Source organism: Phoca vitulina, unplaced genomic scaffold (assembly GCF_004348235.1).
Source record: "Phoca vitulina isolate PV1807 unplaced genomic scaffold, GSC_HSeal_1.0 scaffold66, whole genome shotgun sequence".
Lineage (NCBI taxonomy): Eukaryota > Metazoa > Chordata > Mammalia > Carnivora > Phocidae > Phoca > Phoca vitulina.
The window spans coordinates 5,498,800-5,570,888 of record NW_022589769.1 but is presented as its reverse complement, the minus strand read 5'-3'; the positions used below and the strand labels follow the sequence as shown (position 1 = coordinate 5,570,888).

Below are 72,089 nucleotides of genomic sequence, written 5' to 3'. Positions count from 1 at the left end.
TATTATCTATCATATCCAGTATTCAATTAAAAAAAAAAAAACACTAGCCATACAAAGAATGAGAAAAAGTGATCCACAGTTAAGAAAAATAAAGTTGTCACTATAAACCAATCCTAAACTGGTCCAAATGTGGGGCTAAGCAGACAAAGATTTTCAAGCAGCTCATACAAATATGTGCAAATCATTAAAGGAAAGACTTAAAGGAAAATACGGTCTTAATGAGTGAATAGATAGAAAATCTCAACAATTAAATGGAACCTACAAGAAGGAACCAAATGAAAAGGCTAGAAATTAAAAATATAACAATTAAAATACAATACCTGGAATTTAAAAATTCCCACATAGGGAAAAGAAAAAGTCAGTGAGTTTAAAGACAGATAATTGGAATTTATCACCTCTAAACAACAAAGGGGAAAAATATTTAAGAAAAATTAACAGAGCCTCAAGTTCCTGTGAGACAAGAGCAAATGATCTGATCCCCAGAAAAGAAGAGGGTGAGATTGGAGCAGGAAAAGTATGAATTAATGACCTAATATTGCATCTTTAGAAAAAAAAAAAGAGCAAAGTCAGTAAAAGGAAAGGAAATAATAAAGAGCAGAAATCAATGAAGTGAATAAAAGAAAAAAAAAGAGAAAATTAATAAACCCAAAAGTTCTTTAAAAATAGAAACAAAATTGATAAAGCCCTAAGTAAACTGGTCAAGGAAAATAGGAAATGATGCAAATCTAAAAATCAGGAATGAAAAGAGGTTACAAGCTCCACAGATCCCAGAAGCATTAGAAGAATAAAAGAATATTACTAAGGAAATTGGATTTGTCAAAAACTTTCCCACAAAAATATTTGAAGTCAAGGTGAATTGGTGAATTCTACCAAACATTTATGGAAGAAATCACACCAAACTTACACAAGCTCTTTTAAAAAAGAGAGAAGGAGGATGCACCTCTCAACATGTTATGTGCAGCCAGAGAAATGCTGATATTTAAACTGGACAAAGTCATTCCAAAAATGAATAAAATTACAGATTAAAATAACTCCTCAACACATATTCATATATATGACAATACATTATGATCACAAAAATTAATAACAACATGCTGAAATATTAAAGAGAAAGCGGAAACATTCATATAAAAAGAAGACTATATTGACTTACCTGAACAATAGAGCAATGTCTTAAGTTCTGGTAAAATACAACTTCAGACTTTTATTTCTATATCAGGCAAAATTGTATATGCAGTGCAATCTCAATTATGTAAAAATATGCAGAGATTTTCTGAAAAGAAATGTGTATTGAACATCTAACCAGTCACAGTATTAAGGGTTTTAAAGATATTATCACATTTGATCCCCACGGCAGCCCTGTGAGGTACGGATTATTGCCTTCTTCATAGACCGACCCTACACAGCCAGTAAAGACTGGAGCAGAACTCAGATCTATGCCTTCTATATAGGATGTTTGACTGCATGCCTTGTCATCAGATCTGAGGAATTTACACTTGATATGGAGTGACAGATATCCCTGCTGCACCAAATAACCATTGCCCCGACTCAAAGTGGACCCAATGAGACCAGCACTCTGGGCCAGACTCCGAGTGCAGCTTGGGAATTTCCTCTAGACAGAGGACAGCTGATGGAATTCTCAGCATTGGCTGCCACTTTTCTGCCTTAGGGAATTAGTGAGACCTTCCTGAAACCTGTTGATTCCCCTGGGTTTCCTCCAAAGGGATGGCTATCACCGTTAAGTGGCTTCTCCAGCTTCAAGGCAACATGAATGACTTTTTCAAGCATTCTGATCCCACAAAGAGTCGGCACGTCATGGAATTCAGGCCACTTGACATAATCGGGGACTCTCTCCTCCCTCCTCCTTTCAGGGTGATGTCTGCCCACATTATCTCTACCACGGGGCATTAACAACCACTTCCCTGCACAACACAGCTGCTAGAGGCTGGAATAATTAATTAAAACTTAAAATAAAGCCATTTACAAGCCTTTGCATTTGAAACTATAGGAGTGGGTAACCTCTTCAAGGCATTGCAACTGATTAGCAAGGGAAAGAAAACTTTTTTTTTCAAGAGGATATTAGCAGTGTAAAGTATATTTTATGAGCATATATATATAAGAAATTAAACCATAAAAGCTGACATCAAAGCAGAACAATCTTGTGTATAACAATTGGAAATTTATCCACAGCATCAAAATGGATTCATGTGGGGAAAGTGAGAGCCTGGTTACTAAATTGAAAGCATTGATAAATACAAGTGGCAATCTGAAATGATGGCCCATCTTCCCTTTCATCAGATGCCCAAACATCTCTGGAATGGGCCAATAACTGATGGGCAAAAACACATCTTTATGTTTTGATTTTATTAGGCTTCAAACGAGAAGTAAGCAAGCTAATGGCATGTGTTATAGAATCTGTCTAGCTAAATAAGTTACTTTTGCCTAAGTGACAAAGCTAAGAACTTTCTCAAGTCACTAAATTGACTTTCTCAAGGTCACACAAGCGAGGGATTCATTCCTACAAACAGCCTCATTGGAAGAGCCCAGATTCACTTTCAACATTGGTTCTTTCCATTCCAACCTACTCAAAACTGATGTTGTGACTGATGACCCCAGGACTGCCAGATTCGCAGCTGTTTCTGATTTCAGAGACAAAGATACCCATGAACTTTGACAATTCATGACAGTCCTGCAGTTTCTTAATCTTCTGGGGCTTGAGGGAGAGAATGAGAATTCACTGAGCATCTCCCCTGTGCCTGGGCCTGTGGCCTCTTTGTATAAATAATCTTGTTGAATTTTCCTATCTGCCTTGTGCAATAAGCATTCCCATTTACCAGATCAATAAAAACCCTATGAGTTAAACAACTTGCCCATAGTTGCACAGATGCTCAATGGCACACCTGAGATTTCAAAATGCCTCCATCAGGCCACGCCACTGAGATGTCTCACCAGTGGGCTGAGGTCCCTTTGTTGGCACTGGCATGAGAAGGTGCATAGTTAGAAATTGGGTCCTTAATAATACTTCTGTAATGTGGTATATATATACAATGGAATATTATGCAGCCATCAAAAGGAATGAGATCTTGCTATTTGCAATGATGTGGATGGAATTGGAGGGTGTTATGCTGAGCGAAATAAGTCAATCAGAGGAAGACATGTATCATATGACCTCACTGATATGAAGAATTCTTAATCTCAGGAAACAAATTGAGGGTTGCTGGAGTGGGGGGCGGGTGGGAGGGATGGGGTGGCTGGGTGATAGACATTGGGGAGGTTATGTGCTATGGTGAGTGCTGTGAATTGTGAAGACTGATGAATCACAGACCTGTACCCCTGAAACAAATAATACATTATATGTTAATTAAAAAAAAAAAAAAACGGAGAGAGGGGAGGGGAGAGAATATCAGTGAGCCAATAGGGAAAGTCTTCAGGCCCAACAAAGGGCAGAAGTGACTGAGGGCTTCAGAGGAAATGGAAGTCCTATGTGATGCAGGCCCAGTTGTGGTGGCAACAGTGGGATAGGAGGAGATCATAAAGAAGAAAGACAATAGGCTCCTTCTGATGCAGAAGAGAAGAGAGCTAATATTTATTGTACATCTTCCACCTGTCAGGTACTCTACCTGTACGTATATAGTCTCACTTAATCTTCACATAACTGGTAGCAGCTGCTCCATAAATGTCATGTACAAGTATGGTGATACTTTTGTTTTTCCAGGTAATCTTAGAGACCCTACCTACTAGATTGGCAAAACATCTGGGAATCCTCTCATTGAGTCTCCCCATCCATTTCACACACAGCAGAAGGAACGAGGGTTCTATGCAGTTCGACCCATGGTGGAGGGTAGAGGGAGTAAGGTAATTGTTCAGCTTCACACTCAAACAGGAAAATCCATGGCTTTAAAAAAAAATTATTTGAGAGACAGATGGGGGGAGGGGCAGAGGGAGAGAATCTCAAGCAGACTCCCTGCTGAGTACAGAGCCAGATGCAGGGATCCATCTTACAATCCATGAGATCATGACCTGAGCCAAAACCAAGAGTCAGATGCTCAACCCACTGAGCCACCCAGGCGCTCCAGGAAAATCCTTGGCTTTTAAACAATCCACAACCACCATTGTTCCTTGTTGCCTCACTGAATTGCTTTTATAAATGACTTTATGGAGGTATAGTTTACATATCATGAAATTCATCCTCTACAATTATACACTTTGATGATTTTTAGTAACTTTACCCAAGTGGTGCAACTAGCATCATAAATCAGTTTGAGAGCACTCTCATATGCATGCATAAACACGCACTCCTCCTAAGATTCCCCCATGCTCATTTGCAGGTAATCATTATTCCTACCCCCAGCTCCAGGCAACCACTAATCTACTCTTCTTTCTATCTTTTCTGAATATGTCATAGAAATAGAATTGTACAAGCTGTTGTCTCTGGGTCTGCTTTTCTTTTTCACTTCACAGAATGTCTTTGAGTCTCACCTGTGAAATAGTACGTGTCAGTAGCTTGCTCCTTTTAATCACTGAAAAGTATCCCATCGTAGGGATAGACCACATTTTTCTATCTACTTACCAGTGTCCACACAGACTTGCACACAGATGTTCATAGCAATATTATTCATTATAGCCCCAAACTGAAAACAACCCAAATGCTTTTTAAAAGTTGGTCTACACCTGTGGTTCTCAAGCTTGGCTACACATGATGATTTTGATTTAATGGGCCTGGGGTAGAGCTCACAACAAATGTTTGTTTTCGGAGCTTTCCAGATGATTCTACAGGCCAAGAGAATCACTGTGCTACAGAGTCTAACAGATAATGTTTGTCCTCTCTGTCTACACTGGCGCTACAGTTCCTGGATCCCCACTATGTTTTGTTTTGTTTTTAATCTCATTCTTTCTGAATTAAGCTTGGCCAAGGATGCCCAAATGTGAGCTCCATTACAAAGCATGTCATTCAACTGTCGGACTTGGGACATACCCCTGCTATCCACATAACCCAACAGTCCCACTCATTTCCCATCTCAGGGTCTGAGGTCAGTGGTCAGTTCACTCTTTCCCTTAAACCCCGAGAATGGATCCAAATGCTTATATACATCCCCTTTCCAAGAGAACGAGACCACATGATCTGCTTCCCAAGTGAGGCTCCAGAAACTCCTCCTCTTCTTTCTCTCTTTAGGGGATGCTACTTCCAATGAAAACTGATTTCCTCTCTAAGAAGGCTCCTGGTGATTCCAAGGTGCCAACTACCATGCTTCTAATTAGAGACATACTTTTATGACTCCAGGGTGCTCTGCCACTACCCATTTCTGTTTACTGTACATATTTCTTGGTTAATGAGACAGAGAAAAAAATCCATTCAGTGACTTCTGTGTCACAACCTCTGCAACGTGCAAGTATATCATCCTTATTTTCAGACATTGATTGCCAGCTGGGTTAATTGGCCAAGGTCATACAGCTGATAATTGCAGATCAACACTTCAACTCAAGTCTTCTTGACTCCAAAGCCTGTGTCACTTTCTAACTTTCTACTACAATTTGCTGGCTTCTCTCCACCTTGCTTCTTTGCAGAGCACGGATTTCTACATTCCCTTTAAAATGCAATTTAATTATAAATACCTTCTTGCAAAGCTCATTCTATCTCCCTCATTTTCTCCTCTCCTTCCTCACTCTCCTAAGAGAAAGTCATTAGGAAGGTACATTCTGTTTCTAAGTCTGCTTTGCCTCGAAAAGGTCTCCTTTCAAAAACCCAGTGGAGGTGCCCTGGAGAATTGCAATAGTGTACTCACACCCTCCCTGTTACGTCTGTGCATTTCTATAGCATGAGGAACACATCAGCCCAATGCTATACAGTCCTACTCCTTGGCTCAGCCTGCAGACCCTCACCATCAAGGGAAATATAAGTGGAAGGCAAACTATTTTTCATCAAATAAACAGTTGGACTTTGTTGGAGTCTGGTGAGTAAGGCAGGGCATTTCTCCATGTAAGCCCTTATCAGAGCCCAGCAAACATTTCCTCCCAATGTGGCTGGCTTTAAATTTTCTGTGGCACGTAGAGTGATGATAATTGGGTCAGCCTTTCAGGGTCTGGTTCCAATGCCCTTGCATCCAACTATAGCTAACTTGTGACAAATGTCAGCCTTGCTATTGGAGAGGGGAGCTTTCTAGAGGTCAAGTCTTATCAGGTCTACAGTGATTGCAGGGGCATGGGTTTTGGTTACTTGGACTTGGGATCAAATCCTCGATCCCCTCTTTACACGGTACATGGCTTTGGGCACATTACCTCACCTTTTCGGGTCACAGAGTCTCACCTACCTCTACGGATTTATTTCAGCAATTGCCTCCTTTATTCATTCTCTTCATCCATTCTGCCTCAAATACATTGTCCCCTGGGACTTCTGCAGTACTGTGTCCTCTGCTTAAAACATGCACAGAACATTGTAGCTGAAAGAGGCCATTTGCCTACCTTCCTTCTTTTATAGATGGGGAACTGAGGTACAGAGAAAGGAAGTGATGGGTAAAACTAGTATTATGAGTCCAGTTGGCTTCCTAATAGGTTTTCAGCACATAACTGATGAATGAGTCACAAAGCTAGTGATGGTGGTTCATCCAAGAATTTTTACTTATTCTAGCTGCATGTCGATTTGTTTTGTTTTGTTTTGTTTTAATTAAAGGATGCCCAGGATTGATTTGAAGACATTTTAACTCATTAGGACAGAAACATCACCAGGAATTGTGCCCACCATAGGAAAAGGGAAAACATTCTAACCTTGAGGATGGAAACAAGACCACTAACAGTACGGAGGGGGGCCTCTTCACTTTCTCATGTACATGGAGAACATGATGTGCTACTAAGCATCTTACAAAGCATGAGTATTAAAAAGAGAAAACTTTTCATTGAGCATAAGGACCGGCTTATTCATCTCAGCATCCCAAACATCTCTGCAACATCTAGCCCCACTCTCAGAATCTAGCACAGAATCATCTATTCAATCCCAACCGAAGTGGGAGTATTTCAGGAGAGGAACAGGGGTGGCGAGTGGGGTACTTGAAGCCCTCCCCATGCATTTACACAGCGGCTGCACCCAGATGCACCTCCAAGCCCCCAAACCCTTTAGTCTTTTATCTCTGGTGAAATCCTTTGACTAGGAATCCTTTGAGACACAGGAATATCTATCCTACCCCTTGGAACACCAGTGCCAGGTGCTAAATCAGGGAAGAGTGAGAAACAAGAAAAGCACCCCCCAGTCCATGTACCAAATCCTGAGCCAGATTCTCACAATCACCCTGCAGGAGCCCATTAGTTCAATTTTGCAGCTAAGGAAGCACAGGCAGAAATGCACGCAGCATTCACGGGGGCTCAAGGAAGATAAGCCAGGTTGGTCTGACTCACTACTATGACTTCTTTTTTTTTTTTTTTTTTTTTTAATTTTTTTTATTGTTATGTTAATCCCCATACATTACATCATTAGTTTTAGATATAGTGTTCCATGATTCATTGTTTGTGCATAACACCCAGTGCTCCATGCAGAACGTGCCCTCCTCAATACCCATCACCAGGCTAACCCATCCTCCCAACCCCCTCCCCTCTAGAACCCTCAGTTTGTTTTTCAGAGTCCATCGTCTCTCATGGTTCTTCTCCCCCTCCGATTTCCCCCCCTTCATTCTTCCCCTCCTGCTACATTCTTCTTCTTCTTTTTTTCTTTCTTAACTACTATGACTTCTAATAACCCAACCAATGGACTCCATCATTGACTTCACCGTTTCCTCCTCTTGCTATACATGTAGACTGCATTCTCCTTTTCACCGTGGTAACCCACATTGCAATGAAGTTTTTTCACACAAAAAGCTTTGACTGCATTTACAATCGCCGCCTCGGAGGTAGAATTGTTGGATTAGGAAGCATGGATATTTTTAAGGCTCTTGATGCACACCGCCAAGCTGCCTTCCAAAAGGGCTGTACAAACTCACAATGCCTCCAGCAGTGCAGGAGAGTGGCAATTTCACCACACCCCCATCACTTGGGGTATTCCTGTTTTTTTGAAAATGCTACACGTTTGCTGGCTGAAAATAGTGTCTCCATTTCAATTTACATTTCTTTGATTGCTAGCAAGGTTGAACATTTTCCCATATGTTTTTAAAGCCGTTTTGTTTCCTCTTTGTGATTTTTATTTTCTGGCTATTTGAGCTTTCGGGAGCTTAGTGATTTTCATAATGGTTTTATAAGCTCTTTGATGTTAAGAATATCGAGGCTTGAAAAAAAAAGAATATCAAGGCTTGGTCTTTGCTCAGAATATTGTCCCATTTTGCTTTCTTTTAACATTTTTTAAACCAAAGATATAAATACCGCCCTATATTATATATGTTAGATATATATTGGATATATATATGTGTGTGTGTATATATATGTATATAAGATATAGATACCGAGATACATAGAGATTCTATATCCCTCCACGTGGGAATATATATGTTAGATATAATATACTATAATAATGTATTATATATATTTTAAATATATATATAATTAAATATATCTTTTATTTTGTGATTTTATCCACTCCTAGTTTTCTCTGTTTCAGCACCTCAATAAATGTTCAATTTTATTGTTTTCTGGTACATATTTTTACTAAAAATTTAAAGACTTTTACTCTTTTTTCTTATTTTTTCAGTGTGAAATCTTACGTGATGATCAACCTGAGTCTTTGCCAAATTGCTAGCCAGCATTTGTCCCAGCAGGGTACACTGAATAATCCCTCAGCTTCCCCAGGGCTCCTTATCATATGTGAAGGTCTCATCCCTAAGAGTGACTGGTTTTCAGCCCTCTCCTCTCTGAGCCTCGCCAGGGCCTGTGCAGATGTCCCATCTTCTCTCTGTTCCAAATCCCAACTACCACCCACTCAGTTCCTCCTCTACCACCAGGGTCCCCAGAGCTATCCTTGGACTTCCAGCCCAATGGTTTTCCATCTTGAAAGTTCTTTTGCATTTGCCATGCCAGCCTACATCCCAGGAGGCTTGGTTCCCGAGCAATTCCAACTGGAAAACAGCAAGAGCCAGCAGTGCCCGTGGGAAGGTTGCTTGAGTGTCTGAACCTGCCAACACTGGCCAAGTCAAAGCTCTCTCTCTCTCAAGGTGAGAACAGCCTCTGTGGGATTCCAGAGATGCACTGCAGGCTCTGAGAACCACAGAACCCTCATTTTAGTCTGAGATTGGGGAAAGAACTCACCCCCATAAAAGAGAATGAAAATCTTATCTTCCCAAAGAGGGAAATTAATCAATAAAGTCTGGGGGAAATTCATGGAGAAAGAGCCACAGGTGCCTATTTAGAAATATAGCACTAACTTCATGCCATTAAAAATCCTTGCCTTTGGGAAGGCATCCAAGAGAGAAAATGAGGAGACATGGGGAAAGAGGACCTCTACTTTTTCATATAAAGCAGATTGATATTTTTAACTCTGTGCATGCAGTTGCTTTGATATAAAAATAACATATCTGAAAAAGCATCCTCTGAACATGACAATGCAAAAGAAAACAAACTATTCACCTACTTCTTATCTGGTGTCTGGTGAGCAGAACTGAATCTTTCTTCCATCTTTACAGAAATGCTCACCATCCAAGCCTGCAGATAGAGATGAATTAGATTTTAGAAGATTGATTGCTGTGTGAACTGATGGCCAAAACACTCTGGATGTTGGTAATGATTCTTTTAAAAACAAAATCCCCTAAAGCTGCTTGCTTTTCTTTGATTTTATTTTGCCTTTTTCCCTAGAAAGGAATAGTTCCTGTCTCCCATACTAAACTCTCCGCTCTTAGAGAGAAGGGACCAGTGTCTCATTGGTTTCCATATCTTAGCATGTATCACATGGTTTGATGCTATGTATATGTTCTATGAATACTGAATGAATGGATAGGCTAGGCTGGGCTAGGCTAGGCTAGGCTAGGATTACCCTTGGGTCTAAGGAAGTCAGTATGTCCACTCACTTTCCTCCATGTGGAAATACATCAAAACCTTCTATGATAGAGATACATCTTACCTTTGCTTAGGGTCTGGGATTCTGGCCATCAGTGTTTTTAATTAGGTAACAATTATAAAGGACATAGCACAGGTTTGGCCTATTTCCAGATCCCATGTCCAGATCGTTTCTTTCCCCATATTTCTCCTTAATAATAATCTCTCACATTTGTTTCTTATTTTGGACTTTTCAGAGTGCTTTCACATGCCTGTTGCATGCATTTCTCATGACTATATCATGAGGGTAATGTTACCTTTCTCAGTTGGAAGATAGGAAATTGAGGCCTGGAGATATTAAGTGGCTTGTCCAAAGTCCCCTAGCTAATAGCCCTTGGAACCAGAACTCAAACTTAGTTCCTCTGTCTCCAGGACCAGCCAATTTCTGAATCCAACACAGCTGCCACGCTCCCTCTTTCATGGGATAGGAGCCATGAGTTGCCATGTTTCTAACTGGAGGAAGAGACCTGGGGACTCTGGGTGGCTCTGAAATTGAACACCAGGATTTGCTTGCAAGTTGCCCAGAGCCTCTGGGACTAAAGCCAGAAAGGTCAGCACCAAAAGTGAGTTTCTTTTTGCTTAACTTTTATTCTGACTCCTAAACCAGGGCTCACTATCAACTCAAACCTAAGACATTAAAAGGAGGATCTTCGGAAACACAACTCAGGGCTACAAACAAGAGAGACACTCTGTAAAATACAATAAAGTATCAGAGAAATATGAGCATGGAATTAGTCTTTGCAGTACAAAGAATTTTCCTCTCTTCCCTCCACCCCCACTTAATGTGGAAGTAGACATTGGTGATGACAAATGACAGCTCACAAGAGAACATATAGTGAGGGATAAAGGCACTAAGCTCTGAACTGTGTAAGTAGTTATATCCATGTTTATAAAATTTTGTGGATCAAATTCCACTTTAAGACATGGAGGAAAGATACGAATCTTCTCCTTGAAAAATGAAGAGGTACATGCATAAGATTCTTTTTTCTCTATTTTATGTATTTGGTTGCTTCACGAGATTCTTAAATACTTTTTATTACTTTGACTTACTGAGAGATTCACAAGAAGTTTTTTAAATAATCAGACAAATCCCAAGTACGCTTCATCCAGCTTTGCCCAGTGCAGCATCTTACAGAACCACAGTACCTCATCAAAGCCACGAAACTGATATTGATTGGCAAAATCTCGTACAAGATTTCATATTCACTTTCAGGGCAATTATGGATCCTAAAGGCTATCCACAAACTGCGTGACCACAGGCTCACCAAGCTAAAAGCCCTTGCCTTAGTTTACAACAGCTCCCCTCATCAGGGGAAACAGCCGAGAGAGATGCTCATGAGAGAGTTAGTGTGTTTGGATTGAGGTGGGGAGTGCAGAGCGAAGGCCCTGGAAATGGGGGTTTAAGATTTGAGACAAATTTTGAATCCAAGGAAAGGTTTGCCATGTTGTAAGGCAACTTAAGGTGAGCAAACAGTCTTTTTGGTACTTAGATAGGGATGAGAAATAAAGAAGAGACCCCTCCCCACCATGGCTATTCCTGGGGGGTGGAAGGTTGGGGGGATGGGCTGGCGGGAGTGAAGGGCCTGGCTGTACTTAGGGAGAAGGAACTGAGGAGAGAGACAGTTAATGTCCCCTTCTGTAACAAGGCTGAATGAGCAAGAACTGGCTTTACATTTCTCCATCGGGTGATCTTAGTGAATGGAGTGCATTCCATGGTCGGGGTGACTGCCATGCTTCATGCTGGGTGGTCCATTCCATGGGGCAAACAGCTGGCATCCCTCCCTCCCATCCTTCCTCTCTCCCTTCCTCTCTCCCTCCCTCCCTCCCTTCCTTCCTTCATTCAACAATAAAATATTGAGAACCTGCTACCTGGGCCAGAATATGGAAGCTCTATTGGTCTTACTATGGCTCAAGTTAAAAAGACGAATAAGATGGAGTTTCTACCTTTAAGGCTCTTCCAGACAGGTAGGCAAGGCAGCAGGTCAACAGTGTAATACAATCTGATAAGGCCTCTCATATAGACAGAGCAGTGACAGCTAAAGGGACTGGTGTGTTTGGGGAAGAAGGGAGCTGAGAAATGAACCTGAAATTCATCAGAGGGCTGCGGATGCCAGGATCAGGAATATGGGCTTTTACATTTTCATGAAAACCGCTACATTCTGGCTGTGATCACCTATGTAGGTGTTCGGGCTGCCTCCCATCAATTTATAGCTGGTATCAACCCCATTCTTTTTAAGCACTGAGCATATCAGGACCAGTTTTCCTCATTGGATGATTGACAGCCTGCTGTGTTGCCAGATTGTTGGAGGGCATTCAAGGGTGGTGGGGATGTTGGTTTCCTCTCAGGCTGAACCTCAGAGGGAACTCCTGGCTCTTATCTCTAGTTTCTGAGTCTCTGTAGAGGGAGCCCACCTGGGCTGGCTGATTTAATTAATGTCTGTGTTATCTCTCTGCCATGTTTGAAGCTGTTGTCATGTTGTTAACGTTTAAGCTGCACAATGACACACCTGTGGGCTCCCCCTGCCTGCAAACTCCCATGTACTGTCATCCTCAGCCACAGAATTTATAGTCTAGGCAAGAGATGCTTTGATTCCTGAGGATGTTCATGTCCAATCTTGAGAGAGTTGGTCACTGCCAGGTTTGAATCTCACTAACACCCATTTCACAGATTCTTTGTCAAAGTCCTCTTGGACTCATGAAAACATGGTTGCCAGCCCATATCCATTCCAGGTCAGAGAAAGTGTTCGTAATAATGTGGTCTCAAGCACATGGCATTTGATAGACAGGTGGTACTGTTAATCCACAGGCTTCTTCCTAAATGAATTTATAAAATATTGAAAACAGTGCCCTTGGATTATTAAAAAAAGAGGGGGGCAATAGTAAATGTCATCATAGTACAAGGATTTGAATGCTCCAAATTTCATTCCTAGTCCACTTTGGAAGAAATCCTCAAGCTCCATGAGCTTGGGGAGAGCTGGTGAGAGCCTTGGGCTCTGGAGTTAGAAGAGCCTCAGTTTGAAACAGACTCTGACACTTATCAGCTATGCAGACTTTGTCACGTCACTTAATGTCATCATCATCATCATCATCATCAAAATCATGACCACCATCATCACCATCACCATGATGATGAGAATCATCATCTATGATCCCAGCTATAATGTCTAATCCAGGTTGGGTTAGATTCCTCTCCTATGGACTCCTAAAGCACCCTAAACTTCCCCATCTTAGAACATACCATATTTTATCACTAGACTCCCTAAGGGCATGGGCAATAGAGTTTTGTTTGACATTCTCTCCCCAGTTCCCAGGAATGTGCTGGGCACCCAGACACTATCCAACGAATTGTTGAATGAATGAAAAAAGGAAGGGAACCCACTCATCCCAAGCACTGATTATACGCCATATGCTTTACAAATTTATTTCTAATCCACAAAGTAGCCTTGAAATGTTTCCATTTCCATTCCCATTTCTTGGCTGGAGTAATAAAGACCCTGGAAAATGAAGTGACTTGGTCAAGGACGTACTTAAAAAAAGCAGTGACAGAACTTGAAGATAGGTCTGCCCAATTATCTTTTTCTACCAGGATGATTACCTAATGAACCGGAAAATTTATTTATTCAGAATCTTTTTCACTCTGACTATTCTAGGTAATCGAAGTTTTACTGTCTCCAAATGGGGCTGTAGAGGAAGAGCAATTAAGGTTGGGGAAGTGACTGGCAGATGGCTGAATAGTGTCAGGAGCACTAAATTACATGGCCTTGGGGCTGCTAAGATTTTCTAGTCAAATTTCAGCTACTTGGAATCAAGAAAATGCACCATTTTTTTCCATTTGCAAAACTATCCATCCACACAGAGAGCACTGAGAAGTCTGGTCATGATGTTTTTATTTGCAGAGGGCTGCTTTCAAAATCTTAGAGTTCCTTGCAAAGAAAATGGCAAACAAAGGTTTAAGTCACCAATAAAATTGTTTAAACTGGGTTTTCCTCCACAAAAGCACAAAATGGGCAGATTTCAGATTTCATCAGCTTCTGAGCACAGAAGGGAGTCTAAAACATTAAGGGAAGAGAGAACATTCCACCTCTAAAGGTCAATTTAAGAACTTTTATGTAAATGCTGGATCCCAGGTGGACACTCATAAAGAAGTGAAAGCATGTGCAAAGACATTTGGATTGTTCCTCAGAACCACAATATTTAAGTTGGTGGAATGCTACTTGAAGGAAATGATATCTGCCAGCACTCCCTCTGCTTTACAAAAAGGAGTGATCAAAATATGACAATATTGTACAGATAAAGCATCACATAGTCAGATCAAGAGACCTGAATGTTAGAGATGGTGGTGGTGGTGGTGGTGGTGTATGATCGTTGAGTGTGTTTCATATACAAGACGTTATCCTAGTCAACACCCTTTGAATTTATCTATTCAACAGCCTATGGGTTTGTTATTATTGGTACGATCTTAGGGATGAGGAAAGAGAGTCCCAGAAGTAACTTACCACATAATTAAGAAGTAAGCCAGATGCCACTTTAACCAGCTTAATTACGTTCAATTAACCTACATAGTATCTCCAAGAATCAACCAAGTCACTTTCTAGGGTTAGAGCAAAGTACCTCATGTCAGTAACAACAAAGAAAGAAAACGTTGCCCAGGGAAAGTTTCCATACCAATGGCCAAACTCTTCAGCCAAGAGGAAATGTGATATCCCAGGGGAAACAAAGAAGGCACAAAATTCTAACTGTGTCTCTGCTCCTACAAAACTTCCTAAATGGACAGAGATTTTCTGGCAGATCATTTGTACCCTGGCTTCCTTTCCAGAGATGGAGTTTTTAATACTATGTTCAAGGGAGCCAGAGGTCAACACATATGAGCCCTGGGAATCGATGAATTCCCCGAAACTATAGCAAACATATTATGTGTATGTGTGTTTTTCTCGTAAAGGTCACATCAGATGCTCAAAGGAGTCTAAGACATCCCCCACCACCATGACCAAAGGAAGGTTTTCAGTCCTCAGGTCTCTCAAGTTACAAATTGCCCCTTGTGCTCAATAAGCCTTGGCCTATCAGTGCTCAGAAAGGCAACAAGGTGTAGTAAAAATAGCATCCTTTCACTTACTAATTTGTTCACTTAGTCATTCATTCAAGTATTTATCAATTGCCTTACTTTACATGCTATTCTAGGCAATGGGAATTCAGAGACAAATTAATCCTGCAAGCTCCCAGTCTAATAGGCAAAAAGACACCTAAGTAGGTAATTATAAAACAATATGTAATAATCTCAATAATGGATCTATATATAGGTCATGAAGAGGAGCATCTGATCTAGGCAGAGAGGGCGGGAAAGATTCTGATACGAGTCTTAAAGAATAAGTAGAGTTAACCAGATGTAGAAGGAAAGTCATTCAGGGCAGAGGGAAAAAACTGAGCCAGGTGGCAGGAAACAGCAGGGTGGATATATGGGGGAACTTCCAACAGCCTAATTTTGCTAGAACACAAAAAGGCAGAGAACTGGTAAAAGATGAGTCTGGGGATGTTGCAGGATAGGTTATGGAGGGTATTATATGACACCCCTTTATTCTATAGGGGTTCTATTCTAAGGGAATCCCATTAAAGGGTTTAAACCAAATTCTAGGTAATCTAGCTACCATATGGAGAGGGGGTTGAGAAAAATCTGTTATATTAACCCGGGCCTGAAGTGATGAAAACATACATGGACATAGTGGTCATCTCTTTCCCCTGTAGACTGGAATCTTGCCCTATTCTGACTTTTCTGACACCTGTTCCAGACCTACTATAGCAGGTGCTTGGTAGTTTATGTTGAACGAATGAATTAATAGTAAGGATGGGAAGGTGCATATTATGTTTGAGAAATATTTAGGGTATTAACTTGGCAGGGACTGGAAACAGAGTGAATGTGGACAGTGAGAAACATGGATATGGAGGCAGCTTCTAACAACACGAGCTTTGGAGTCAGCCAGATCTGGGTTCTAACTTCTGTCTTCTGAACTTGACTGGTGCTTGCTTGAAACAAGTAGGAATGGAAGGCAGCAGTAATGGTTTAATGTGGACTCAGCTCAAGAGAGAGTTAATCCTTTGTATGTACATGAAAAAGAGAGAGAGTGAAACAGAGAGACAGAGAAGGACCAAGAATCCCAAAGATGGAGAGCAAGAGGGGAGACACCGAAAGAGGCAGAAAGAGAGGATGTGTTTTGGGGGGATGCAGGCTTTACGGGCTGAGCAGTGGTGAGAGCAGGTATCAATGACCCTCTCTACCAGTATCCAAGTGTGTGGTGTTAATAAGTCAATACTCAGGAGGATGAGTAGAGGGGAGAGTAGGAAGCCAGAGGATGAAGAGAAGAAGCAAGATGACAGAGGCCCTGCTGCGAGGAGAAGGGAGCAGACCCAGCTCCGCTCTTGCGACACAGATGGCCCCAGCTCACAGCTGATCCTCCATTACCTGGCATTAAACCTCGGATCCTTTATGAGACCACATTGCCTCTGGGCACACCTGTTCAGCAAAACGACTGGCACTTAATAAGCCTAGAAAGGACTGTTCCTGTGCCAAAGGCCAGTTCTCTCATTTCGCCCAAAGGTGTCCACTGAGGGTTCACTGGGAAGCCCCAGAGACAGCAAGAGTTTGATGTCACATCAGGAGGATTTGCCGTGAGATTCTGCTTGTCCTGGGTGAGGTGATTAACCAAGCTATGAGGCCCCTTTCTAGAAAGAACGTCATGGTAATTGCGGACAGCCTTCCGTACGATGGATGGAAGAGTTCAGAAATAACAAGAATAATGAATAAGCAATCAGTCTATTCTTGGGTCTGCTATTACTGCCCTTCTAGTTGGGTGTTCAGAGTCTCCTGGGATTCCCTAAACTACAGCACTGTTCCCAGAGACACCAAGAAACCGAGGCTGGAGACATAATAACTCATGACAAACATTCTGATTGGAACTGACGGCCATTCTGGAAGCTGTAACACGTTTTCCTGATGTTTTATCTTCTCTCTCCCCATGATCCCCTGTGCAGGCTGGACATGAGAAGTCCTTGACCAGAGAGCACACCTGAGTTTGAATCCCAGCTCTGCCAGTTCTTAGCTGCATGGCTTTAAGCCCCTCACTTCACAGCTCCTACCTCAAAGGACTTTTGCGAGGACTATTGTTAATATATGCAAATGGCCTGGCACATAGTAGACTTTCAATAAATGAGAGCGATTAGTATTATTATGATAGAGGGTATCTTTGGCGAGAATGCAAAAGACTGGCAGCCTGACAAGCCAGAAGCCAGAGCTACATTCTGGAAACTACCGCCGAAGTGTGCAATAGTCCTAATTAGAATTCTCATTAAATTCTGATAATGAGAAATGTGCGAGAAGACACTTTTCAATCTCCCAAGAGAAAACAGGAAGTGGGAGGATTAAAAAAAAAAGCGAAGAAAAGAAAAGTAACACTCAGTGGCACCTCATTTTTATTTTCTTCATCTTACTGAGTGTTAAAAGAAATGAGATGAAATGTCCCTTCTGTGATCACCTTTGGACCTAATGGGGTTGTTCCATAATACTCTTGTTTGGGGAGGATTAGTACCCAAGTAGATGTATTTCTCCCCCAGCTCAAGAACAGGTTGAACCCTCAAAATAACTGAGGACATTATAGGATGGAGCATGGTGGGAGCAGGTAGGTTTGGATAAGAGGTTCAGGATTTAAGGTTGTAATTGGCAGGATTGTTCTGGAGGATGCCTGTGTATAAAACAAAGTAGAAGCTTTAAGGTAGTTGTTTGGGGAAGTGATCCTAAGGAAAGGGAGGAGGGTCTAGGAAAAGTGAAACAGGAGAGGAGGAAAAGCCAGCCCCAGGGGGCTCTATGGAGCTGATCATCACTGTGGGTGAGGGGGCTCTAGCCCACCAGGACCTCTGAGGATCTGATAGAATGCACTCGGAATTGTCTTCCCAAGGGAGGGAATTGGAGACTATGCACCACCAGTTCCCATCCTGCACTGGGCAAGGTTTAGCCCATGGGGTGTTAACCTCCCACACTTGCAGCACTGCACATGCATCAGAATGGCAGCACCCCCTCCTGACGTTATCCTACATGGGAGAGGCAGGAAGCACTAAGGCAGAAGGCAAGAGCTCTACGGCACACCTCGGCCAAGTGCTACCTGGGCACAACTGCTCAGCTGGTTGCCACAGCAATGGCTAGAGTAAAAACAGCTGGCCAAGAGGACGTGATACAGGACGTGGGGTGAGGGGCTGAAGTGTTCAGTGGAATATTCTCTGTCTGCAGTCCCTTTGACTCTTGAGTCCAGAGACATGGGAGCTTGGAGGTGGCGCAGCTTCACACACAAAGGGCATCATCTTTGAATCTGTGGACCCTCTTAGAGTTTTCCCATCTGCCATTTCGTCTGTTCCTCATTGAAATCCTGCAGAAAGACAGGGCAGGGGTGAAGAGCCCTACTGTGCAGACAAGGAAAGATGCTCAGAGACCTTCCACAACCAGGTCAGAGTATTTGAGGTCGAGCCAAGCCCAGGTGTCTAGAAGTGATTCTCAAACAGTGGTCCACCAACTGCCCACATCAGAATCTCTGATGTGTTTCTTAAAATGCCGGTTCTGGAGTCCCCCAGAGCTACTGAATTGTGGTGTTTGAGTCCGAGTACTCTTTTATTTTTTTTTATTTTTTATTTTTTCTTAAAGATTTTTATTTATTTATTTGAGACAGAGAGAATGAGAGAGAGAGAGCACATGAGAGGGGGGAGGGTCAGAGGGAGAAGCAGGCTCCCCGCCGAGCAGGGAGCCCGATGCGGGACTCGATCCAGGGACTCCAGGATCATGACCTGAGCCGAAGGCAGTCGCCTAACCAACTGAGCCACCCAGGCGCCCCCGAGTACTCTTTTATACAAGTCACTGGAGTACTCTATTTGGAGCAGTTGCCCTTGACTTCACCATACAATGGTAACTGGGTTCCAGCCAATGGAATCTGCTTCCAGGCCTTTGGATCTAGGTCTTTCCCAACGCCAAAGCTAATCATCTCCCAGAATCCTGGAATAAAAAAAGGTTGGTTACTATGATACGAGACCCTAGTGGGGTCATTCCAAGACTGAGGCATAACAGGGAGAGAAATCAAGGGATTTTTGGAAGCAGAGTTCCTGGCCAAGAGGACCACAACAGTCCTCACACATCACAATCTCTATGCAGATCCTATGGGTGAGGACAACAATGTTCAAGATCATGCAGCTTGTTCCAGAGCTAGAATTCAAGCCACAAATTTCCCAGTGCCCATCCCAGTGCACTTGGGAGTCTACCCATCTGCAAAATAGCAGGAAAATCTCCTCTGCTATCCAGACCTTCCTACACCACCACCCACCCCTTGCCCCCCAAAACAATTAGCCATGTATTCTATTTGCTATTCCCCAGGACTCAGGACTGTTACCTGTACTTGTACACCCACCCCACCCCTTACTCCATCCTCCAAGCTTTAACTAAAGCTCTGGGTGGTTTCCTGTTATCTCCATGTGACCCTCTGCCAGACCAGAGGGGCTGGGTTGAAATGAATTCCCCAGAACTGCACTGACTCTGCAGCCTTCAGAAGGACCCTTGGAAAAGAGCATCAGGAGACAGGAACTTGATAGGGTAGAAGGTTGTAGAGCGTCCAGTGGATATGAGAACTAGGTCTGTGGGGAGGGTAGGAGGATGCAAGACAGAAATGCAGAGAGGAAGTGAAGGAGGGAGGATGTAGGGGAGGAGGAGGGAGAGGCGAAGGCACGGCTCAGAAACAAGACACAGAGAAGAAGACAGAGAAAGGGATTATGTATAAGGAAGGACACAGAGTCTGAAATTTGTATGTCTGCCTCCTCCACTAGCTGCCAAAGTCTTGGATTGCAGGACCTGTGTCTGATTCATTTCAGCATACCCATGCTTAGCCCTGATCTTGACGTATAGCAGATGTTCGGTATATATTTGTTAGATCAATCAGTGAACAGAAAGACAGCTTTGTAGAACAAACCTACAAAAAAAAAGTATATTGTCATTCCTCGTCTATGAATGAGCAAATGTAAGTCAGAGATGCGAAATCAGTTGCCCAAAGTGCCAGGGGCACTAAAAAGGTAGGCTAATACTTCATCTGAAGCCGGGGTGACCCCAAAGCTTCCCATCAGCCCTATTTGGATAGGGAAATCCTCCAAACTTTCTGTGCTTCTGAACCAAGGAAAACTCATCTTACTTCTTGGGGCTAGTTGGGCCAGGGCTAATGTCCCCCAGAAGTCAGAAAAGGGAGGTATAACCAACATAGTTGGTGTTTCACCCAGATGCCCTCCTGTCCTTTTTCTCATTTCCACACACCAATCTTTCAGACTCTGTGTGCCTTTGATTATAACTACCAGCACCTGAGACTCTAGAGCTGCTCCCTTGGGCCTCTGGCACTGCTTTCCCCTCACCTGTAGTGAGCCAGAGTTCCTGGGGGTTCCCATCCCTTTTGCTAATGATTGGCAGGTGTGTAAGAATGAAAGCCCAGCTTCCTTGCTTAGAGTAGGTACTAATTCTGAGGAGTGCTACACACCAGAGCTACCCTCCATGGGACATTGCCTGAAACTGTACCCTTGTGTGGTTTTTTTCCTCTTCTGTCTGACTCCCACCCTTGCCTTACCAGTTCCTCCTGGGATCCCTTTCTTCCTTGCCCATGAATCCTGTCTTGGGATTTGTTTCTGGGGATCCCAATATAAACAAAAGAGAAACACCAAAATACCCCATTAGCCTGGTTTCCAATGAGTAGGAATCAATGATAAGCAAATACTTCATATGAAAAACAGCTCCCATTTACTGAATATCCACCACGATTAAATGTTTCACACACCCTACCTTAAATGCTCAAACAACATTGCAAGGTAGGTCTGACTGTAGACCATTCTACAGATGGTCTATAGATGGTCTCATCTCCATTCTAGAGATGAGAAAACCCAGGCTCCAAAACAACTCAGTAATCCCCCCAAGGTCACCTAGCTAGAAGTGCTAGGAAGGGGATTTGAACTCAAGACTATCTGTCATCAAGGCTTTCCTACCCACGATTCCTCTCTTGATGGTACTTGCTTATCCATTTGTCCATCTTCCATTTTCATTTGTTTTTTGTTGGGGAGGGAGGGATAGTGGTAGAGAGATCCTGGTATCCTCAAGGCCCAGTACAATGCCTGGCACATAGTAGGTACTCTGTATTTGTTGAGTGAATAACTAAATAAGGTGCTTGAGAGGAACAAAACACTTAGAAGTGTCTCTGAATTTTCTCCAAAATTCCGTTGACTCTAACTGAGAAAGTACTGAATACCCCCATGAGACAGATTCCCACAGCAAATAATGAGACCCAGGATAAAGGCTTTAAGACCTACATGCTGTTAACATTTGGGACCTGAATACGGGGACAAGGCTGACAGCCAGCCTGTAGAAATCCTGTACGTTCAGCTCACTGCCTTTGATAAGTGGGCAGCAAAACACAAAAACAAAATTACAGCATCAAAACCAGCTTCCAATTACCAGAAAATAAGACACCTGCACATCATAAATTGCCTCTTTAGGATCTCCTCATTTTGTACCTTTTAAGATGAAGACAATGAAGTGTTCCATTTGGATGTTGAGATTCTGAAAAATGAGGTGCCCTTTTATAATGTTTTAAAAGGAAGCATTATAAGATTTGAATCTAAGTGAACCCTCTGAACTTGCAAAAAGGAAAAATTCAAGAGGATGTGACAAAATTATTTCTAGCAACTATGACATTTCTTGATGTGAAATGCTTTCTTTGAACTGTACAACACAGCACGAGTTGGGTTTTGGAATCTGACAAGAAAATAGTGAGATGCCAAGTTGACAATGTAGACATTCTTCTACAAAGGTTTTACCTCCATTGCTGGATCCAGATTGTACTAGCAACTTCAAGAGGGCTGAGTGGGGTACTAGAAAGGATGGAACCAGAACTTCTAAACCAGATTCAGATGACCACTCCAGCCCTTGCTCTGTGATCTTAAGTAAGTCACTTAACTTCTCAATATCCTTACCTATTAAATGGAGTTACTAGCCCTTTCAGAGTATCGGGAGGATTAAATATTGGGGACATAACTGTCTTAGCACAGAGTAGGTGAGTTAAGATGGTGATGATGATGATGATGGTAAAGATGACATTTATTAAGTGTTTTTAATATTCCAGATACTGTTCAAGATATTTCACCTTTTGTATGTGTTAAGGAAATTCTAGCTACTCTAACAGATAAACCCCGAAATCTCAGGGCTTAACACAACGTTAAGATTACCTCTCACTCATATAAAGTTCAAGTAGCGATGAGAATGGTGGTGGGGGAAGTCACTGCTCCACAAAATCATGCAGAGACTGGGACTGACCAAGGCTCTGCCACCTTCAACATGTGGTTTCCAAGGGTGTGGTGGGCATTGGCATCTATCCAGCAGGTGGGGGGAGGCAGTTGGGAGGATAATGCCAGTGGTCTTATGTACCAGCCATATTGCCCAAAGCTTAGTCAGACGACCCCCATCCAGATGCAAAAGGAGAAGGGCTGGGAAGCATAGTTTTGTCTGGCCTGCCATAACTCTATGTTACGTCTTTGTTGGGCAGTCATCTGCTTGGCCACTCAGATATTCCATAGTAAAGGCCTCACACAAACCTGAGGAGTGGGTGCTATTACTACTTCTGTTACTGAAGATGGAGAAACTGAGGCACAGAAGGTGGTGGCACTAAGATTTGATCCCAGGTTAGTTATCTCTCTGAAAGTGATAGAGATGTTATAACTGTGCTCAGATATTCATTACTCACAAAAGACGTAATAGCTCAGACTTTTGCATTGGGGGGGGATTTAGGTACCATCTGCGTCAGGCAGCCTCTAAGATAGCCCCAAATGACCCCCATCTTCTAGTCTTCACAGCCTTATATAGTGCTTTCCCTTGAGCAACTTGCCTCGAACCAACAGAATACAGTGATGTTGAGAAGTTGTTAATTCTATCCTTAGGTGACAAGAGATTGTGACTTCTGTCTTGCTAGCAAATGCTCTCTTTTGCTGTCTTTCATGGAGTAAGCTGATTAGTATTAGAGAGGCCCCCAAGGAAAGAAACTGAAGATGGCCTAAGGCCAAGAGCCAGGTAGGAACGAAGACCCTCAGTCCAACAATCCTTGAGGAGCTGAATCCTGCCAACGACTACATGAGTGAGCTTGTAAGCAGATCTGCGCTGCTTGAGCCTGTAGATGATACTCCAACCCTGGCTTACACCTTGACTGCAGGCTCACGAGAGACCCCTGAGGCACACAACCCAGTTAAGCCATGCTCAGATTCCTGACCTCTTATAATAAATAACAATAAACGATAATAAATCATGAATGTGTTGTTTTAAGCTGCCAAGTTTTGGAATGACTATGTAATTGCATGACAATAGATAACTAATAAACCATCTAAAGCCAACCTTTTTTTACTACTACAGATCGCCTTAATGATGATTTTATCCCCTATAGACCTCTAGATCTGAAAAATTCCTTCTATCAAGCAAACCACATTCATGGAGCAAGAATTTATTTTCTTTCCAATTTTTAAAAATTCATCAAAATTCTCACAGGGTTTGCAGTCAAATCAGGTCCCTAACATGCTCATGACATCACCAACAGCCAGGGAATTGGAAGAAAAGGCACCACACCGAGTTCAGAATTGTCTTACCCAAACCCAAGGTGAAGGAGAGCTTGATGAACTTGATGTTCCTTCTAATTCCTTCTTCAGGGCCTGTGGTATATGATGATCCTGAATGAAGTTTTAAAATATTGAAAATAATATCTGGGAACTGTGCTCAGAGCTTTATGAAGACTGTATTATTGCATCCTCATACCAATTCTTTGATAGCTGCTATTATTATGTCCACTTGGAAGCAGACATGGATCCTCTGATTCTATAGGTCCTACTCTTATCCAAAAGATGGCACGGCCTCCTAGGGAGGAAAAGGGACTTTCCCAAAGTCCTACAAAATTAAGGGACACTGAATTAAAATTCCTGCTTTCCTGTATGCTTGTCCCAGAGGGCTCCTCTGGTCCTGCTTTCTTTCCCACCCTGGAGACACTAATGCATTCTGAAGGCCAAGTCTGTTTTGCTGCTGACAGATGGGAGTATGGGGGTCAGATCTGAAGAACATGAAGGACAGAAACATCAACAAAGATGGCATCAGGCCAATTCAGTCCCTTCAGGTCAGTGACAGCTGGTAGGAGTGGATACTACCTGACCCAGAGGAGTATACTTCTCCCTGGATTTAGAACAATTTCAGTACACATTATGGTTCCCAATGATTTTACCCCAATGGAAGAAAGTGCAGGCCTGGGTCATATGAGGAGGAAACAGATCATGGTGATAGGGTTGGCTTTGGAATCATACAGATGTGGGTTTGAATTCCCAACCCTGCCACTCACTGGATGTATGATCTTGCAAGAATCATTTCACCTGAGTCTCAGTTTTCCCATCTTGAAAATGGGAACGATGCCTCTTCCTTGGAACACTGTTGAGAGGAGAAAGGCAATGCATGGACAGTACTTGACCTGGTGCCTGGCCCCATAATAATAAAAGCTCAATAACTGGTAACAGACTTGTCATTATTATCATTACAATGATTATTATCTTTCAAGGCTGAGACTGTCTGAATTTATGAGTAAGAAAACTTATTTAGTTTTAGGTGATGAATGAATATTTCTTTCTTTCTTTTTTTAATTTCTAACGGGATTGATTTAAAAAAAGCAATCTGAAAATTTCTGGGACAGGGAAATTGGGATCTTCTAAGCACTGGGCTGGGGAGAGCTTACCTTAAATGGGAAGATATTATTATTAACTGTCTCCAACACGCCTTTAAAAATAGTCCCCAGTCAGGGTGCCTGGCTGGCTCAGTCGGTAGACTCTTGATCTCGGGGCTGTAGTTTCAAGCCCTATGTTGGGTATAGAGATTACTTAAAAAATAAAATCTTAAAAAAAAATAGTCCCCAGACTAGTCTGATAAGAGGTTCCTGAACCTCAGACATCTGCCTTTGTCCTCGGGGAGGGATGAAGACCTGGGGGTATCACTGCTACTACCCCAGTGTGTGACTGACCTCATTCCAGGGAGCTGTAAGGACATTTAACATATTGGCTACAAAGAGTATGTATACAACATAGTATGTGGTCAAGAGCTTGCGGGTGAATCAGAAAGATCTTGGCTCAATCACCTCTGTCACTGACTTGCTGTGTTACTTTGTACAAGCATAATCTCTCTGAGCCTAGCCTCAGTTTCTTCTTCTGGGAGTGGAGAATCATAAAAATACTATTTCATAGGATTGTCATAGGATGCACTGAAATAATAATTATGATAACAAAAGCTAACTCCTGAGTGTTTACTAGGAGCTCATTAATGTCTTTTAATCTATTATTTTATTTCTCACAATAGCCAATGATAGAGATAGAGATAATAATACTATTATTATCCCTACTTTAAGGATGAGAAAAATCAAAGTATGGAAGGAAAAGAAAGTATCTCTGAGTCTTTCTAATCCATGGGTGGTTTACCTAGACCCACAGACCCTCAAGGGGATCCATGGGTAGAATTCAGTGGGTTTGGGAACTTGGATGGTAAAAAAAAAAAAAAAAAAAATCTTTATTTTCACTAGCCTCTAACTGAAATGTTGTATGTCCCTCAGTTTTAAACATAGGCAAAAATCCATCACGATATTAGCACTAACCTGGGACTAGGTCACCAACAGAATCATGGATATTGTCACATCAATGTGCACTTGTAACAGGTAGCTCAATGAATTGTTTGTACTCATCACTACATTGACACCTGTCATTAGATCTTGTTATTTAATGCAACAGTTAAAAATCACATATATTACTGTATCACCAATGTAGGTCTTTAAAATATTTTCATAACTGGATTTCAAGATCATAGGTTTATTTTGTAATCCTATGTATTTTATTTTATGCATTTAAAATCATTATTCTGAGAAAGGATCCATAGGTTTCCCCAGACTGCCAAAGGAATCCACAGCACACAAAAAAAGTTAAGAATTGTCACAGTAAGTCCATAGCTGTTAAAGCAATGGGAAGCCCTAAATGTAAAGCGAGGTACCTAGCAAGTGCTCATGGCTCATAGAAGCCACCACAATAATTATTATTGTACTCAGCAAAATCCTGCTCATCTAGGAACAAACTTAGGGTATAGTGATAAAGGACTCAATCCTGTTCACTGTACCAAACACCACAGTGATGAGTAGGGAAAACACCCAATCAAGTGAGAGAGTAGGAGTAGAGATTTTTCTATCCCAACCTCCTCCTTCTTGGGATGAAGAGAGTCTCAAAGAGCACTAGTTTCAGACCTGAGGACACATTGCAAATTAGCATGAGAATCAATACCAGCAACCTGTTCTGGAGTCAGTCCTCAGTCCTCAGTCCTAGGACACAGCCTTCCAACACTGGACATGAAGTCAAAGGGTGAGGGTCCCTCTCTTTGGAAACACGCATCTCCATCCCATTTCCTTCTGCACTGGGGGCCACAGAATGAGCCCACAGATGTTAGATGACCAGCAATGTAATATGGCGCAACACTCTTCAGGTCCAGGAGCCACTGGGGTGTGATGATAGTGCATCTGTCACCAACACTGAATCCTGGGCCCCCATTCAGACCTACTTCATCGTGGTTGGGGGAGCCTGGGAATCCACATTTTTATCAAGTTTCCCCGCTGACTCACTTGCTCATCCAAGTGAGAACTACTTTACAGTAGTCAAAGGATGAATTGTGGAATTCAAATGCCAGTTCCACTGCTTAATAGCTAAATCACTTTGGGCAAAATTACTCAAATTTTACAGAGATCGCTTACCTCCAAAGCCAACAGTGCCTACCTTACACTGTTGTGAGGATCTAATGCGACAATGCACGCCAAGTCCTCAACAGTGTTTGGCAACATAACGGGAGTTCTACAAATACACTTTATGTGATTGTTGTTGTTTTTTAGTTGTGACCAAATGACTTCACTAGTGGGAGAATCTGTCATTTCCCCCCACAGAGGCATGATTCTCTGTCCTACCCCCGTTTCCATGGGGCTGTGATGTATGCTGTTAGTGACTCCATCTCTAAAGAGTTCCTAAGTACTGGAGGAGGATCCTTTGCCATCAGACTTCTCTGATAACCACAACTATGCCCCAGAGAGAAAGAGAAAGAAAGAGCCCATGAGATCTACTCTGGGAGACACCAAGGGACCCTGTGACCAATGAAGGATCACCACATCCCAAGGCAAGGACCCTGACTCAGATTGCAGATTGTGGTCCAGTATTCTCTCTGCTTGAGATAGACAACTCTTCTAAGTGGCCAGAAACAAGGAGCTTCGCTGCAGGAGAACCTGGAGCTCTGGCTTTGAGCATGCCCTGTGAATTCCTGCCTCTTCCCTTGGGTCTTGCTCCAGTGGCTGACCTCCAATTACCAGGGCATCTCTGCACCTGGGGCTTTCTCCACGCCTTAGAAATCCCTCTGCCCTCACACATGAGAGCCTGGGAGTGTCTGATCATTAACCGTCCCAGAAAGCAATGCTCAAATGGTGTCTGATGGGAGTTGGTGTGTGAAAAGCCCAGCTCCACCTGCATTTGGCTGGGATGATTCCGAGTATGTGTTCTACACCCTCCCCACCCACCCCTGCAGCCTTAAATTCCAGTCACTCATAGTGGTAGCTGGCATGAGAAGGTATCCTCCTCTATCGGCTGTTTCCTTTTCCTGTCTCCCCTTCCCACCCCCTACTGGGGTCCCTTCCACCTCTCAGATCAACTTTGCTCAGAGCCCCTTTCTGATGAGACCATGTTAAGGCAGGTTTCTACCTGAAAATTTCAAACTGAAATAATGCGAACAGAAGCCAGGCAGGAAATAAAATTTAACAAATAGGGGAAGAATCCAATCTCTTGTGTTTTTTACAACCCTAGGCACCGATAAAAACAAAAGTGCAAATTTCAGCAAGATTCTTGACCAGTGCAGATAAATTTAGTTATGAATTTAGAGGGGACCTAGCAATGGCATTATTTTTTTAAAGGCAGGAAGTGAACCTAAGAGACACAGACGCCTACCAAAAAGGCTTCAAACAAAAAACCAATTTTCTCCTGGAAAATTTGTATAGGTTGCTATTAAGTTAAAATGTCCTTTACCTGTAACAATTTCCCATGCATCCTGAGTATGTATTAAAGATTTAGCTCTCTGTACTGATAGTGGTGGTCCCTGGTGGAAGCTCAGATTAAGATGTGGGACCCTAGGAAGTGTTAAAATCGAACACAAACGGAGACCAGCCTTGAGAATTCCCTGAGCAGACAGAACCAGTTTAGTCATACAAGCAAAGCTTAATTTAGCTTATTTTGCAAGACAATCAAGGCTCACTTGACCTGGGTCACTTCTTGCTGACACCTCTGAAAATCACAAGCCAAACTTATTGTTCCCCAAAACTGATACGAGGTCACCACTAACCAGTTCCCTTTCATTTAAGAAAATTCTCATATGGCAACCCATCACCTCGAAGAATCAACCGTCACTGCCTGTGTGCGACCTAAGCTGCTTTTACAACCATGTACCTCTGAGCCTCATTCCACATTTTCGGTTGAGTGCTCCCGGTCGGCAAACTGTCTTTTTTGTGTGTGCACAATAAACTGTTACTAATTAACCACTTCGGTGATTCATTGGTTTTACTTCCATTTTGTTGTTATTGTTGTTTTGTTTCCTGAACTTTGGACAAAAGATAAATGACAACCCCAAGAGCATCACATATAATCAGTTTTATTGCCAGGTAAGAAATTCATATTAATATAGTGAATACATGTTTACAAATAAACATTTTTAGAAAACAAACAAATGTCTTTTTTTTCTTCATTGTAGGAAGTATTATTGGTATCATAAACTCTGCAATTGTTGACAAGTATTAACACAGGTTTACTTGCAGAACATACGGTTACTAAAATATTCGCACATAAAATATGCTCCATTTACACGGAAAACTGGGGAGGTGGGAGGAGTGAGATGGGGTGCCAGGCAGAGCCCAAGGCGGATGGAGGCTGAGATGCTCTGGGAGGGCGAAGGGAAGTCAGACTCTGGTCCCATTGGGTTGGAAGTCGGGGATAGCTAAAGGCAAGAAGTAGAGGCTAGTGCCAGGGCCCGGGAGGGGGAGGAACTTCCTCTCTACTTTGTTCGGGTTTCTCTCTTCTAAGCTCCTCACTGTAGCCACAAGATTCTTGTCGATACGTGGCAGCCACAGATCCATCAGTATTCCAACCACCCTCCCTGTCCAACCCCTACCACCCTGGTCCCAGTTTGCAAAGCCAACTAGAAGATAATGAGACAGGAAAGGAACGTTCTAGGCCATCATCCTGCCTCATCATACTGACCACGCCGCGACCTTCCTGCCCAAACTGCCCCCCGCCGCCCCAACTAACAAAACTCACTGGATGAAGTTTACTCAGAAGAGAAGGAACACGGAGTGGGAAAAAATTCTGTAGATTCAGAGATCAAGAAAGCTCCTTCATCAGCGTTGGGATAAAAGGTCAGATGAAGTAAACTGAGGACAAGGGGCAAGATGAGCTAAAAGGGAAACAAGACTCACAGACCTTTGGAGCTGGAGGGAACCTCACGGAGAAGCAGACCCAGTATTTCCTGAAATAGGCGCTGTGCATCACTAGCAAATGCAAAATGATTTGTAGTAGCACGTGGATATAGCACTGGTTAACACCGAGTCACAGAGGGGAGTGGGTTCCTTTTCATTTTGTCCGTCCGATGGAGTCCCTTGGAGTGCAAAGTCTCCACTGGGTGCTGGTATATCTTTAACAGCTCTTTAACATCTGCCAATCATTTTAATAAAGAAAAAGGGAGAGAGGGGAATGACAGAAGGGAAGGGGGGGGGAGAGGGAGAGGGGGAGAGAGAGAGAGAGAGAGAGAGAGAGAGAGCGCAAGTGCAATCCAGCAAACGCAGGGCTCTAAGTTCAGACCCTTCCACAAGCAACAGTATCTAGCTAGAACAATTGCTGCTTTGTTGCCTTCATCCTTATCTTTACACTTACTTTCTATTTAGGGTGATTGATTGATACTGCTTTTCTATTTGTAATGACGAAAAGAAGTTTTCCTTTTAAAAGTTCAAAGTATTAAGAGTGAATTGATTTAGCTACAAATATTTTGATGGTGATACACAGAGATGCCAAAAGCAGGTTGCAGTACAGGGATAATTTAACATCACGGAAACATTGACCAAGCTGGGAGGCGTTTACCCCACTCCGGGGAGTGCTGGGATCCCAGCAAAGAGGCTGAGAAAATGGGCACTCTATCTCCGCCCCGGCCCCCCACCAACCCTGCTTTGTCCAGCGCAGAGCCGCCTTATAAACGAGGATCTTCTATTGGTGGCTTCTGTGCACAGGGGCATTTTTAAAAATGGGCGGAGGTTTTACTTGATCTAGCCCCAATTCCCTTCGTTTCAGATGGGAGACTAAGGCCCAGAGAGATAACAGGCATTGTCAATGTTCCCCAGAGGAGCCAGGGATGAAAAGGAGAATAAGCCCCTGATTTCCCGGCTTCCATGATGTTGGAGGTGAGAGACAGCTGAGGCAGAACGCTGCCCTTGGGCATCCCAGGGAATGCTCTGGATCTTCTTGGACCACCACGTGCAGCTTCTGACACCAGAAGAACACTGGGTCTCTCAGAGATTCCCGTTCATTGGCGAAGGCTGTTAGGGACTGGTTGAAAGCCCCTCACCTAAAATCAAAATCTCTTCTCTCTCTCTGCACTCTCCTCTTTGGGCTTCCACGAAATAAATAGGAGGAGCAGGGAAACCGTCTTCATCGGGATGCCCAAGGGCCACTGGCTGTGAGAACCACTCTGAATTGGTTCAGACTGGGAATTCTGGGTGGGAGATGAATCCGTCAAAGTATCTGGGGAGGTGGCTTGGAGGGCCGTGGGAATTACGAGACCCAGAGGTCTCGGGGAGCCAGGTAACGGTAGGACTGGGAGTGCCAGGGTGGGAAGTAGGGAGGTCTTCGTCTTTAGGTACCCCTGACATTGTAGCAGCCCCCTCAGAATGTGTGATGGGCGGGCTCACCAACAAAGGGGGAGGAGAGGAACATCTCTGACTTCAGAAGACAGGAGGGAGGGTGACCGAGAGAACACACGTTGCACTTGAGAAACAAGACTGTCATTAAACAGTAACACATTGAAGGCACCACCCACGCTTATGACATTTTCGGTCCAAAGCAGTTGAAATTTGGCGGCGGCGGCGGCAACGGGCTGAGGGGGTCAGGGAGAGATGGGTAATAGAGGACTGGTTTCTGTGTGTTTCTTGTCTCAGAGGCAAGGCGGGAAATGCGGGGTCCCCTTCTCACCTCTTGTCGACTTTTCAACTGCGAATATTTTTTCTTTTGTTCTGATGTCATTGTTCATTTCCTAAGTCTTGAGGATTCTGGACAAAAATGGATTTGCTGTTTTTGTCTGTTTTGTAGTGGGCTTGTGATCATTTATCTTTTTTTTTTTTTAAAGAAAAAAAGTTATTTAACACTCTCTGGACCCTCTCTCCCCGCCGTAAAAGCCTACTTATCCTTTCCCATGTCCATGATCATGGTCTTTACGGGACTTCTCTAAAATGCTCTTTCTTTCTCATCACTGCCGGTGGGTTCAGGGTCTATTTATTTTTTGTGAGTTTGAGTGTGTGTTGTTGTTTTTTTTTTTTGCTTCCAACATTGACGATATGAAAAGTACTATAAATAGAATGGTTGGGGTCCAACTACTGTCTCACGCTTGTCAAAATTGTGTGTCCACGTCACTACTTCTTGGGATTAGAAAACACTTATAATGCACACAGCTTCCTACCCAAATGACTCCTCTTCTTACGTACACTCTTCTCTCGTGTCCACTCTCAGGCTCCCCCGACCCCAACCTGGCTCTTTCACCCCGAAACAGACAGCACATGGGAAATGGCAAATGTGCTCAAATGGACGATTTCTCTAAGTTGTGCTACTTTTAATTTTTCGTCATGGATTTCAGTTTTAAGTCAGGAGGAAAAGAAAAAATTAGCCCCATGGTGTGGGCGTGTGAGTTGGCCACCTTGGGCCTGAAGTCGAAAGAGCCGTGCCTCAGTTTCCCCTTTGCTGTATTGCTGAACGTCCCTGCTTCCATCTTGCTCAGCTGCTCGCTGACACGTGTTAGGCATGACCCAAGAAAAGCGTGATTCCGCGTCACCAGCAGGTTTCTCGTCGGTTGGTAAGGGGAGTCAGGGTGTGGGGGAGCGGGTCGGGGAGGACAGGGAGGGTGTGGGCCAGGGATATTTTTTGCCTCTCTCAGTTGAGTATGGTCTCCAGGATGCTCCCTGTAGTGAAAGCTCAGACAGTCACTTCTGTTTTGCTGTTGGTGATGAAGTATGGCTGTGGGGGTGGGTAGTGCTGGGTGCGAGTCCCCAAGGGGTCGCTGGAGCCCGACTCAGCTGCGCCAAGCTTGCCCTTGTTACCGTAAGCCTGCCGCCGGAGGGAATGCTCGTTGGGGTCCCAGCCCTTGAAGTTGGTGGTGGAGTTGTAGGCCAGGGGATGTGGGGGCATCTTGTTGGTGCGGGACTTCTGTCCATTCTGCTTGGCAGGGCCATGCTCGGGGCTGAAGGCCCGCGGCTCATCCTCTACTCTTACCGGGTGCAAAGGGAGGTTCCCCTTGGCCGCCAGCTCGGCCAGGTGCCGTCGCTTGGAGGAGAAGTCATCATTGACCTTGTCGGCTGTCCAAGGTGGACGGAGAAGAGGAGGAGGGAGCAGAGAGAGGGAGAGAGAGGAGAGAGACAGTTAGGGATTGGCAAGTCAACCTGAGCACAGTATCAAAGTGGGCCAACAGTCCAAACGAGACACACACTAGAAACTCCATCTGGAACAGACAGAAGGAAAAGGACAAAGGAAAGAGAGTCAAGTTCTTTTCACAAGCAAGATCAGGATCAAGAAGGTAAGGGCATCCCCAGTGGAAACTCTAGATTCCCCCCAAATACACACTTCTCCACCATAAGGCACCTAGCTTTGTACATCCTTGGCTTTCTTACAAAATCCCAGTGTTGTTTCTTCATTATTAAAATCATGCATTCTCATTAGGGAGAAATATTGAACATCTTGAGAAATATTCGTATTTGTCCCCCACCATTCAAGACCGTCAATATCAATACTTAGCTGTATTTGCTTCTGGTTTTCTCAATAAATGGGGTTCAACTTGGGATTTCTATTAGTGTGTTTGGTTGCTTTTAGCAATTAAGCAGAGCTATGTTGAAACCCCAACTCTGCCACCTCCTAGAAGTGTAGCTTTGGCTAAGAAGTTAAGAAGCTTCTTAGTTTTTATTATGATTGATTTCTGCATAGGGAGAGTAGTTACATTAAAATATATATATTTTTTTCCCATAGGGTTGAAAGGGTTAAATGATATGATGATGTGTATATTTAGATATGAGCCCCTATCACTGTAATTTCATTATAAATCAGTTTAATTTCCATATAACATTCTATCAAGCATGTCTCCATGTTGTTATAAATCACTAATAAACAACATTTTAATGCCTACATAATATTTCATTGGGTGGAACTATTAAAATTAATCACTCCTCCCATCAATGAACAGTTAAGTTTGCCAATATGCTGTTGACATAAATAAAGCTGAAAAGAGAATCTTCAAGACTAAAGCTCTTCTTGTATTCAGAATTTTGAATTTAGGATAACTGCAAAAGTATTTTTCATCTACATCAGACAACGGCAAACTATAGCCCCTGGGCCAAATCTGGATGCTGCCTATTTTTGTAAATAAAATTTTACTAGAACACAGCCATACCCACTCGCTTACCTACTGTCTGTGACTGCTTTTGTTCTGCGGTGGTGGATCCAGGTACATATTCTAGAGACCGAGGGGCCCACAAAGCCTGAAGTCTTTACTAGCCAGCCTGGAAATGAATTACCTAAAGTGGAATTACTTGGCCAAAGGGTATAAACATTATCAAGGTTCTTGATACATATTTCCAACTCCACAACAAAAGAATCACACCAATCTGTATACCATTTCACCACACCATCTCCAGCACTATGATTCCTTGATTCCTTCCTTCCTTCCTTCCTTCCTTTCTGATCCTGGCTCCCTCCCTCCCTCTTCCTTCCCTCCCTCCCTCCTTCCTTAGTCTTTCTTTCCCTACATATTCATTTGATAATTTTATGAGACTTTTATTTTATTTTCTTATCATTCTTTTATTATAAGGTCCTCTACAGTTTTAAATTTTATTTCTTAGTGGGATGCCTGGCTGGCTCAGTCAGTAGAGCATGCGACTCTTGATCTCAGGGTCATGAGTTTGAGCCCCACATTAGGTGTATAGATTACTTAAAATAAGTAAGATTGATAAAATAAAATTTATTTCTTAGCAGTAAACCTTTGAACTTACATCTCCTCTTGGAGAGGAGGAATACTTGCTGCTTTTTCATCCATGCTTCCAACATCCCACATTGTTACACATGTAAATTTATCTTTTATGTACATTCATGGAAGGCATCATAGTGCCATGTTTCTTTTCCCATTTGATCCTTTCAACAACCCTAGTAAGTAGGAAGGATGGGGATTTTAACCCCTGTTTGATAGATTAGGAAACTATCAAGCTCAGGCATATGAAATGATTTAACAAAAGTTACCCACAGCTAGTGGCTGAGCCAGGGTAGAACCTAAGTCCAATAGATATTATTTGATGCTTTTCAAAGGCCATAGAGGGAAAGCTTCAGTTTCAGAACCAAGGGCACAAAAATATGCCCCACTTGCCCCTTCTGTGTCCATGGCAGACATCACTCATTGATCACAGTGCTCTGTCCTGGCAGGTGTGACCTCCGCTCAGACTCCTCAACACAACACCCCAGGAAGCCACACATTAACCTTCCAGGCTTAATACCGGTTAAGTTGGGTTTCTGTCCCTGTTAACGTAAATAGCCCTGGCTCATGTGATCTTTCAAAAGAAAGTCCCCTTTTCCATAAATTCTAGAGCTGTCTGAAAATACCGAATGTCAAAAGGAATCTGCTACTAAAGATGCGAAGAGCACACATTCCCAAAATACCATGCAATGCTTAAAGTGACATGAGTTAAATTCAAGTCAATGTTAGATCCCCATCCTTCTGCCTTCCAGAAGAAAGTTCTAGGTTTCCAATGCCATGAAGTTTCAACAGAAGGATGCCCTGATATTCCCTCTTGGATTTAGGGGGGAAACATGAATCCAGTTACATCCAGGACAGATTCACTGGCATCTCCCACTCCAGGTGGCCAAGACTGAACCCATCAACATTACAAAGATATGTTCTCCTTCAGGTCCTTCCTTATCTCTCAAAGTCAAACACCAGCTTTCTAGTCACTGAAACCAGAAATATGGTGGCATTCGCCCACTCATCCTCTCCTTCTCCCCTCTAGCACAACTGCTAAATCACCAAGTCCTTCCAGCTATGCCTACAAATGTTTCTCTAATCTATTCCGCATCACACCGAACTTCGACCATTGCTCCATTTCAGCCACCAAATTGCCTCCCTGCCTCGAGTATCCCCTCCACCTAGTCCATTCTCTACACTGCAGCCAAAGGCATTTTCTAAAATGCAAAACTGACCATGTCCCTCATCTACCAAAACCTCCTCAAGCAATTTGCTCATTCAGTCATTCATCATAGAGGCACGGGCCATGTGTTAGGCAGTGGAAATCAAAGAAGGAATCGGAAACAGACATGGTCCCTGCCCTCATGGGGTGCACATCTATTAGGCGGGGAAAGATAGTGACCAAATAATTCCAAAGATTACATAAGAGTATAAATATGGTAAGTGCTATGAAGAACTATCCAGTCTTACGAATATTTATACTAAGATCTCTAAGCTGGTTTGAGAACCAGATGTTGGGAGCTCTGAAGGCATGAACCTTATCTTTCCATCTGTGGGGCTCTCAATCCTGGCAGTACTTGGGAATCACATGGGGGAGCTTCGAAAGCATTCAGATTCCTGGATCCCTCCCCCAAACAATTCAATTAGAATCTCTGCAGGTCTGGCCCAGACATAGATTTTTTTTTAAGCACTCCTCCATCCAAGGGATTCTAATGTGCAACCAGAGTGGAGACCACAAGCAAAGCCTGGCTAGATGCCAGCACATAGCTTTTTCTGGAGAACTAAAGGTAAGTGACCTCCGATTTCAATCCTATTCTCTCCTGCTGTCTCCCACCACCTTCCCCTCTAGGACCTCGAACAAGGTCACATCCCACCATGATAGGCTCTTCTCCATGGCACACATCATAGATGCCATTTTGTACATGTTAATGCACTTCATTCATTACTGGCTCTCTCTCTCACTGCTGTTCCAACAGGGCAAGGCCAGGTCAGATTCCTGCCCATCACTGTGCACACAATGTTCAGTCTACTTCCTGGCAGATAGTAGATATTCAATAAATATCCAGTGAGTGGATGTAAGAGCAAAATATCATGAATACACATAGAATATCAGGGCAATTGTAGGAGTAGAAGCTCCCTTCTCCTGTTCCTCCTGGGAGTCTGTTATAAAAGTCTCACTCATCCTCATTATGTCCCCAGTCATGATCTAGAATCATTCATTCCCATGTTCCTCTTTCCAGAAAACTGACTAGCCTAAGGTATGCTCAGAGAAAAGGATATATTCAAGGTTTCCTCTGTCTTAACAAACTGAGAAAACTGATTACAAAGTAGGTGTTCCAACAGCTGGGATAAGTGATGTTTTCTCAAAAAGTTCTAAAGAAAAGAAGTCACAGAGGCATTCAATTCTTGCCAAATCAGTGCAGGGATGGGGAGAAGCCTCCATTAAGAGGAGTCATGAGGTCCCACATGGAGAATCTACAACCCTCTCCACAACCAACTCTGACTTGGTCTCTTAGTGAGCTTGGCATTGGGGACCCCCTGATCATAGAAAGTGTTTGGTACCTGAGGCAAGAGTAGGGTGGGCAGAAAACTCTGGGGGCTCTGGAATCAGCCAGACCTGAGTTTCTGAGATCTCAGGAATGTCACTTAACCTCTTACAGCTTTATTTCCTTTGGTGTGAAATGGGGATAACACAAGCTGCTTTCAGGTTTGTTGTGAGGAATAAATTGTATGAGATATATAAGCTACATAGCACAATTCTGGGATGCAGTAACTATTCAATACATATATTTTGTCTGTCTCTTGGCTTATGAAAGAACTGGATTAAATCCAACAGACATTTATTGAGCACTCACTCTGTGCCAGGCAACTTGCTAAGCACAAAGGAAGCATTCATCCAAGCCAACAATCCTTCTTTCCTTCCTTCCTTCTCCTTTCACTTCCCTGTACCTACCATGTGTGTTGGCCTCATTTGCCCTATGAAGTGGCCTAAGAAGGGGACTTGATCTTTTTGGGATAATGAGGGATGGCACCCTTGGGGATGTGCCTTTAGCTGCCATCTGGAGGTAAGAGTAACAGAAGCAGGATTCCAGGTGAGCGAACATGTGGTATACAGCAAAAATGGCCACAGTACTTCCTTCCATCAAGTGGAGGAATATCTTTCCTTACCCTTCGAATATGGCCAGGCCTTCTGACTGGCTTTGACCAGTAGATTGTAGCAGAAGTGATGTCACATATGCCCCGAACCTGGGCTTTTATAAGTTCTATAGCTTCTGCTATCACGTGCTTGGATTCCTGACGCCATGTGAAGGAGGAGGCCTGGGTTAGCCTGGAGGCTGAGAAACCTTCAGGCCAGTTGCCCATGCTCACCACAAGCCTGCTAATTGCCGGATACTGGGCGAGGCCATCCTAGACCATACAGCCATCAACTGACCAGCCAGCTGACTCCAGATACCGAGTAAACTTGGCTGAGAACAGCTAATCTGGCCCGACCCAGAAGAACTGCCGGCTGACCCACAATCATGAGTCCAATAAATGGTGGCTACATTAAGCCACTGCACTTTGGGGTAGTTTGTTATGCAGCAGTATATAACTGACACAGAACAGCATTTGCAAAAGCCCTGAGGCAGGAAGGAGTGTGGCGGCTTCAAGAAACAGAAAGGAAGAAAGCAAGGGGTCAGCAGACCATCTGAAGCCTAGTAGGCAAGACTATATCATTCACAGCTATTTATTTGACCATCTTCCCTCCACTAGACTCTGAGGTGTTTTAGAGAAGTACAGAGCACGCACAGATTTCTTGCCTGGGGCACGAAACTGTTCCTCAAAGAGTGATTTTCAAGATGGTTTCAATAACAAGAATGTGGATGGTGGTGGATGAACTGTTCCCATAACCCAGGAAATGCAATGTTTGTGACAGTCTCTTTCCAGTGTTTTTGGTGTCCTCTGCCTTGGATCCAGAGGAGGAGGAAGAAAAGCCTACCTGGCCTCTCTGGGCTTTGTGCAGTGTGGTCCCTGTCAGTATATCAAAACACTTCTTGTGAAAGAAATAACAGATTTGTTGAACAGCCTTGTAAGCCCCATTAATAAATGCATTAACCTAATCAGCCCCAATACCTCGTGGGCAGATGGCTGACAAGCCGACAAGGAAACAGATGTGGGAGCCTTTCAACAACACTGGGCTTCTCCAGTTTGATTTTTCTTCATTTAAAAAGAGGAAGAAAGAATGAAAAAGGTGCTTTCCTTCCAATGAGCCTAATTGCCTTGAAGGAACCAAGGCTTTAAAATTAAACTGTACCTTGCTCCATCTGTCTCTCCCCTAATTAGCAGCAGACACTTGTCCAGGTGCAGGGTGGGCTGGAGCCTCCACTTCCGTGGAAAGGGAGAGAGTCAAGGTAATAACCAGTTTTCAAAACAAGCTGCACATCTGAGGGTCTCAGCAGGTGGCCTCCCACCTACCTTCTTTCCTTGGGCCAAATATATCTTAAGGAGGGCTTCCTACAGCTCATTCTCCCTTGGTGATATTCTTGGGTCTCAGGTGATGAATCTAACCTGGTAAGCAATGCCCCGACCAACCTAAGCTTTCACCATTCCCCATTTGTCCCTGTTTTCGGTCTAAGAATATGTTGAACTCAAGTGATAAATCTTTCCATTACACTTAAGAATAAAATCCAAATTATTTGCAGCGGCCCCAAGGTCTGCATGACCTGATCTCTGGCTGTTTGTCCACCCTCATCTCTTCCGCTTGTTATGAACCCATCACAGAGTGTATTAGTTTCCCAGGGCTGCCATAACAAATTACCACAAACTGGGTGGCTTGAAACAACAGAAATTTATTCTTTCACAGATTCCAGAAGTCTGAAATCAAAGTGTCAGCAGGGCCATGCTCCCTTTGCCGGCTCTAGGGGAAGATCCTTCCTTGCCTCTTCTAGCTTCTGGTAGTTGCTGCAATCTTTGGCATTCCTTGCCTTTTGCCTCATTCCAGTATCAGCCTCTGACTCCACCCAGCCATCCTCTTTGTATGGGTCTATGTGTCCGAATTTCCCTCTTCTTATAAGGGTCCCAGTCATTACATTGGGAACACCCTAATCCAGTATGACCTCCTTCACTCATTACATCTGCAAAGACCCTATTTCCCAGTGGGGTCACATTCTGAGGTTCTGAGTGGATAGAGATTTGGAGGGATACTCTTCAATCCAGTACACACAGGATTCCTTTCTGTTCCTGAACACACCAAGCTTTTCACTATGTCAGAGCCACTGGATTGCATCCTTGCTGCTCTCTCTGCCAAAATGCTCTTCTTTTTGTTTGCGTATCTGGATTCTTGTCATTTGGTTCTCTGAGCAAAGGTCACTTCCTCAGAAAATCCCTCTTGATGAGCCAGTCAAGAGAGAGCCCTCCCCGCCCCCAATTGCTCTCATCACTTCTCCCCATTTTACTATATTCTTAGGCTGTATCATTTTATGAGATTATCTTTTTTAGTTACTTGGGTATTTTCTGCCTCCTTTGACTAGAATATAAGCTCCGATTAGGGTAGAGGCCGTATCAGCTCTGCTCACTACTGTATGCCCAACATCTTGCCCATTGCCTGGCACACAGTAGGGGGGACAATGATGCATTTGATTAAGGCAGGAAAGCACTGGAAATATTTCAGATTCCAACAACAATCTCTAAAATATGAGCAACGGGCAGAATGTTTCATGTTCTGGTCATCTGGTCTGTGATGGTGAATTTTGTGTGTCAACCAGAATGGGTCCACTGGGTGCCCAGATTAAATATTACTGGAGGGCGCCTGGGTGCCTCAGTCGGTTAAGCGTCTGCCTTCGGCTCAGGTCATGATCCCAGGATCCTGGGATCGAGTCCCGCATCGGGCTCCCTGCTCAATGGGGAGCCTGTTTCTCCCTCTGCCTGTGTTCTCTCTCTCTCTCTGTCAAATAAATAAATAAAATCTTTAAATATTATTTCTGGGTGTGCCTGTGAAAGTTTGCATTTGAACTGATAAACTCAGTAGATTGCCCTCCCCCACGTAGGTGGGAATTATCTAATTTGTTGAGGGACAAAATACCACAAAAATTAGAGGAAGGGAGGCTCCGTGCCCTTTCTGCCGGCCTGCTGTCCCATCCCCTGTGGGACATTGGTCCTCTGCTCCTGGACTGGGATTTACCCCGTTGGTTCCACTGGTTCTCAAGTTTTCAGACTTGGACTGGAATCACACCACCAGCTTTCTTGAGTTTCTAACTTGCAGACAATAGATCATGGGACTTCTCAGCCTCCATAATGACATGAACCAATTCCCCATAATATATCTCCTTTCATATATATAGATATCCTCTTATTCATATATATGAATATTCATCACATTCATATACACATATATATCTGAAAGGAGATTTATTATGGGAATTGCTTCAACCAAAACAATAGTATATATAAGCTATTATTCGTATGTGATATATATGAATATATATAAATAATAGGGTGTGTGTGTGTGTGTGTGTGTGTGTGTGTGTATACACAGTTCAATTTCTCTGGAGAATGCTAATACATAGTCCATCTGAGTGACCTGTGCCCCGTGCTTTACAGGAATTGCAGGACTAAAGCAGGGGTTAAGTTCCCTTATTTCTGGGGCAGGAGAACCTGCTTGCTGCCCAGCTCCATATCCCTGGCTGTAGCCTTGCAGGGGCATGACTGTTCTGTAGCAGTGAGTTCAGGGAGGCAGGATGCAGTTGGGTAAAGGAGGCAGGGACTGGTTAGAGACCACTTGGATATAGCACAAGTCTGCTCTCCCTCCTAGCTCCCCCACTGGTAAACTGAGTAAAAGCTCATCTTCATTAAATGCAGGCTCTGTTCTAGATACTTGGCTAGGGAATTTGTTAACCCTTTTTTAAAAAAAGGTTTTATTTATTTATTTTAGAGAGAGAGAGATGGGGAGGGGCAGAGGGAGAGGGAGAGAGAGAATCCCTGCTGAGCATGGAGCCCAACGCAGGGCTCAAATTCCAAGACCCTGAGATCATGACCTGAGCCGAGACCAAGAGTCGGATACTTAACCGAGTGTACCACCCATGCACCCCTGTTAACCCCCCTTTTTTTTTTTCAAGATTTTATTTATTTGACAGAGAGAGAGAGAGAGAGACAGCGAGAGGGAACACAAGCAGGGGGAGTGAGAGAGGGAGAAGCAGGCTTCCCGCTGAGCAGGGAGCCCAATGCGGGACTCAATCCCAGGATCCTGGGATCATGACCTGAGCCGAAGGCAGACGCTTAACGACAGCCACCCAGGTGCCCCCTCTAACCTCTTTAATACTCTCAATATCCTACCAAGGTAGGTGCCATTCTCAGTCTCATTTTATAAATGGGGAAACTGAGGCTACAGAGCTTTGGCAACTCGTCCAAGTGATGGCGCTGGGATTAGAACCCAGGATTCCAGGCCCAATTCATAATTTGTGAATTTGTGGCTACAACACTCACCGTTTTTCTAACGATGAGCCTGCCTTATAAAAGAACAGTCTTATTTCCTTAACAAGGTTTTATCTGCAAGAAAATATCCCCCCAAAACTAAGGAAAACGGAGGGCAGAGTGAGAATTATACAGAGAAACCACTTTTCTTGATTCTTCCTCTCCCAAACATCAGGGACTGGGTTGCACATGTAAGTATCAGACTCTCAAGAGGAAACATCAGAATGTCACAGCCGGAAGTTTAACAAAGCCCCAAATTCCCTCCTAAGGCAAACTATGTTTATCTTTTACTCCCTTAAGGTGAGGAGGAGGGAGCTGGGGGTGACCTGAGACACCCTCTGCCAGGTTGTGGCTCTTCCAGCGTTCAGGCTGGCTGCTGCATTACCAGGTGTATGGGTCTTGGCATCTCTGAGGGGCACTGACATTGAAGTGCTGGCCAGTCACTGACCTGTCCCAGAGTTGGGCTGGACAAAGAGCCATCCACTTCTCACAGAATGGAGAGAAGACTCTAGGTCAGATACTCTCCAGGTGCTTGACACATACTATCTCATGTAGCTGGCCCCCACCCCACCCCAAGCCCATGAGGCAGATGTGGTTGCCTGGGCTCATCACACTGATTCCCTCTATGACACTATAGTGGGATCATTTGAGATATTAACTAATATTTCTTTTCCTTGTGCTTCTACTATACCCTCCCCACCACCCAGAGGACAGCAATCATTTCCAGCAATGACAAAGAGCCCAAGTGTTGGTTTTGAATTCTACACTGGGCCCTCGACAGCCACAGCAGAGCCCCAAGTCTCAAAGGACAAGGCTTCAGCAGTAAGGTCAAGGAATTAGAAAGATTAATGAGAGAAAGAAAGAAGGAATAGTAGGTAGGAGCTTAAGGCTGCCGTGCATCAGGTTCATACAGTATATAACAATGTCTGGAAGAACGCCCACCTGATTTTTGTTGACTGTAAGTTCTTTACAATATGGTAGAAAGACCCTAACCTCTGAGAGTAGATGGATCTGAGTTCAGATCCCAGCTCTTCCACTTACAAGCTGGAGATCTTGAGCAAGTTACCTGAACTCTCTAAGTTCTACCAATAAAACTGAAAATCAAACGACAATGGTTGGGTGGCAGAGGGTCAAGGGTACGGAAGAGAATCATGTCCAATACCAATGTCCTTGCCTCATAGTTGGTATTCGACAGATGGTAGCTGCTATTGCCGCCATTGTTAGGAAGGAGAAGAAAATCACATGAGGATAGTAAGATCAACTTTGCAGGGTGCAGTGCAGAAGTCAAGGAGAGAAGGCAGGTAAAAGCACAAACCATTACACATGGCGCACTCCCACCTGGGAAGACGTAACACATGGCCACTCGAGTCCCAAGTCTCTCTCTACCTTCTTCTCTTGGGCACATGGCCACCAGCTCCAAACTAGATTTCCCCAGCCTTCTTGGGAGCTAAATTTGGCCATGTGGCTCATCTCTTGCCAGTGGTATGTTAGCAAAAATGATACATCCAATTTTCACTTCACCTGACTTGCTTAAAAGAAAATCTCTTGCTCTGAGTGTCCTCTCTTCCCCCTTCCCACTGGCTATGATAGCAGCTAACTGTAACAATGCAGATGAGGACAGTGCTGTAGAGGGTGGTAGAGAAAGAGTGTTGGAGGAGCCTGGGTCCCTGAGTGACAGTTTGGAGTAGAGCTGCCCCACCAACTTGTACCACTCCCTCTGGGGACTGTAACAGAGAGATATACTTCTCTCTCTCAACCTGCTGTATTTGTGGGGCCTCTAGTTCGGTAGGACAGTATTTGCTTTTTACATATACAGGAATATTTTCTGGGTCTCTACCTTTTTTTTTTTTTTTTTTTTTTTTTGCCTCCTTCACAAGCTAAATTAAAAAGTAAAAGGGGGGACAGTTCATGTTAAAAAAAATACCCGGGTATTTCTCTCTTCTTTTAAAATACATTCTCTAAAGCTGTGCAGGTTCCTGAAACTGTCTCAGCAGGCAGAAACAAGAAAGGCAGGAAAAAAGCCTAGCTTCTCAGACAGGAGAGAGCCAGGGAGGGGATGGGAAGATTTGTCTTTATGGTGCATTAGCCCCGTTTCACCTGGTTCAGGGCCTTGCTAAAGAGACACCAGTAGGGAAAGTCACATTTGAACCAGGTCCTAATGAAGCTCAGGGCTCCCGGTTCTCTCCTCTCGGCTTCACATCTTCCTTGAAATCCTATTCTCTAAGAAAATTGTCAAGGGAAGTCCAGAAGCCTGGATTTTTTTTGTCTTAACCCTGGGGGCTCCCACTGTCTTCGCTGGAGAGGATTCTGAAACAGTGCCTGGCTTGGGCTTTGCACCAAAGCTGTTCAGGCTGTGCCATGAGCCCTTTGGTTGTGACTCCAGGGAGCCCTCTGTGAATGTCTTGTTGCCGACAGACCTCTAAACCTGCAGGTCCTTTGTCTCTTCCCTTAGGCAGCCCTGCTTTGCAGTCACCTCTTTCTGAGAGGCTACTGAACAAAGATGGACGGACTTGTGCCCCAGCCATGGCTGACCACAGAGCCCCCTACACAGAAGGGCTCTGGATGGAAAGCATGCATTCATTCACTGCCCTTCCATGCATCCTGCATTGCTGCTCCGTAGATGGAGATCATTCTTTTCAGAAGTTCCTTGTGTGGTTTATCTTCTGATCGACCTCCCCTCTGATGAAATTTTATACAAGTGTTTTTTTTTTTAATGAAGCAAATAAGGGTTAATTATCCTTAATCCTATGTGCGTCCTTCCAATTTGCTATAGCAAAGGACCATCTCAAAGCAGATAATTGTGAGATTTGGGATCCTATGTTAGATTCATGCATGAAATGACCTCAATTATTTGCCTTTCCCTGCATCCATGCTCTTTGTATGTGACTTTGAAACTCACCCCAAAAGAGGAAGATCTTTTTTCCCCCACCATTGGATTCTGAGTTCATACATGTGATTAATGAATGTTAGCCGACATGACATAACGGAAGTTTGAAGAAGTGCTTACTGGTTTGCGGTTCCTCTTTTATACCAACGCCATCATCATGAGATGTCTGTGCTACCGCCTCTGAGGATGAAAGACACATGGAGCACAGCCAAGTCTCCCGAGTCATTCCAGCTAAAACCAGCCCAGATCAGCCAGCATTCAGCCAACTCCCAGGTATATGTCAACTCAGAGAGACTAGGAGAACCTCCGACATCAGCATAGACACCTGGTCTCAGTAAATGCTGCTAAATAGATGTTAAACCCCAAGATTTGAAGTTGCTTGTTACACAGCATTTTTGTGGCAAGATTGGCAAACACCAATCATTTACTCACCCTACTTCCAAGAAGAGCCCCCTATTTTCAGGTGGGGAATCCACCTGTCTCCTACTCTTAATCCATGTGATTTGGATGACACACACAACCACTATCCCACACACCCCCCCCCCAAGCTGTTCCCCAGGGACTACAAGCAACCCATTCCATTGCCCTCACCATAACAATTTGTTCAGAGGTGGGTGCATGACTAGGCAAGCCAATCAGAGCAAAGCCTGGGATCTTTGGTTATAGAGATGGAAGGGCCAAAGAGATCAATGATACCCAACCTTCCATTCTACAGGAGAGACTACTAAAGCTATGGGCTCAAGGACCGCCAACTGGGTAGAAGAAGCACTGGATCTAGGACACAGGTCTCTTGACTTCCATTTGGTTAAATTTTCTATTTCCCAGTACCTCTTCAGAAAAGACTACAACATTCCCTTCAAATGCTATGCCCAACTTTATTCAACAACTTATTAATAAAATCCATATTGAGTGTCTACTACGTGCTATGGGCACCATGCAAGGTGCTGGGGAAGTTTGAAATGAAGATCTGGGGAAAAAAAAGATCTAGCTGGCTTAGCATCAGAGGGACGTATTTTCAAACTAGCAAAAAGTTTATTGAATCTTACACAATGGCATTTTCTGCCAAGCAAAGAATCTCCTCCATGCCTTATGGGTTCCCAAAGAAGCTCATCAAAACTCCAGTGCTCACTGTGTGCTTTTAAAAAGAGGCCAAACTCAGGAGCTGGCGGGATTTGATTTTTATTAAAAAAAAAAAAATCCCCTCCTGATCCTCCACCTGCTCTGCACCCTCCCGCTCACCAGCAAACTGATAACCCAAATCAGAACACTGAAAAAGGCTGAATTTCATGAAGTAATGTTTTAAGGTTGCCTTTAGGTGGGTCCTGATCCAAGATGTGTGCACTCCAACAGAACTGCCACCCAAATTAGACACTGTCTCCTGCCTTGTGCCTTCTGTAGCATCAATTGGGTGGACATTTATCACTGAGCTACATAAATTTTCTTAGAAAAAAGAAAGAACTAGTATTTGCTGCGTACCTACTATGTATGAGATGCTCTTAACCATTTCACTAACACTGTCTCACTCAAACCATCTTAAACCTAGGTGACAAGGCAAAACCATGTCTTCTGTGTGACAATAGGAGTTAAGGCCCAGAGATACTGAGTAATTTGGCTGCCAAATTTCTCTGCCACAGCTGATAAGTGTCAGGGCGGGACACCGAATCTAAGACTGTCACCTCCAATATTCCTACTTTCCAGCTATGGCTCCAGCTCAAACCCCAACTAAGAAAATAGATATATTTCAGCAAACAGCAAAAATACTCATGTTGGAAGAATGCTGACATGTGAAATTGGTGTTCTAGGACAAATCATGTCTAGGGATTGGGTCTTGGAAATGGTAGGTCCAAACTTTAGTGTATAGAGAATTATCCAAGGCAGGAGAGTCAAAAAATGGAAAATTAAATTTAAAAAATGTTGAGGCCCCACGTCCAGTGGTCCCTGTTTTTCTGCAGTATGTGGGCCCAGGATTTTCATTTGTAACAAGCATGTCCAGTGACTCTGAGTCCAGTCTGTAAGCCATTCTTTGAAGACTGGGTCCTGGTCCCAGGTCTGATACAATTTTCCTGTATGACTTTGGGCAACCTCATTCATCTCAGGGGACTCGGTTTCCTCATCCAGAAGAGCAGAAGGGTTGAATAAAGTGTATTTTCTTCACTGTCATCATTAAAGTATGTTACTTATATTGTCTCCTAAAGTTACTCCCCCAAACATGACAGAACGTGGATTTTCATAGCCATTGTTTTGGGAATGGTAGAAATGGGTGTTCAGAGCACGTGAGTGGCTCGTACAAGAGCACATGGTCTGCCTCTAATCTGAGTCAGAGTGATTATATCACAGTCCTGTGCTGGCAGTTTCCCCCAAGTTCAGTGCTCCAGAGTAGCACTGGACTAAGCGATATGTCAGGTTCAAAGATTCATTTTTGCAAAATGACCAGATTTCAAAAGACATGGTTAGAAGAGTCAACTGGGCTCGAGGTAGTGATGTTCTCCTGGGAGGGTTTCCAATAATTATGGGGGGAGTTCCCAGGGCTGGGCATGGGCAGAGCAACAGCAGTGACCACTAGGGGGCGACGTGCATAGGAAACCTCAGAGAAAAATGAATAGTGCCCCCTGGGGTGTGATGTTTGCCATTTCCCACTCTGGCAGACATGGTTCACCTCCCAAAGGAGTTATAGTCAATGCGGATGGAAACAGGAAACCTTCATCTTCAGAGACCTTGCCATTGCTCCTTGGCAGCTACCCCTTCCTTCTCCAACCTCCCCAGGTGGCATCCACCCCCCACCTACTCCTCCGCTCCTGCCCTATGTTCCCAGAGCGGGCTCCTAGCAACATTCGTGCCCCTGGATATTAAGATGTGAACTGGTTTTCCTGAAGAGAAAAGAGATCAGACATCAAAAGTGTTTGGGAAATGATGTGTTAGAGTTTGACCTTTTTGTTAGCACGAGATTTTCCAGAGCCTTTCATTGGCTCACCTGATAATAGTCCTAAAGATACCAGTAATAGCCTTCATGTGGTTATCACTTTCCGAATGCTAGGCACTGTGACATGCATTGTACACGTTACTTCATCTTCACAGCAACCTAGGCAGGAGGCGACACTATTGTCCCCATTTTGTAGATCAGAAAACGGGCTCAGAGGGGTCGGCTGACTTGCTGAGGGTCACAAGAGTACCAAACAAGGAGACGGTAATTGGAACCCAGGTGTGCTGAGGCTAAGCCCGCCGCAGCCTGCATGTGTCCCCCTTTCAAGAAGGTGGCAGGGTGTGGGAGGCAGGGGCTGTCCAAACGTCCCAACCTTGTTTTCATGCCTCATGTAGACTCCAGCTCTGGAGGTTGAGTAGAGAACGCTAGAGAAAGATCAGGGACCCCAGAGGAACTTGGGTCTGGCCATCCCTGGGACCCCTCTGCTCCTCCCCAGACAAGGCCAGATAAATAAAGATGCATTTAACAGGACGGGTGACATTAGCCCAGTTTGGGTAGAAAAACAGCTTCCAAGCCCTTGCTTTTGACCTGTCCCGAAATATTTTCTAAATGCATCAGACAACAACAAGCTGATATAAGGACAGGGGTGCTGACTGCCTCCAAATGCTGTCACGGGCATCATAATGGCTTTGTTTTTCACAGGGGAGAGAAAAAAAAGTTTATGTCTCAAATTAGTAGGTCTGTCATGTTCCAAATTGTTTGCATTTCTAAAAATGGATGTTGACATGTGAACAGTTATTATCTAATGCAAGACCCAAAAATCTGCCTCTTTCAAGGCAACAACGGGGTAGTCAAGGGATCCTCTGCAGACACGTGGGTCTACAGCTCTCTCTCTGGATGCGGGAGTACAGTGAGTCCCCCTTCCCTCCTGTGCTCCCCTCAGAGCTCAGGTTGTTTCTGAGCCTCTGGGACCTGGTCATCCCCTCTTCAGAAACCTCAACCCCCAGAAAGATCCCTAGAGACCTAATCAGAGGGTATCAGCTTCCCAGCAAGATTTCCCTAGTGCAGTGCTCTTCAGAGTGTGGTCCCCAGACCAGCAGCATCGCGATGGAACCTGTTAGCATTGCAACCCCTCAGGTGCCCACCCAATGCATGGGGAATCAGAAGCTCTGGGACGGGGCCCAAAATCTGGGTTTTAACAACCCTCCAGGGAAGGCTGACGCTGCCCAAGTGGCTGAAATATAAGAACCACTGAGGGCACACTGTCCCCTCCTCCCCGCTCACAGGCACTCACTCACTACCTTCTACCGTCTCTTTCTTACTCGTCCTTTCACCTCATTGTCTTCTCTCCATCTTCTACCCACCACAGCTCAGGTCACGGCCCACCTGGGTGACCACAGGAGCCTCCCAGTGGGCGGCCCCACCTCCAGGCGGCCCGCCCACCTCCAATCCTGTCTCCATTTGGAAATCAACTTTCGAGAATGTAGAAATGGTCCTCCCAGTATACTGCCTAGAGCCCTGTGAGACCTTCTAATTTCCCCAGTTCAAGGTCACAAAAGAGTTCTGCCACCATGGCCTTGGGTCAGCAGCGTTCTCCCCACCACCAAATCCAATAGAGCAAACGGGGTGAAAGCAGAAGAGAACCAAGTTTCCCGTCTGTTCTGGAAAGAGCTGCTCCCAGCACAACACCCCAGTGGGAAATAACCTAGGCCTCGAGTCAGACAGACATGTGTCCAAACTGCACCCCAGCTGGACATTAGCAAGACACCCTCGCCCAGACACCCAAGTCCTCATCTCTAAAAGGGGAAGGGCACGGCCTGCACAGCTGAGTCACTGGAGAATTTAGTGACAACATGGTATAAAGGTCCAGCACTCTGTCTGGCACACAGTAGGGAGTGAAGAGTTTCTAGCTACCTCCTGGTCCAGTCAACCAGCTGGTTAATTCACAGACTCTACCTGACCAGACTCCTTAGCATCTGATGCTCACCATACCGCCTGGGGAAAGCCAAAAATAGTGTCAAGGCTAATCGTTCACGAGACCCTGAGCCAATAACCCGACTCTGTTTCTCTCTTCCCTCAGAAGTTGTGTTTTCTCTTCTGCATTCATTTACCTTGGGGCTGTTCTGTTTGCACCACTTTCTGAGAAAAACCAACATTTCCTGGATGTCTTACCTGGGGTGGTGTCTGATAGTGACATATTCCTTCAGGCAGTGAATAATGAGAAGTGAGGGGTAGCACATTCTTCAACAACAACCCAGAGCACAGATACGCCACACACACACACACACACACACACACAAACACCTACACGCTGGAACTTGGACGGACTTGCAGGGCCACCCAACGGGGACACACGTGTGGCACCGTGTCACACACAGACACCAGGACTCTTTGTGCCTCCACTGATCGGTGTCAAATCTGACAACACCTGGACAAAAGAACTGGAAAAAGCCATACAGTACCTTTTGGTGACTTAAGTGTCGCCACTGCCCAGTCACCATCAGAACTTCCTAAAAAATAACAATGGAGAGATGCTGATCTGCTGGCCGGCTTCCCATGTCCGCTGCGTCCTCACCCCCAGGTGCTGCTGCTGGCAGCCCCAGCTGCAGCCTCCATGGGGCGGCAGGCCTCAGGGGCCCCGGGGGATGGGCGAAAGACCAAATGTGCAAATGTGATTCTGCACGCCCGCGTGCACCTCCTTCTGCAAAGCCATGCAGCGGTACCAGGATAACGCCCAACAGAGGGTCAGAAGAAGTCCCCTGAAAAAGGCCTAGATGTTTTCAGTTATATTAGGGAGAGAGAGAGATTTCTTAGGCAGTGAATCTGGCTCTGAATTTCAACCCTCTAAGAAAGAAAGGAAAACTTGAGCTGCATGAGGTCACTTTGGCCAATGACAACACTCTGTTGACAAGAGATACATTTTGATCCTGTTTTAGTGCAATCCCTCTCCTGAAAAGGGTTGGTGGGAGGGAGCACTGTTAGCCCCAAATCCAAGGTTCGGGCCAGGCTCTGCGAACTGCAACTTTATATGCTGGGTGGCAGGTCCCCAAGGGGTAGGGGCTGAAATACTGTTGAATGAACGAATGAATTCAAGTTTCTCCATGGAGTCACTTTTCCTAAGGGTGGGAAATTCCCCTAAATGCTAAAGGGATCAAGTTTGTTATCTGAGAATCCCATAATGCTTGGCATATTGTTTATAAATCAGTTTCTCCAAGTTGAATTTCATTTCAGGTGTACCGAATGAGCCCTGGGGGATCACACATTATTAGCAGATCCCCCTGGTGGTCCTTTCCATAAAGTCAAAGATGGCAAGAAGGGCAACGTCTGCACCCTACCTACCACTGTCTTTGATAGGCCTTCTCCGTAAGATTGGGTTTTACTCAAAGCAGGGCAAACCCACCCACGTGTCCGTGCAGTAGCCTCTGCCCATTGGCTGGAGGCCTAGCCAATCAGCGCGCGCCACTAGCTCCCCTTTCCTTTCTTAGGAATCTACCTGGAAAGCCCAAGTCCTCAGCATTTCTGCACAATTTCCAGAGATAGATCAGGCTGCCAGCTGAGAGGAGTGACAGGGAACATTCTGTGTGATCTGAATGATTACAGAGCACAGATCCGGCCTCATTTAAACATTTCTGGTTGGCCTCCCAGGCGTGCCAGAGGACGCTCAAATTGCCACATTCCCCCTGCGGATATGAACTCAACACCCTCATCACTCACAACAGAGGGGAAATGACGGGACAGGAGAGTGACAAAGTTAAAATTAAGTGAGACCCGCCTGGGATGACTGGATGTTTCTTCTCCCTCTGAGCCAGGGTCATTGAGATCTGGAAATAGTGATGTGGCCCCAAATCTTCTGTTGCGGGTGGATACAAGCCCGGTTCAGTCACTGAGTCATTGACACCAACGAGGCCATCTTACTCCCAAGTCAAGTTCATCACTTGAAGGCAGGAACCATGCCCAGGCCGTGGCCACCCCTGTCCCCACTACCTAAGATGGGGCTTAGCTCTGACAAGGCGCTAACTAGTTTTCTTTCATAAATCCACTGAAAATAAGGACACTTAGTCAGATGGCACACAGGCTTCCAAATATATACTGAAGGTCCCACTACATGCTTGGTGCCCCTAGTGGACATTAGATAAAAATTTGTTGGGTGAAAAATCAAACACTTAGTAAAAGGGGATGGATCTAAGGCACTGAGAGGAAAGGGACATGAGGGAACTTTCTGGGTGATGGAATATTTCTTATCCTTACTGGGATGTCGGTTATCCTAGAGTATGTATATTTCAACAATCACACTATTGTAAAATTATGATCTGCATTATTTCAGCACATGTAAGTTATACTTTATCTATAGTAAACCAATTATACTCAGCACCATGGGGAAACTTTCAACTTCAAACAAAGAAAAACAGTATATTAGTAAGTTCTCCCTCCAAAAAAGGGGGAATGGTACTCCCAAACCTTTTTTTTTTTTTTTTTTTTTTTTTTGCCCTGGTTACAACCACCTGATGCCAGAAATTGCTCTCTGGAAGATAGAATCATTTCACTGAAAGAACACAGGATTCTGAATCAGATAATCCTGAATATGACTCTTGGCTCTACCATTTACCAGAAGTGTGACTCTGGGAAAACTGCTTAACTACACTGAGCCTTAGTTTCGCCACCTGCAAGAATGGGACCAAGACCTCCCTCAAAGTTAAACTAGTAGAAGTCAATCCATGGCTGAGGCGCTCATGCATCACTTAGGGTTTTCACACGTGATTCCTACAGCAAGATGGAAGAGGGAGTTCCTGCCATGTTGAAGTGCGTTATTGCTGTGGTTTTAAACAGGGCCACTGGAAAATGTAACATGGTTCTGGCAAAATAGTCCCTTGTCTGTCAAATAGCAACAGAAAAAATATTTTCTCATTAAAATTTTAATGTAAAAATTACATTCCCCCTGCGGATATGAACTCAACACCCTCATCACTCACAACAGAGGGGAAATGACAGGACAGGAGAGTGATAAAGTTAAAATTAAGTGAGACTCGCCTGGGATGACTGGATGTTTCTTCTCCCTCTGAGCCAGGGTCATTGAGATCTGGAAATAGTGGAGGCAGGAGCCACCCCTCTCTAAGCCATCAGGTAAGCCTTAAGGATATTTTCCCAAACACCTCTGTCTTGTCAACATTGACCTATGAAGAACCATAAAATGGGTTCTCACACCATAACTACCCACCACACGGGTGGCTCCAGCCAGGGAACTCATAGGCTTAATTAAGTTTTCAGGTTACATTTCAACTCAGTCTATCACAAGACACACTTCTTGTCTTCAATTTTAGTGGACGATATGTCTAAAATGTTTAAATCCTCATTTCTGACTTAGGAAGGAGAGTCAGTTGGATGAAACTGAAGCTTTTTGTGATAGACTGTAGTAGCCATATGTCTGGGCATGGAACTTCATTGTTCAGGCTATAGATGGGGCAGTGAAGAGGTCTGGCTGACTGCGGGTCCTTAGGACAACTCAGAAGAGTCCTTTGCTGTTTGCTTGCTTGCTTGTTTGTTTTATCAGATCCTCAGTGTGAGTTAGCTTCCTTGTATGTCTTTCCCATTAAACTGGGATAAACTCTCCTCCCTCAAAATGACAGCTGAGCAACTGCATGTTAATCAAGGTACTGGTCTGCCTTGGAGATTCAAGGAAAAATATGGCCAACAAACAACTCTGGTCTGGAGACTTAAGTATGTGGCAGTATTTACTGAGGATTGACTGTGTCAGGCTAAGCACATTCTGTGCACTACATCATTAAATATTCCCAACAAACGATTAGCTGTCTATTTTTATTATCTTCATTTTACAGAGGGAGAAACGGAGACCTGAGGATGTTAAGTAATCTCTGAAATTATTTGATAAATGTCTGAGCGAGGTCTTAAACTCAGAGGCCATGCTATATTCTGCCATCTTGCTGATCATCTCATGCTCCTGACTTGATGTGGTGCCCAACACACACTATTATTCACTGATTTTACAAATACATATGGGGGGGGCGCCTGGGTGGCTCATTCGTTAAGCGTCTGCCTTCGGCTCAGGTCATGATCCCAGGGTCCTGGGATCGAGCCCCGCATCGGGCTCTCTGCTCAGCGGGAAGCCTGCTTCTCCCTCTCCCACTCCCCCTGCTTGTGTTCCCTCTCTCACTGTCTGTCAGATAAATAAATAAAACCTTTAAAAAAATTTTTTAAAAAATTAAAAAAAACAAAACAAAAAAAAAATACATATTGGGAGCACTCATCAAGTCCCCCAACATGGTAGGAGGTTCTGGGGATGCATTGATGAATGGGACAGATGTGGTTCATGCCTCAACGGGACCTACAATCAAGGGAGAGCAGATTAAGTGCCTAAAGAATGAGTGAGTGAATGAATGAATGAAACACACCTCCTTGTACAGAGTCTGATGAAGTTTAGCTTCTGACATTTCCTTCGTGTGTGCTAATCTTTTACTGATAATTGGGCAGTGAACCCCTTGGGAACAGAGGCCATTCTGCAGTCACATGCTGTATCCCTGAGCTGTAGAGAGAAAAGAGTTCTCTTTAAACATGAATGTGATTTCAATAAGCAACTAAAATAAAATAAAATAAAATAAACCAACAGTCACATCCTTTTCTCTCTGGGTTGGCAATGAATGGATGGGACATATTTAATGGCCCCCACAGGTATTCTAATAACTAGAATGACTGGTATTGTTTCATTTTCTATTTTAAAATTTCCTCACTTTTCATTCCTCATTTTTCACTTGAAGAAGTTGAGGTCAGAGTCTCAGTGACTGGCTCAAACTACCTGATGTTCTGGATATTAAAGCCGCCAAGAGAAATTTATTTTTCAGGGATATTTTTGAACTTGGCAGTTAACCCTAAAGGCTGTCCAAGGCTCTCCTTATTTACTAGAAATTTTTAGAAAATAAGTCTTGTTATCAGAGGCTGCAGAGCTTCCAACAGCAAACAATTTTTTAAACAATTTCTCTCCCCGGTGGTAATGATTTCACTAATGAAATGCACTTCATCATCCACCACACATCATGGTGTGAATTATGCCTTAATAAAGAACCCTTCAAAGAACATTTATTATGGGATTTGCATTTCATTTGTGCAGGCAGATGCTGGACACCTGGGTAAGCCATTGGGTCAGGCAGTCCCACTGGATCTCCATTCACTAGGAGTCACAAGACCATCAGTGACTCAGATAAAGTTTGTGAACTCAGAGAAGAAGAGGGGCACATCAGCCATATCCAGGATTGTGGGGGGTTCTCTAAATAAGATCCTTCAGAGTTTTCTAGAAGATTAGGGGTGCTTCCTTACAACTAAGCTATTCTTTGATTCATGCCAAAGACAAGCTCATTCATTCATTCAGCAACCATTTCAGAAGTTCTCCCTTTGTGGAAGAAACAGTTACTTAAGGAGGGTAAGATATATTTTCGTGCTGCAAATTTAATTCTCAATGCCCTGCAGACATTTGCTATGCACGGGATCCCTGTATAAATCCTGGAGAAAATCAAGGAGCATTGTGGGAATATCTATCCCATTATTTACCCAAATAGCTACTGAGTTTTGAGGGGGGACAAGACACTGGGCCTAAGCTGAAGAAATGAATTGTTTAGGGTAATGTAACCAGTTCAAAAAGAAAAAGATGTCTGGGTTGATTTTTTTTTTAATGCCAAAAGAAGAATCAAATAGAACCAGTAGACGACATTTATCACCTAAATGCAAAGCTCAGGAAGGGGGCGGGGGGGGGGCACAAAATAGTGTATGAACGCTTTGCAGCTACATCAGTGCAGACGCCCTGACTCTCTCTCTCCTAGGCAACAGCCCTCAGCTCTTCCTACTAATATTTGAGTCTATTTGAACACTCTTAGGATGCATATGCTGTGCAAACATGCAGTATGGAACAGAGGGAGCCTGTGGTCATGGGGTATATGTGAGGGCTGAGCTGGGCGTAGAAATTCAACACGAACCATGGGAACTGGTATGTAAGTCCTTGCGGAGCTTAGGATTTAGAAAAGCCTGTGTCGGTCTGCACGACCTGTGCCCTCGGTATTAGAAATTTGGTTTGCCTGTCTTTGAGTGACTCCATCTGGAAGTCCTAGGCCATGGGGAAGAAATAGGAATTCCTAAAGATCCTTGTGGTTCCAATGCTTACCAAGTTCCCACTATACGCCTGGCCCTCTGCCGAGCATCAAGATGCCTGTTTTGTGCCTCTATATGTTGGGAGACCAGGGTCCCCACAAGCATCACAGACACGTGACAGTATCTGGGCTTTGGTTTCTGGTGTCAGTGTGTAATGGAATTAGGATATTTGACGCTGGAATTGATCAGCAAGTGTCTCCCATCCCATCTCTGATGAGGGAAGACATGAAGACAAGCAGCTGATAACAAAAGCAAGCATGAGGCCTGTGAGTCTTGCGTCTGCCCCAAGTTTGACTTCGCGATGGCTGTGGCTTCCGCCCTGTAGAACTCTTGCATGAGCGATGTGTTCAGGAGCCTGGGCCACCATCAGGGTCACTGTCACCCTCCCTCGTGTGTGAGCTAGGCTGTGAGAGGCAGGCTCTGGAGTGATAAAAACCTACAGGCTGCTTGATTTGGGGCAAATGAATTAGACCCCCTTGACTCTCGGTCTCCTAATCTGAAAACTGGGATCATAATTTGTCTTCCTCTTCGGATCCCTGTGAGAAAGCAAGGCAGGATGTATGAAAAGGTCCAATGCAATGTCTGGCACTTTGATAAGAGCCCAGTTAGCACAAGCTCCAGGCAGTGCGCCCCATCCTGAAGAGCGGAAGTTGCCTAAGATGGGGACGTGCACTTACCGACTTCTCAGAGATGGGATGACTACGGGGGTGATGGATGTTACCCACTACAGGGCAAGGTATTCGGACACCGGGTGTCCTGGATTCCCTGAGGATTCATGAGGGCAGATGGTGGACGACCAAGGGGCTGGGCTGTCAGTCGGATCCAAATGAGCCTCCAGGCCCTTCTCCCCGGGAAACAGCCCCCACATGTGTCCCTCACTCACCCACCCTGCCCCACGTGGCAAGGTAGGACTCGATCCAGTCAGAGAAGCAGCAGCCCAGGGGCTCTGCTTCCCAGCAACCTGGGCCCCAGGTAGAGAGACCAAGAATATGTGTGAGGCAGACGGACAGAGAGAGAGAGAGAGAGGAAAGAGACCAAGAGAGAAAGACAGAGACAGAGAGAGACGCAGATTCTGAGAAAGAAGAAGAAGTGAAAGAAAAGGAGAAGTAGGAAGAAAAAGCAAGAGGACTAGAAAAAAACAGAGGGAACGAGAAAAAAGTGCAGAAAAGTAGAGGAGAAACAGAACAGCACTCACCGACTGCCTTCAAGGAGGCGTACTTGTTGAGCTCTTTGCCCGGCAGCTGCTGTTCGTAGGGGTTGGAGATCTGGCCCAGGCTAGGGTACGAATGTGGATGGCCCATCTGCTGGAGCAAAGGGGAGGTGGGCACTGCGTTGTTCATCTGGGTCGTGTCTGCAAGGGAGGAGATAGCGGGACGTGGTCACAGGTGGAGCAGGACCTTCTACCCATGCCCACCATCACTGGGTCCCAATCTGCCCACCCTCCGGGGACACGAGAGGAGAGCAACAGACACATCAGAACAAGCGGCTCCAGGATCCTCCCTGGAAAGCAGCTGAAGTCGGATGGGTAATATATATATATGTATATATAATAGATGATTAACTTCAATCATAGTCATGGAAATGCAAGTCAGAACAACAAGGAGAAGCCATTCCTTTGCCAAGAGATGGGCAAACATTACAAGTATGGAAAGGACACCATACTGGCAAAGATGTGGGAAACTGGCCAGTCTCATAACCTCACATGGGAGCCCAATTTGCCATATTTGCAGAAAGGAATGTGGCAGTGTGTCTGGAAACATAAAGTGAAGGTATACTTTGACCAAATAATATCACTTCTGGGGATTAAGCCTACAGAAATAGCGTCAGAATTCATGGATGTTTGTTCAGAGATGTTCTTTGCACCGTTGTCTGTAAAGTGACAAAAATGCACACACACACAGAAACAACCTGAATTCCTACAAAGATGGTAATTCTTAAATAAATTATTGTACATCCATATTACACAATTTGTACATATCATGGAGCTGTTAGGAAAAAATGTGTTTAAAAATGAATTAACCCTAGGGGTGCCTGGGTGGCTCAGTCAGTTGAGCTGCCGACTCTTGATTTCGGCTCAGGTCATGGTCTCAGGGTCTTGGGATTGAGCCCCACCTCAGGCTCCATGCTCAGCAGGGAGTCTGCTTCTCTCTCTCTCCCTCTCCTCCTCCTCTCTCTCTCTCTCTCTTTGTCTCAAATAAATAAATTTAAAAAATATTTTTTTTTAAATGAGTTAACTCTATACATGTCAACCTGGATAGTTTCTTTTGGGTTATATTGTTAAGGGAGAAAAAGCAAATGTGAAAGTAATGCATATAATATAGCATTATTAAGAAAATCTATGCATGTTGCTTGAGTGGTGCGATTTGCAAAGACAGGAAAAAAATATGCAAAGACACACGAACCAAGTACTGGCTACTTAGAGGGAATGGGGTTCATGGGGAGAGAGGTTCAAGAAGTCTGCTTGGAGGGAATATTCTCTGAGCTGAGATCCAGAAGTCTAGATGCGGTTATGTGTGGGTGAAGGTGGAGGGCGCTGGGGAGGGTGTTCGGGGCAGAGGGAAGGGCATGGCCAGAAGCCCTGAAATTGGAGGGGAGGCAGTGTTTTCAGCAATGCAGGATGCTGCACCCCTCCCTTGAGGCACACGTGGCTGCAGAACAGAGTGTGAGCGAAGTGGAAGGGGGTGGGGCTGGACAGGCCGGCGGGGCCCAGGAGGCCTTGTGAAGGCTTTCCCCTTCACCCTGAGAGCAGTGGGATGGAGAGAGTGAAGGGAAGAGTGAGACGAGGTGGAGTCCAGATGAGGTGATTATGGTTCAGCTTCAGGCAGGAAATACAGGTTCTCCCCAGCTTCAGGAAATGCATGTACAGATCCAGATAAACATGGCGGTGGATGCTGGTGCTGCCTTGGAAGATCGCCTTTCCCTGGCATGTGTGCCCATTTCCCGGCTGCTGTTTTGGCTGCACACAGCTCACAGCTGCCCCTCACACCCAGGAAGTTATTCTCAGGAACCACTGCCCTGGGTTTAGTGTGCCTCGTGCACCTCACCCTCAACACCGGCGGTGGTTGGCAACCAGAGCCTGGCTGACACTAGGACATGCAGACCAGCCCTCTGCCTCAAAGTAGGGACGGCTTTATGAAGCAATGGATGCTCCAGAGCTCCCAGGGATCGGAACAAGCAACCTTCTTTCCTAAAGGGCCAGACTATAAATAGTTCAGTCTTTATGGGCCACACAGACTTGTTACAAATACTCAACTCTGCCCTTGTAGCAAGAAAGCACAGACATGATGTCAATGATTGGGTGTGGCTGTGTACCAATAAAACTTTATTTATAAAAACAGGTGGCTGCTAGATTTGGTCCAAGGGCCATAATTTAACTACCCCTGGTCCAGATTTTATCTGAGACTGAGACCCCATCTTTGAGTGTCTCCTTTATCTTTCCTATTTTGTTACCCTCACAACCTGAGAGGGGCGTGTGCATGCGTCTGTCTGTGTGTCTGTAGCACTCCCTCAGAGTCTCATACACCTGAACCCATCTCTCAAGGGCTGCTTCTAAACAATTCAACCCATGACATATACGGAATATGTTTGGCTTTAGAAACCAATACACCCAAATGGGAAGAGGCAGGGAGACCACAGCTGAGACACAGAGATAAGAAGAGCACTTTTTAGGGGTGCCTGGGTGGCTCAGTCGGTTAAGCGTCTGCCTTCAGCTCAGGTCATGATCCCAGGGTCCTGGGATCAAGCCCCGCATCAGGCTCCCTGCTCAGCGGGAAGCCTGCTTCTCCCTCTCCCACTCCCCCTGCTTGTGTCCCCTCTCTCACTGTCTCTTTCGCTGTCAAATAAATAAATAAAATCTTAAAAAAAAAAAAAAAAAAAAAAGAAGAGCACTTTTTATCACTGCACATGCACACAAGACCAACTGCGTAATGGGAAGGTCAGCAAACATATGCCACGTAACCCAGCCTCTGGCCAGCATGTGAGGAAGTAGGTGTATCCTTCTGCCATGATAGCTTTTTGGCTGAGATTCAGTGGAGGGCTGGGAAGGCCCAAGCTTAATGAAATCATGGAAGAGATGTTGCATAAGGTACAGCTTTTGCTGAAGCATGGACCCTAAGAAATGAGCGTGTGATCCAAATTGGGCAAATCACAATGCCTCCTTCTCCTAGTGACTGGGCCGGAAGCAAGCATGCGATCTAGGCTGAACCAATCAGAATGCTTCCCTGAGTTTTTCTCTCTGGAACCTTGGAAGTAAGGAGCCAGGAGGTCATGGATTCAAGTGAGTTTGAACCTACCATGTGCAGGTTCACATGGTAGGTTCAAACTTTTTTGAAAAAAAAGTTTTTATTTTTTTATTGGGAAGGAATAAGGACAACAGGAGGAAAGCTGAGAAGATAGGAAAGCCCCTTTCTACTAAGTTAGTATGCTTTGGGGTTACTGTCCCTTGCAATGTAGAGTTTGGACTAGTGTAGTTGTCACATGGACCAGAAGGGAGGTTGCCCAGGTGGCTATAAAGAAAGGCCTGGGGGTCGTGTCAAGATGGCAAAGGCATTGCTTCTGGGTATTCTACAGAGATTAAGTAGAAATTTCAAATGGCCTCAGGAGTAGATTGGGAATGCCCAAAGACATTCATAAGCTAATTTACTAATGTCTTCATGGCAAGTCGTGTTTTTTCACTCCTGGAAGTAGATCCCAACCATGAGCCTGTCTAGTTAAAGAGCTGACCTCTCCCAAACCCACCCTTTCTCCCAACTCCTTGCTCCCTCAATCCTAGATCCCATCCACTAGGCTCAAATTTTGTTTCCAGGCCTGCCAGGGGAAATGCTAAACACTTAACTAAAAATAAAAAATCTGTAGAGATGTTCCTCATCACTTGGAACAGCCTTTTATATTATTCAACAGAATATTTAATATGCTATTATAAAGTATTTTCTTCTGGATGATTTCTCCCAAGTCTTGAGCTACCTCAAGGGCAGTGAGTAGTTACTTAATGTAAGTGGGCCTGACCAAGATGGCCCACCAAATGAATCCCTCACAAAAGAAGAGATGGGGCTGCCCCAAAGTCACATTCCTGCTATCACATGCAGAGCCGCAGGAAGCAAATTTCCAGCCGTTTTAGACAGCCATTTTGTGCTCGTTTCCAGGCATCGAATATTCACAAATATGGAAATCCAATCTCAGGGCAGCAATCAAGAATTATTAAACAGACATTTGTGACTGGGTGTTTTAAATGTTATTTTCATTTCACTGAATGAGAAGATGGAGCAGACCTGGCAACCCAGATTCTCTGTGAGTTTTGTACAAATATATCCAGCTAAGGAGGAGAAACCAAAGTGTAGATGGGAAGTCAGCCCAGCTTGGCATCCAAGCAAAATAGAACAATAGGGTGAGGGAAGAGCAAAGACTGGGTAAGATCTGTCCTTGCCAATAGAGGCGAGAAGAAAAGTAAGAGAGAAAGAGAATATTTAGGTATATGTATATATGCATATGTATTTGTATGTATATATGTATGTATGTGTACACGTGTATATATATTATCTATCTATCTATCTATATCATTTAATTTACATAGTCATGGCCATAGAAGGAATCCAGTTGGACCAACAATGTCTTGCTCTCAGCGGGATAGTTTCTCTTGTAGACACATTTTGGCCAGAGATATCTTTCCCACCTCACCTCTGTACAAAGGTACTTCCTACCCAATGCCACAAGAAAAATCTTCCCTGCCTCATTATAATTTTGCAACTCATTCTGACTCTTAGAAATAACTAACAAGGACTTGCTGTTCTGGGATGCTGTTTTCCATCAAGAGCCTCAGTCAACAAACAAGAAGTTGATGATGTCCCTGTGCTCACCTTCCTAAGACAGAAGAGGGGGTCTTATGCATTTAACACTCATTTTCAAAGAAGGGTGAGATAGAGCTACTCTAATTGGAAGCATCTGGCTAACTTACCCCAGGTAACTGCTATGTAAGTACCATTATATGTGGTATACCTTAGTCACTAAATAGAAATAAAATAAATGCAATTCAGATAGGGTCAGCTAAGGTGAAAATGCTCAGTTGCAAACACTGGGAGGATGCTGTGGGCTTCTCAGTGTAGAAGAGACAAATAACAACTATCAGAAACTGGACCAATTTGGCTCATCTTGGAAGAAAAGCAACAATAGCCAGTCTTTCAAGGCACATCACAGGAAGAACAGTGCAGAAAGGCACAATATGGTCAAAACGGTGTTGTTTTGTGGAGTGTACATTATGTGCCAGGCATTTGGCAAGGAATTTCTCATGCACTATATCTCCTTTAATTCCTACATCAACCCTATGAGGGAGAGATCTACAGACAATATATCTTTTAAAATAAGGTTTTCATTGTAGAACAATTTTAGATTTATAAAAATACTGCAAAGATGGCACCAAGAGGGGTGCCTGGGTGATGCAGACAGTTAGGCATTGGACTCTTGGTTTCAGCTCAGGCCGTGACCTCAGGATTGTGAGATCGAGCCCCATGATAGTCTCCGTGCTCATCGCAGAGTCTAATTGAGATTTTATCTCTCTCTGCCCCTCCCCACCATGCGCTCTCTCTCTCTCTCTCTCCCTAAAGTAAATAAATAAATCTTAAAAAAAAAAAAATGGTGCCAAGAGTTCCCATATATACCCCAGACCCAGTTCCCCTGTTACTAACATCTTGTGTTGTACAGTACATTTGTTACAAATAATGAACCACTTTGAAAATTACTATTAACAGAAGTCCACACTTTATTCAGGTTTCCTCAGCTTTGACCTAATGTCCTTTTCCTGTTCCAGAATCTCATCCAATTACCACATTAAATGTAGTCATCACCTTTCCTTAGGTATCTCTTGGCCATTAGTTTCTTAGACTTCTGTTGTTTTTAATGATTTTGACAGTTTCGAGGACTGCCAGCCAGGTATTGTGTAGAATGGCCCTTGAGTGGAATTTGTCTGATGTTTTTCTCTTGACTAGACTGAGGTTATGGGTTTGGGTGACGAGAACTGTAAAGTGACATTCTCATCAGCACCCATCAAGGATACATACTATGATGCTTTATCACTATTGATGTTAACCTTCATCACCTGCCTGAGGTAGTGTGTGTCAAGTTTCTCCACTGTAAAGGTATTCTATTATTTTTTGTCTTTCCATGCCATACTCTTTAAGCCACTCTGCATAACCCATACTTAAAGGTTGAGGAGTTATGTTCCACCTCTCTGAGTATAGTTTTTATGTAAATTATTTAGAATTCTTCATAAGAGATTTGTCTCTTTATCTCCACTTAATTATTCAACCATTTATTTTTATCAGTGTGGACACACAGACACGTATTTTATTACTTTGGGTTATAAACCAATACTGTTTTGTTTTGTTTTTTGCTCAAATTGTTCCAGGCTTGGCCATTGGGAACTCTTTCAGTTGGCTCCCATGGCCCCTTTTTTTAGAGCTTCCTTGCTCTCTAGTGATACAAGATGCTCTAGGTTCATCTTGTATATTCCCTGTCCAGTGCTAGAATCAGCCATCTCTCCAAGGAGCCTTGGTTCTTTTTATTGTAGAACTGTGTTAGCAACTAAGATCTGGGTGCTGGGTGTGCTCATTGCTTCTGGTCTCTCTCTGCTGACAGAGTAAGAAAATCTATGTGTGTGTACTAACTCATATGTACAGGTGTCTACAAATATTTATATATGCAACCATCTGTATCTACTTTAAGCTAAACATGAGTTCATCCTGCTATCTCTAACTCTAATCACATGGATCATTCTAGGCTCCTCCTCTTGCTTATTTGTAAGCTCTTACTCCAACAATAAGAAACATGGCTCCCAATATCCACTATCCATTGACTCAGCTGTTAAGTCCAGTATACATGTCTATCAATATCAGAATTATTACCCCAGATCCCCACGGGAAACAACTTTATCAACTAGGGCACAGTCTTAAGGACAATGGATTTTTCAAATTATTAATGTGTTTTTCTCTTCTGTCTTCCTACATATGTGATGGACATGACATTCACATGTCTGGGAACGGCTGGGGAATTAGGATTTATTATAGAAGGAACACAAAGAAAAATGATGATAATATTAATTAGTCAATGATGAAGATGGTGAAGACACACTTATATACATAATACACAAAGAGATGTTATTAGGTACCAGGCACTATTCTGTATATGAACTAATCCAATCATTCCAAGAATCTCTATGAGATACTATTATTAACCCCATTTTGCGGAGGAGGAAATCAAGGCACAGAGAGGCTTTGTAACTTGCCCAAACTTACACCACTTGCATATAGAGAGCCATACTTTGGATTTAGCCTTCTGACTCTAGAATTTGCGCTCTTGGCCACTTCCTTATTGGCTCTAAGAGAGTTAAATTCAAATTTCTGGCATTCAAAAAATTATTTTGCAGCCAGACAATAATACAATTTTAAGTCACATGACTGACTTTGGAAAGTTTTTTTTTTTTAATTCCTTTCTCTCTACTTTTTTTTTTTTTTAATTTTTAAAATTTAATTTAATTTTAAATTCCAGTATGGTTAACATAGTGTTATATTAGTTTCAGGTGTACAATATAGTGATTCAGCAATTCCCAATTCATTCATATCATTCAACATATCACCCAGTGCTCATCACAAGTGCACTCCTTATTCCCCATCACCTATTTCACCCATCCTCCCACCCACCTCCCCTCTGATAACCATCAGTGTGTTCTCTATAGTGAAGAGTCTGTTTCTTGATTTGTCTCTCTTTTTTCCTTTGGTCTTTTTTTTTGGGGGGGGGGGAGTTGTTTCTTAAATTCCACATGTAAGTGAAATCATGGTATTTGTCTTTCTCTGACTGACTTATTTCACTTAGCATTATACTCTCCAGCTCCATCCATGTTGCAAATGGCAAGGTTTCATTCTCTTTAATGGCTGAGTAATCTTCCATTGTGTATATATACACCACATCTTCTTTATCCATTCGTCTAACAATGGACACTTGGACTGCTTCCATAATTTGGCTGTTGTAGATAATGCTACTATAAACATCGGGGTGCATGAATCCCTTCGAATTAGTGTATCCCTTTTAAATACCCAATAGTGTGACTACTGGATCACAGGTAGTTCTATTTTTAACTTTTTGAGGACCCCCCCCCCATACCTTTCTCTCCATTCTTTAGCATACTGAGGACTGGACTTGGTAGGCAAGACCACAGAGTTTTTGTCAAGGGTGGACCAGGGAAGCAAAAGGACGGGAAGCCATCCTCCTCTGATTCTAGGGAAATGAGCAAATGACAAGGAAAGAGAGAGAGAGATGAAGGAATGTCATTTGACTTTCCCTCTTTTTTTTTTTTTTTTTAAAGATTTTATTTATTTATTTGAGAGAGAGAGAATGAGACAGAGGGAGCACATGAGAGGGGGGAGGGTCAGAGGGAGAAGCAGACTCCCCGCCGAGCAGGGAGCCCGATGCGGGACTCGATCCAGGGACTCCAGGATCATGACCTGAGCCGAAGGCAGTCGCTTAACCAACTGAGCCACCCAGGCGCCCTGACTTTCCCTCTTTGATTGGGGAGAATGATGGGTGAGGGAAATGCTGAGGGCAGGGATCTCTCATCTCACTCCCATATTTGGAACTCTGGGAGGAACTCAAAGTGAAGAAGCTCTGAGCTGTCAGGGGGTAGCTGAGCCAGTTAAGACACGAAGTGGTATGACCTGACTACCAGATTGCCTTGTTGATCTTCCTCAAGGACCCTCATATACCACATACCAAGGAATCCTGCTACAGGAATCCTGCTACAGGAATCCTGCTACAGAACCTCTCATTGTTGGGCAGTGGGTTGCACACGGTGGCATGGAGTGTTTCCTTTCACTTTATTCTACTCTCCTTCCTCTCCCAAGCAGATGGTTTAGCATGGGCCAACTCAGACAAAAGTCACAAACTCAGAAAGGCCAAATAGAAAACCACATTAACCATATTAAAACAAAAAACAAAAAACAAAAAACACCTATTTCTCTAAGTATTACAGTCCTAATTTACATATAAGGAAATTGAAGCCCAGAGAGGTTGAGGTGCTTGCCCAAAGTCACACAGCATGTTAGTAACTGTCAGGATTTGATCCCAGATTTGTCTGATGGCAAAACAGGTGCTTCCTCCACTAAGTTAAGCTGCCTCTAGCAAGGACAGGAAGAAACTGGAGGCTCGGCATTGAGCCTCCTCTATGAAGAGAGACTCTTCTGTCTTGAGTATCTTCCTTCTTATAAAATTTCTCACTCAGACCAGTAAACCATTGGCCAGATCTATGTCTTTTTGTTTCCTTTTTCATCCAGAGAATAGAACTTATTGTTATAACCGAGGGAACGAGCAGGCCTCCCCCCGGCCCCCGGCCTGAGAATCCCTTACTGCCTTGAGGAACGCACCTGTGCTCTACCTCTCCATCTTGCTCACCCATCCATTCCTCCTCATATATTTGAGCATCGCGGTGTGCCAGACATTCTGCTTGGTGGACAAGTCTTAGCTCTTGCACCACCTACTAATTAGAGGAACTCAAAAAATTTTCCCAACGTTTTTTCAACACCCAAGAAGTTGCCCGGATGGCAAGGCCATGTTGGTCCTGCCCAGGTTTCTCCTTCATCCCTGCTCTCCCCAACATACTCTCTGTGCCTGATGGTGCAGCTTCGCGGCCACAGAGTGGTCCCAGAGCCACAAGCAGCAGCATCTGCCATGACATAATGAAGAAAGAATGGAATTTTGACTCAGTCAGTTCTGGATTCAAATTCTGGCTCTTCTCTTTACCAATAACATCTTGGGGTATATCAGTGATAACACCTGCCTGAGCCTCAGTCTTCAGCTCTAAAATGGGGACATAGCAGCTTCCTCGGGGGGCGGGGGCACGGAGGTGTGCTATGAGATTTGGAGCATGTACACAGTGCTTAGCATCCCGCCCGAAACAGAGTAACCATCCGAGACATTATAGCCAAAGCTTTATTGCCTCCAATTGTCCAGGAAGCAAAGATGACACGATGGGGTGGCCATGAAAAGAGAGTGGGAGGTTTCCATAAGGCCCTCTCTGGACTCGGGATTCTTGGACATATTCCAGATCATTCAGTTGTCTCAGAACAGGACAAATGAGAGAGAATAGGGAGGAGATGTTCCTGCAGGGGCCCGTAGCACTGGTAATTCTCAACGACAACAAAAAAGAGAATACATGTTCAGAAATCATAGCAAAGCTCTGGCTTTTAGCTCTGTGTTCCTTTCTATCCTTTCCAAACCTTTGTGCCCAGTATCCTTTGAAAGAGAAAACCTGAAAATTATAGTTTGAAACACCATGTAGATTTTTTCTCTGGCCACAAGCAAGCAAAAAAAAAAAAAAAAAAAAAATCAAATCCAACTCAAAATTACCCTGAATTTGTCAAAAGAGAACATAGCAGGCTAGGCTCTCACCAGAAAAGGTTTACGTAGAAAGAGAATTAAATCCATCTTATTGAGTCTTGGTGGCAGAGGGACCAGCAAGGATTTGCAATGGAGGAAAAAATGCACATATATCACTGTAAAACCTTTGGTAAATGAGGCATTTGTGTTACCCATGGGTTTATATCTCTAAGCATGCAAAACATTTTTTTTTTATTTTGACCATATAGGATGGGAATATTTTAAAACTGGAGTTGTTAAATATTTATTTAATGTTCACTTCTGGCCAGTTTTTATGCAGGCTCTGGGCGGGGGGGGGGGGGGGGACAGAGATTGATTTCAAGTCTCAGGTTGCGCCCCAAGGAGATGATAGTCTAGGATAGGAAGCCGACTAAGAGTCACACCGGGGATGTGGAGAACCCTTAAGACCAGCGTAGTTAGTGCCGTGATACAGCAAAACACAGAGTCCTGTGACGGCACAAGGGACACAGTACCTCACCCAGTTTTAGAAGGTAGGAGAGCTTCTTCATCTACATTCTGAGAAAGAGAGATTATCAAAGACAGTAACAGAGGACCATTTTAATTGGAAGAAGCATCGTGAGCATGTTCAAGAAACGCCCATTTATTGGTATCACTTCTGAAACGGGACATCTCCAAGGTGGGTTAACTCACCACCGAAGGCTCAGCAGCATCATTATAAATACCGAAGGTTGTCTTATTTGCACAGAGGCCATTTCCCCAAAGTCAAGGTCATGAGCTCATCTACCACTGTTTGGATGCCCCCTCCCTTGATAGCCCAGTGTGGCCTGAAAGCTTCTTTCCTGCCCCTTGTCCTCTTCTCCTTCCCTTGCACCCCCTTCCCCCCAATTCCATCGACTTGGCATTTTTCTTTTCCCCTCCATCATGGTTAGTCCTTTATTAGCTGCATGGTAAGCAGCAGCCTGTCCTCTTGGCCTTCATTATTTCCAGTCCAAATGTGTTGTGGGATTAGAAACTAGATACCCAAGCTTGTTAGAATAAGTTGGAAAGTAACAATTAGCCATAGGTAAAAATACTATTTTCTTCTGCAAAATGCTCTCCTTTTTCCCCTACATCTTTCCCAAGCTGACTCTGAATCATCTTTCTAGGGTCAGCTTATACATCATACCCTCCAGGGGACCTTCCTCACCCTCTCCTCTCCTAAATATTTCTGCACCTCTCTGTATTCATCTGCTAGGGCTGCCATAACCACAGAGGGGGGCTTTTAATAACAGAAGTGTATCATTTTACCGTTCTGGGGGCTGGAAGGCTAAGATCAAGGTGTTGGTAGAGTCGGTTCCTTCTAAGGTAGTGAGGGAAAATGTGTTCCATGCCTCTCTCCTAGCCTCTGGTGGTTTGCTGGCAATCTTTGGCATTCCTGAGCTGGTGGAAGGATCACCCCAATATCTGCCTCCATCCTCACATGGTGTTCTCTTTATGAGCATGTCTGTGTCTAAATTCCCCTTTTTTATTAGGACATTGGTTATACTGGATTGGGGCCCACCCTACTCTAGTGTGACCTCCACTTAACTAATTTATATCTGCAACAACCCTATCCCCAAATAAGGTCACATTCTGAGGCACTGAGCATTAGGATTTCAGTGTATCAATTCGAGAGGGACAGGATTCAATTTGCTTCTTTAGCCACAGAAATACTTCTATTTATTCCCAATGCTTGTTTTCCCATACCGCTGAGGTCAGGGAATATGTTCAATCTCCTCCACCCCTCCGTTCCCAGTTCCCAGAGCTTCCTCCATGGAACTGAATTCTAACTAACACAGGAGAGGATGTAAAAAAAAAAAAGACCATTTTTTCAGGCACCTGCTATGTGACAGGCAATATGCAAGGAGCTTTACGTAAAAGTCAGCTTTTTCTCTAAGAAAAAAATGCATTAAATGGGTTGGCTTAGCAACAGCCATTTTTGTTGCTCTGAAACTTGTTTTTTCTTTTTGGACTGTATGTGCCCTGGCTAAGTATTTTGTTTATGGACAATTTGATGCCTGGGACAGCAAACGACAACAGAAAAGCAGAGCAATAAAACAAATGAGGGAACTGGGCTCAGCTTAACCAAACACCAGGGATGCTACGCTGCTTGGGTATGTATCCTTCAGGTGGTAACACAACGCAGATACCGCATGGATGGAGGCTGCAATATATCCTATACCAAGTCTCGAGTAGAAATGATTCTACACAGGGGTTGGAGGACTCTCAGACAGCAGGCGACCTGTTGCTTAAGGAAATTTTCAGTGTGCACCAAAAAGACCTTTAGCTCCTGCTTTGGTTGAAGCTTCACAGAATGAATGCATGGAGGAGAGTACTCACTGATTTCGTATCACCCATACACTTTGTCTCCCAAAAAGCCCACTTGAATTGGGGTGCAAATCTCCCCCACTTAGCTTTGAGAGTCCATTTTTAAGGGCTTGTCACATAGAGGACGGCTGAAGTTCACAGTGATAGATACGAGCACGTCTCTCCCCATTTTCCATATCTTCCAACGTTTCCTAAATAACTTCCCCTGTGATTTAGGACGCCAATCCCCTCTCTTGAGGAACATGTGAGAGCCAAGTGAGGTTATGGAGAGAGAATAGGTCATTTAGAGACAGGAGACACGGGTTCAAATCCTGTTCCAGCAATAATGTATCAGCTATGAGGTCTTAAGAAAATTGAGGGAGCTCTGGTGCCTCTGGTTCACTGCATATGAAAGGGCAGAGGTGGCTGCCAGGGGCTGGGGTGGGGGTGGGGGACAGGAATGGGGAGCTGATGTTTAATGGGTAGAGAGTTTCAATTTTGCAAGATGAAGAAGTTCTGGAAATCAGTCGCACAACAATGTTAATATACTTAATGTGACTGAATTGTACACTTAGAAATGGTTAAGATAGTAAATTTTATGTTATGCATTCTTTGCCAAAATTTGAAAATCAAATGCACATGCCAAGTGCTTTACCCATACATCCTTCATTATACCCGAGGCCAATTCTGTAAGCTAGGCGTTGTTGTGCACAATTTGCAGATGAGAAAAATGAGGCAAAAAGAGGCTCTGAACCATGTATTCAATGTCACCAACAGACAAAGTCAGCTTCATCCAAAACCAATGCTTCTTTCTCCATACTAGCTGATGAGCTACGACAGAGTCCAGAATAGGATAAAACGAGATACGTCTGGAAAGCACTGACCTTAATATTTGGCACATGTAAGAATATGTAATGTTAAATCTTTCTCCCCATAATATTTCCACATTTTAAAGACATTCAAGCCCCAATAAAAACAACCTAACCATTTTTATCCTCTGAGAATGCTCCAAGTGGTGACTGTTGATTAAACCAAATCCTTTCTAATTGCAGGTTGAGCAAATTCATCCAATGAATAACCCACTTATCAAATAATCACCATGTGCCAATCCTAGGCCAGGCATCTTTCTGGGTATGGGGGAAAGAGAAATGGATAAGACCTACTGCTGCCTTTGAAAAGATCACAGTCCAACCGGAGGCCGGGGGGCAGGGACAGACAGGTAAATGACTTCCCTGTAACACACGTAATATTACAAGTACCTGCAATGATCTGAGACAATCTCTGTTTCAAGATAAAAATAACCTTATAGTAACCCATCCTATACCAAATTCCTAAAAAGGATTATCAAGATCTAAAAAAACAAAACAAAACAAAAAAAACCCTTAAAATTGCAAAAGGAAACCACAGTGAGATATCGCTACCTATCTAGAAGAATAGCAAAAACAGAAGAAAAATTAAAAGTCTGACAATGCCAAATCCTGGGGAGGATGTGAAGCAACTGAAACTCTCATGCGCTGCTCCTAGGAATGCAAAATGTTACAACCCCTTTGGAAAATAGGTATAGCAGTTTCTTTTAAAAGTTAAACATATACTGAGAATCAGACTCTACAATCCCACTCCCAGGTATTTAATCAAAAGAAATGAAAACTTATGTGCACACAAAACCTGTGTGATGTTTAAAGTGGATTCATTCATAATCGCCCCAAACTCAGAACAAACCAAATGTCCTTCAGTTGGTGAAACTGAAAAACAAGTTACATCCATGCAATGGAATAGCACTGAGAAGGACAGAGGAAGAGATTTTTTAATATGCACATTATGCTAAGTGAAAGAAGGCAGACTCAAAATGCCAGATACTATATGATGCCATGTATATAACATTTTAGAAAAGGCAGAACTATGGGGACAGAAAACAGGTCTGTGGTTGTGAGATGAGGAGTTGGCTGCAAAGGGACAGCCTAAGGAATCTGGAGGTGAGGTAGGAGGATGGAGCCATCATGGGTCTCGATTGTGGTAATAATGACATGACTCCACGCATTTGTCAAAATTCACAGAACTGTTCACCAAAAAGAATCAATTTTGCTGTATATAAATTATAAAGTAAATTTAAATAATTTTTTAAAAAATATGTGAAGACATTACCCTGCTTAGCAACAAAAAGTTCTGCTGGCAGAGCAGAAATTGTGAGGAATCTCTGAAATGCGGGGCCAAAATGGGATTAGATTAAAAAACGAATCCAAGGGGCAGGATCCAAACCAGAGAACATGGCTGCAGAAGATGGGTTCAAACATCCCAGAGGTAATGGAAACAGGAGGAGCTGAGGACGCTGACAAGTTATTAGTTTTGTGCTGCAATGGAAGTTGCTAGGGAAGTAGAACCCAAGCCATCCTGCCTCTCCCCAAACCCTTGGGCTTCTCAGTTTAGCGAGGCAACCACCATGATTAAGAAATCTTAGGTTGGACAGACAGAGCAATACCCAAAGTAGATGGGGGTGCTCAGGAAGAATCACTGCCACCCAGAAGATCATGTGCCTAAGCATCCCATTGAGTGATACCCCCCCTCCTATTCCCTCACCCCCTCTGGAGCATGGATGTGGCGAAGGAACT

General features: G+C 43.9%; 1 protein-coding gene and 1 long non-coding RNA gene across 2 annotated transcripts in view; both read right to left on the bottom strand.

Moving 5' to 3' along the window:
- Positions 1 to 11,478, bottom strand: part of LOC116624353 — a 153,957-nt gene extending 142,479 nt beyond the window's left edge. Inside the window, exon 1 of the long non-coding RNA XR_004297879.1 lies at positions 9,542 to 11,478. This is a non-coding gene — a long non-coding RNA (uncharacterized LOC116624353). The remainder of the gene's footprint in view (positions 1 to 9,541) is intronic.
- Positions 11,479 to 31,509: 20,031 nt separating this feature from the next.
- SHISA9 (shisa family member 9) lies at positions 31,510 to 65,104 on the bottom strand. The gene is made up of 4 exons (XM_032392167.1): positions 64,930 to 65,104; positions 56,978 to 57,133; positions 50,094 to 50,141; positions 31,510 to 32,732 (listed from the first exon to the last, which is right to left on the bottom strand). The coding sequence occupies exons 1-4, from the start codon at positions 64,949 to 64,951 to the stop codon at positions 32,353 to 32,355; spliced, it is 606 nt and encodes a 201-aa protein (XP_032248058.1). The 5' UTR covers positions 64,952 to 65,104; the 3' UTR covers positions 31,510 to 32,352.
- Between the last annotated feature and the right edge of the window lie 6,985 nt (positions 65,105 to 72,089).

Coding starts and splice junctions, on each gene's coding strand:
- SHISA9 (XM_032392167.1), bottom strand. CDS start 64,951: ATGCTAAAGAATGGAGAGAAAG. Junction 50,142..56,977: donor CGCCTCCTTGAAGGCAGTCG/GTGAGTGCTGTT, acceptor GTTATTTTTTAG/GAAGTTCTGATGGTGACTGG. Junction 32,733..50,093: donor GACACTTAAGTCACCAAAAG/GTACTGTATGGC, acceptor CACCTTGGACAG/CCGACAAGGTCAATGATGAC.